Source organism: Camellia sinensis, chromosome 5, assembly GCF_055761805.1.
Source record: "Camellia sinensis isolate YWXY chromosome 5, ASM5576180v1, whole genome shotgun sequence".
NCBI classification, from domain to species: domain Eukaryota; kingdom Viridiplantae; phylum Streptophyta; class Magnoliopsida; order Ericales; family Theaceae; genus Camellia; species Camellia sinensis.
Window position 1 is genome coordinate 22,773,235 of NC_138965.1, and position 72,089 is coordinate 22,845,323.

At 41.8% G+C, this 72,089-nt stretch overlaps 2 protein-coding genes and 1 long non-coding RNA gene across 5 annotated transcripts; 2 read left to right on the forward strand and 1 right to left on the reverse strand.

The window, feature by feature from the left end:
* The first annotated feature begins 11,467 nt into the window (after positions 1-11,467).
* LOC145790055 (uncharacterized) lies at positions 11,468-13,755 on the forward strand. Its single transcript, XM_082867922.1, has 5 exons — positions 11,468-11,626; positions 11,879-12,040; positions 12,127-12,690; positions 12,776-12,874; positions 13,117-13,755. The coding sequence occupies exons 1-5, from the start codon at positions 11,567-11,569 to the stop codon at positions 13,399-13,401; spliced, it is 1,170 nt and encodes a 389-aa protein (XP_082724048.1). The 5' UTR covers positions 11,468-11,566; the 3' UTR covers positions 13,402-13,755.
* Positions 13,756-22,746: 8,991 nt separating this feature from the next.
* On the forward strand, positions 22,747-43,233 carry LOC145790482 (glutamine synthetase nodule isozyme-like). 2 transcript variants are annotated; one of them, XM_082868393.1, is made up of 6 exons: positions 22,747-23,220; positions 23,487-23,562; positions 36,255-36,360; positions 36,481-36,569; positions 37,010-37,137; positions 42,751-43,233. In XM_082868393.1, exons 1-5 carry the CDS (start codon positions 23,204-23,206, stop codon positions 37,103-37,105), a joined length of 384 nt encoding a protein of 127 aa, XP_082724519.1. In that variant the 5' UTR covers positions 22,747-23,203; the 3' UTR covers positions 37,106-37,137; positions 42,751-43,233. The 2 variants fall into 2 exon arrangements, with proteins under 2 accessions (XP_082724519.1, XP_082724520.1); XM_082868394.1 differs by having other exon boundaries at positions 22,748-23,220; positions 42,918-43,233.
* LOC114276791 (uncharacterized) lies at positions 41,435-45,257 on the reverse strand. Of its 2 annotated transcripts, XR_003634365.2 has the most exons (4): positions 44,857-45,257; positions 44,353-44,394; positions 43,426-43,519; positions 41,435-41,638 (listed from the first exon to the last, which is right to left on the reverse strand). It is a non-coding gene; the product is annotated as an uncharacterized LOC114276791 (long non-coding RNA). The 2 variants fall into 2 exon arrangements; XR_003634366.2 differs by lacking the exon at positions 44,353-44,394 and having other exon boundaries at positions 44,857-45,247.
* Between the last annotated feature and the right edge of the window lie 26,832 nt (positions 45,258-72,089).

The following is a 72,089-nucleotide window of genomic DNA, read 5'->3' on the forward strand; positions in this document are numbered from 1 at the left end:
TCCGTTGCCATTCAATGCGCTGCGGTGCTATCCAAACAAGGGGCAACTTTCCGTTGCCATTCAGAACGCCGCGGTGCCATTTCAAACAAGGGGCAACATTCCGTTGCCATGCAGTGTCCTTCAGACAAGGGGCAATTTTTCATTGCCATGGATCCGAGGTTGCGCATCTCAAGAGTAAGTCCCATGCTCGTAGAGCAGTGGTCGTTTACGAAAATAGTTTTTGAGAATTTTTACTGAGGTTGACTGATCTTCTCGAAAAGTATTCCATTTTCAAAACTGGACCATTTCTTGGACCCAAAAGAGGAAAATTTTCAGTGCTCACAGCCTAACTTGCATGATTTTGAATCAGAAAATTGAACAAGCATGCTAATCTAACTCTCATTTTGGTCAAAATTTTTTAGGAGAAAACTAAAACTAAAAAATGGTCAAAATGATGAACTACGGGCACAGTTGAGTCAGGCTTCCTGTCTTTTCCCCATTGCCAACATACTTGCCAGAAAGGCCACTCTACCCGCCAAAAAAGGGGGGGATGACCGAAGTTAACAACAAAGGGCTGAAAGCTCTCTCATCCTCCAAGCAGCGAGGTATCAAGCCGAGTGCGAAGCACGAATTGGAATGGATCGAGATGCTCCATTCCCTCATCCGGCGCATCGACAGATGTCACCGAAGGAAATAGCCGCGAGCTGATTATGTTGGGTGTGAGCCCGCAATTTGCTGTTTATCCATCAACCACCTAGGGGAGGGATGAAAAATGAGAGATTAAAGAATAGAGAGACGTGCGATGAGAGGAAAAGTGAGAAAAGGGCTTTTTCAGAAAAATGGAGCTTGAGGGCCGAGTGATGTGAGAACCACAAATAAGAAAAGGGTGGGAAACACTACCCGGTGAAACAGGCTCCCTGTGCACATTTGAGTGTCTTGTCTTTTTGTTTTATCTCGATTCTTGTTTTGAGTCGTTTCGAGTGTTACCCGACGTGTCTAGGTTGTGTGCCTTTTACTTCCCTATTGAGTCGTTTTGCTGTGTTCAGTCGTAGGCTCAATACCTGGTCGAAAACTCCTCTCTGAATTTCAAAAATAAAATCGTTTTGTACTCCGAGTGCCATGCCATTCTCCACATTTGTACAAAACAAGATTCATTCTTTCATAAAACCGCAGGGTTCAACCCAGGTCATTGTCAGAGCAGCAAAACAAGGACCTATCTGAAGCTATATAAGTTCTGGACTGCGAAGCAAAAGAAAATAGGGAAAATTTTGAGCATCTGAGTGTGTTTCACCTTCAAAAATTTCTGAGATCACATTCCATATGTACCTCTTCAGGCCTTGCCAGTGCCCTGAAAAATGAGTGTGCCTCTACTCCAAGCTTAAGCATGCTTCAAGTCAGAATGGCAATTAAAGCAGTAGCAGCAGATGTTACCTTTCGCCAATATGAACAGGGTGTGCCCCTTTGAGCTGAGTGTGTTGCAAAGTCCTCTAAGAGATAAATCAGAGGCACCAGGGTACATGTTTGATGCTCCTCTACTACTTAGAATGTGCACTTTCGTATACACTTCTGCGACATGCGTGCCACACATCGTTATGATTCATGCATAGAATATGCTTGCTTTCGATTCTGCATAGAATTTGCTTTCAATATTGCATAGAATATGCTCCTGTTTCTTGCATAGAAAATGCTCATATCTTTTGCATAGAAAATGCACTCTTCCATGCTTGCATAGAAAATGCACCTCATTTGCATAGAACATGCATTCACTCGCACTATCTTGTGCACTTACACTTTGTATCTCACTAGCACTGTCTTGTACATCTTGTGGTTGTATCGCACTGTTAGTGCATTTCAATCGCGCTGTTTAGCGTATCGCACTGTCTAGTGCATTTCAAAATCAATCGCGCTGTTTAGCGTATCGCACTGTTTAGTGCATTTCAAATCAATCGCGCTGTTTAGCGTATCGCACTGTCTAGTGCATTTCAAATCAATCGCGCTGTTTAGCGTATCGCACTGTCTAGTGCATTTCAAATCAATCGCGCTGTTTAGCGTATCGCACTGTTTAGTGCATTTCAAATCAATCGCGCTGTTTAGCGTATCGCACTGTCTAGTGCATTTCAAATCAATCGCGCTGTTTAGCGTATCGCACTGTCTAGTGCATTTCAAATCAATCGCGCTGTTTAGCGTATCGCACTGTCTAGTGCATTTCAAATCAATCGCGCTGTTTAGCGTATCGCACTGTCTAGTGCATTTCAAAATCAATCGCGCTGTTTAGCGTATCGCACTGTTTAGTGCATTTCAATCGCGCTGTTTAGCGTATCGCACTGTCTAGTGCATTTCAAAATCAATCGCGCTGTTTAGCGTATCGCACTGTTTAGTGCATTTCAACCGCGCTGTTTAGCGTATCGCACTGTCTAGTGCATTTCAAATCAATCGCGCTGTTTAGCGTATCGCACTGTCTAGTGCATTTCGAATCAATCGCACTGTCTAGTGCATTTCAAATCAATCGCGCTGTTTAGCGCATCGCACTGTCTAGTGCATTTCAAATCAATCGCGCTGTTTAGCGCATCGCACTGTCTAGTGCATTTCGAATCAATCGCACTGTTTAGTGTATTTCAATCGCGCTGTTTAGCGTATCGCACTGTCCTGTGCATTTCAAATCACTCGCGCTTTCTTGCGCATTGCACTGTTTTGTGCACTTTGCTTGCATTTTGCATGCATTGCATCGCGCTATCTTGCGCATCTCACCTGTACTTGTTAGTGCATTGTATCGCGCTATCTTGCGCACCTTATTTGTATCGCACTGTTTTGTGCATTCACCTTGCTCGTAACTGTTTTGTACACCTTTAGCATCGCACTATTTTGTGCATCTGTTTAGCACTGTTTTGTGCATTCACTCTGCATCGCACTGTCTTGTGCACTCGCCCGGTCTAGGAGACCTTAACTCCTCTGGTCTAAGGAGACCTTAAATCCTGCATCATCATTCGCGCTGTTTTGCGCATCGCGTTTGCATTTATTCGCGCCGCTTCGTGCACTTTCTGGTCTAGGAGACCTTAAATCCTCTGAAGGTGCAATTCCTTTGGTGTTTGTCGTGCCCGAACGACTTTCGATGGTCTGGTATAGCCACCTGCCTGTGTTTGCGGTGAGTTCCTAGGAGACCAACTGAGACGGTGGAAACTAGAGTTCGAATGGCTCATGCCTAGAACACAAAGGTTCGGGATTTTCGTGACTAAAGTCTGGTTTAAATACCCAGAGGCGTGTCCTCGGCTTGAAATCTGTATGGAAGCCCCATAGGTTGAGATAGCGTGTATGCACCTCAATTCTGGATACTGAACCAACCTAGTCTGTCACCCCGTTGGAGAATAGGGAAAGCTGCGACCATAGTCAGGGAGAAAAGTGGTACCTGCAGTTCAACCAAGAAGAAACGAAAGATCCCCAGCAGCATGAGGTAAGTCATTGCCAATTGCCCCTGTAAGGTACCTTTACCTCTTAGCCATTATATTGCATTTTAGCCACTACATTACAGTGCATTGCATGAATCCTCAATTTTCAAACCGGCTTCGCGTAGCGTATAAGTCCAACTTTCAAAACCGGCTTCGCGTAGCGTATAAGTCCAACTTTCAAAACCGGCCTCGCGTAGCGTATAAGTCCAATCTTCAAAATCTTCTTGCGTATCATTTTCATTTTGCCCCTGCCTGCGGGCATGCCTGCGGGCACATCTCTGTTTATCTTGCCTGTTTGTCTAAGTCTTCGGCCTTGTCAAAAATGGGTCGTCTCTTGGCTTTGACATTCACTCCCGTCACTTGTGACTTCCGAGTTCTGTCAAAGAGGGGCAACTGTAGACACCCCATTTTTGACCGACCTTAAGACTCAGACGTCACCGATTAAGCGCTTGGTGATGTTGCATAATGTGCTTGTTCAGAAGTTTCAGAGTCGCGGCTGTGAGCCCTGCCTCCGGACTTCCAAACCCTTTTCTGTGCCTTGTCTCGGTTTGCGAGCCAGACTCGGTTTTCTCCGTTTCTTTTCCTGAGGGGAGGGAGAGGTCCCGTAGACCATCTCTCAATGTCCGTAGGCTACATTTGGTGGCCGTAGGCCATTTTGCCCATTTCGGAGTCCGGTTCCCGGTTTTCGGAGCCGTCAGGCCGGGTGCCTCGGTTCGGGACCACCTAACCATCTCCGTTTGCTCTGATTTTTGGTATACATCCTATTTCATCCATTTTGAGGGACACTGAGGGCTGAGAAACCCACTTCGAGGTCAAATACAATTTTCGGTGCTTAACAGCCCATTTCCGGGACCTCGAAATGCGTGTTTTGGCCCCGGAACATTCGTTTTGCAATGGTTTTCGTTCATTTTTGGCAGGTACCTCTGTTTTATCACAGGGAAGGTCACTGAAGGGTGGGAGGCCAGCAATTGTTGCAGCAACCAGTTATCTCTCCTCCGGAGCCTCCCGGCGCCCGTTTTTCCAACTTCCGGGCTAATGTTGAATACCTTAGAGCCAGCGTTGCCAACTTTCAACCACATATCTGTGATCTACACATCTGAGAGGCCCCTAAAAGTTCATGGCCGGCCATTAAGGTCACCTGACCCTTTTGACCCCTTTCTTCCGGGCTAATGTTGAACCCCTTGGACCCTTTTTCTCGAACTTTGAACCACATATCTGTGATCTACACATCTGGGAGGCCACTAAAAGTTCATGGCCGGCCAGTAAGTCAACTTGACCCTTTTGACCCCCTCTTTCCGAGCCATTGTTGAACCCCTTGGGCCCACTTTCTTGAAATTTCAATTACATGGTTGTGTTGTACACACATAGGGCTACCTCCCCAATACTTGGCCGGCCAGAAAAGCTGGTTGACCCTTTTGACCCCTAGCCGGCCGGCTAGGGGGTGTGGCCGGCCGGCCACCTCCAGCAAAAGTGAGCGGCCGGCCGTGCTCTCCTCACTGTGCCCCTTCCAGCTGTGAGGCAATATCCCCCAGATATTTTCTGTATCCGGGGGATATTTTGGGAGAGAGTTTTCCTCTCCATTTGACCCCCCTTTTACACCCCCTTTCTTGACCATATAACCAGCTGAGGACCTTCTTCTAGGGGGTTAGAAAATTTGATCTTAAGAACTCCATAGCCAACTCCATCTTCATCTTCTTCAATTCTTCAAAAACCCTAAGTCCATTAACCTCCATTCCTTCTATACCACCAAGCCCTACCACCACTATCTCATTTCCAGCAACAAAGAAGGGTTCTTGAAGGCCAAAGGAGCAGCAAATCCATTCAAGAAGCAACCAAAGTCTAGATCTTCAAGGGTAAGTTACACTTTTACCCTTTTGACCCTTTTTCTTAATCAATATGTAAGCCATGCATGCTTTTTGTGTTGAGCTTCGGCCTTAACTGAAAAGGGCCATATTTTGAGCTCATCTTCACTTCTCATCAAGGGCTCAACCCTGTTTGAGCCCTCCATAATACACTTGCTTCTTTGACCATCTTGTATGTCATAATTTTGCATGCTATTTTTGACCCATGAGTAATTTATTTTCGAGCATGTGGTAAACTGATTTAGGGCTTATTTTGAGCCCCTCTTCAACATTGGAGAAGGGCTCAACATTGTTTGGTGTTTCCATATGTCACTTGTAGTTATATCCCCTATTTGGCCCCTTTTTTTTGCATAAATTAGTAGCCCTCTTTGTTTCTGTTTTTGGACCTTGGTCCGAACTGAAAGTGGTCTTATTTTGGCCTATACTTCCTGTTTCATTCACACTTTTTTTCTGTTTGGTGATTATTTTATACACTTCATGTTTTAGCACCTTTTGAGCCTTATTTTGCATCATATTTTTAGCATGTTTGTATACTGATTTTGAGGCTGCCATATGCTGTAAATGTTCATTTTTTTTGTCCATCTTCAGTGTTGTAGAAGGAATTTTTTCAGTTTGGGTTTAGCTTATACCACTTGCTTCATTACCCCTATCTTGGCCCCTATTCTTGTATGCTATTTTTGCCATACCTATATTTGCTGTTTGGCCATGTTTATAACTGGAAAAGTGCTTATTTTGGGACTGTCTAGCTTCTGTCTTTGCATTGCATGTCCATGTTGTGCATGTTTAGTATGGCTATAGGCCATTTCGGATGCCTAATGTTGCATTTCGGGACATTTCCTTGCATTTCATGTCATTTCGCTTCATTTCGGGACTGTTTTCCCCCATATTTTGTTGCTGAAATTCCATTAGTATGCTTGCATATCATTTCCATGTCATTTCATATCATTTTATCATTGCCTCGGTTTGCGTGCCCGTGTGCACGCATTTCGAGGCACTTCATTTTCTGCCATCGGCATCCGATGTGAGTGTGGCTGAGGCTCACTTGTGTTGGTATAAGCCCATTTGTCATTTTCCATGTCATTTGCATTGCGTATGCATTGCCTCGGTTTGCGTGCCCGTGTGCACGCATTTCGAGGCACTTCATTTTCTGCCATCGGCATCCGATGTGAGTGTGGCTGAGGCTCACTCGTGTTGGTGTAAGCCCATTTGTCATTTCCATGTCATTTTATCATTGCCTCGGTTTGCGTGCCCGTGTGCACGTACTTCGAGGCATCTCATTTTCATTGTATCTGCCATCGCCTCGGTTTGCGTGCCCGTGTGCACGCATTTCGAGGCATCTCATTTTTAGCATTGTGTATGTTAGGATCGCATCTTAGTTACATTTCATGCATATCATGCGTATTGCATCGTGTCCGGAATAGGGGTTAGCCCGGACACGGGAAACGAGGTACATTTCGTACTCCGAGTGACGGAGTGTGTCTCAATTCCCCAGTCACCGACACTTCGGATTATCCATGATGGAGTTAGGTTTTAGCTGTAGTTTCATGTGCATTCATCCTATATTGAGTTGTGCATTTCGATTCCTCGGCCATCATGCCTCGGTTTGTGCGATTGGTGGCACGAGGATCGAGACATGCATATATCTGTGCAAATACATTGCTATGCCCCTTTCCTGCTCTCTGTTGCAGCAAAATCAGGAATCAACAACTTTTCGGGACTTGGCGCGCATTTCAAGGATAGCTGTAAACAGAGGCTAATTGGGGCATTCCGGTGGATTTCCGCGCAAGACAATCCGGATATGCATCATCCATCAGAAGCAAGGCAGTCCCTGGCTTGCACGCCAGTTTATTTGCTTTCTAGTTAATTCATTAATTAATTAGAATTCTGTAATATTTTGGACTGTAATATTCTTTTATTTTGGGGACTGTAATATTTGGACTGTATTATTTATTCGGACCCTCCGAGTGAGGGCACAACTGTAATAAGTGTGCGTGAGTGTGATGTATGTCTTCCAACCCCACGTCTTTCTCCCTTTTATTTATCCGCTTACGATGGTTAGATTAGGGCATGTTTAAATTAGCATACAGTATGACAGCATGTTTGCATCATTCATCTGTATTGCATGCGCTGGGCTCGGCGCATCATACTAACTGCATTGTACTTTCAATTCCAAATTAAATACATGTTAGTTGTAGCATTTCATATGCCATGTTTAGAATAGCCGAGCCTGCTATAGTTGTATTTTGCATGTGTTGCATTAGGCATTTCTGTACACTTAGGATCATGCATGATTTCTAATATAGTTTCTATTTTGGCTTGGAGTACTCGGTGAGTTTTATACTTTAGCATCCTTGCATGTGTGTGAGTGAATGCCATGATAGCATGCTTACCATGAGGCTATGTGCTTATCTGATATATCTGCCTGAATGCCTGTGGGTGAAGGTTGGGTTATCTGAATTGGAATGAATCATCAAAATGTTTCAAGCCTACCTGCGGGTAGCAAACCCTTTTCAAAAACAAACAAGAAGTGTTTTGTTCCAATCTAGGCGACCTAGTCTATACTTATATGCTGTGAGCATCACATAGTAATCTAGGCTAATAACCGGAATAAGAACTCACAATGTTTTCAAAAATTGATATCATGGTTAGTAGAGGCCGGTCTATGACCGGGCGAGCGGGGGTGCTCACGAAGTGACCTTCCCCAATCGTACCCAAGTTCCCGAGCCGAGGCAACTTTGGTGATGACGGACACGTGGCCTTTTGGCACCGAGTCAGGGTTTCCTAAATTTCCCAAAATAAAATATTTAGGTGGCGACTCTGTATCTGGCAAAGCAGTCCATGTTTGGCACTTCTTTCAAAAATCAGTTTTCCTAAAACGATTTGCCGGATTTGGACTCTTTGGTTCAGATTAAGAACCGTGACATTTAAGAGTCCGAGCTGTAGTGACCCCAAAATGAACAGAACGGGACTAACCCTCCCGGGGCGTTCGGGGACGTCTACAAGTGTGCACACCAATGCAATAAAGGTCTTGCACCTTCCAAGGATTTAAGGTCTCCTAGACCGTACGTGTTTAAGGTCTCGCCAGACCATGCGTGTTTAAGGTCTCGCCAGACCACGGGGGTATTTACAAGACGCGTGACAATGCGCTGAAGGTTTCGCACCTCCAAAGGATTTAAGGTCTCCTAGACCGTGCGTGTTTAAGGTCTCGCCAGACCGTGCGTGTTTAAGGTCTCGCCAGACCGTGCGTGTTTAAGGTCTCGCCAGACCGTGCGTGTTTAAGGTCTCGCCAGACCGTGGGTATTAAAGACGCGTGACAATGCGCTGAAGGTTTCGCACCTCCAAAGGATTTAAGGTCTCCTAGACCGTGCGTGTTTAAGGTCTCGCCAGACCGTGCGTGTTTAAGGTCTCGCCAGACCATGCGTGTTTAAGGTCTCGCCAGACCGTGCGTGTTTAAGGTCTCGCCAGACCGTGCGTGTTTAAGGTCTCGCCAGACCGTGGGGGTATTGCACGACGGTATGATGCGCAAAATAGCGCAATGCGTTAGGCAACGCGAGTGCACAAGACAGTGCGATGGAATGCATGCAAAATGCAATGAGATGCGCAAAACAGCGCGAACAATTTTGAAATGCACAGAACAGTGCGATGCGCAGAACAGCGCGAGGTTTGAAATGCACAAGACAGTGCAATGCGCAGAACAGCACGAACAATACAATGCACTAACAAGTGCAATGCGCAGAACAGCGCGAACAAAACAATGCACTAACAAGTGCAATGCGCAGAACAGCGCGAACAAAATACAATGCACTAACAAGTGCAAGTAAGGTGCGCAAGATAGCGCGAACAAAATACAATGCACTAACAAGTGCAAGTAAGGTGCGCAAGATAGCGCGAACAAAATACAATGCACTAACAAGTGCAAGTAAGGTGCGCAAGATAGCGCGAACAAAATACAATGCACTAACAAGTGCAAGTAAGGTGCGCAAGATAGCGCGAACAAATGCAATGCACAAAATAGTGCGATGCGCAAAATAGCGCGAACAATTTACAATGCACTAACAAGTGCAATGCCAAGTGTGACGTGCATGCCACACGGAGTGTAAATGGGCTTGAATGCGCAACAACGCACGTATTCCGGAATGCATGACAATGCATGGAATGGAAATGCAATGATGATGCATGAGAAATGTGCACGACAATGCAAAGGGGTGCGTGTTGCAACGCATGTAACACATGCATAACAATGCAAATGTGTGGCGCGTGACAGCGCGATGTAATGCACCGAAGTAGTGTGATGAGTTCGTGCAACACACATGGGGCAACTTTTGAATTCAAAAGGATACAAAAAGGATACACCTTGCACGAATTCGAGTGCCACGCACTGGAGACACGGCCCGAAGTCAAAACGGAGGCCGGTTGAACATCGGAGATGCGCTTTCTTGCACTTTCTTTAGCTATGAAGACCCAAAACAACTCAAAAGGCCTAAACAAGGCTGTGGGAACCCCACCGGCCGAAAGGGGAGGCCACCGGCTGGCCGTCGGCACAAAAATAATTCTATCGGCACAAAAAAGTGCCGGCCGGCACAAAACATTGCCGACCGGCAAACAGTTGCTGAATCGGGGCAGTTTTGTCTTTTCACTTCGGGCATTATAAAATAGGGCTTGAAAATCCTATTCTTCACTTTTCCACCGCCGAAAATTCTTGCCCTCTCTCTCTAGAGTGCTTCTGTCTCATTTTTCGCCCGTTTCTTCGCGTTCTACGCCCGTTTCGTCGTCGGATTCGCGTTTCTCTTCGCGTTTCGGACACTTTCCACCGATCACATTCTCGTTTCGGCGCCTCGTTCGGCGTTCTCGCCTTCTCGGGGTTTGTTCCCCTCACTTTCCTCTTCATTTCCGTGTCCTTTCACATTCCGGCCTTCCCGGCCATTTCCGACCCTCTCGGGAGTTGACTTTTCAGTTGACTCTTCGTATTCCGGCTCGGTTTTCCTTTTCCGGCCATTTTCACACCACTCTCTACATGGCGGACGACATTCCACGTGTCGGGACTCCCCCGGACCACGAGATGGACCCCGGGGTCGAGCTCTTACCACTGAGCGAGCGCCCGTTCGACCCGGCGACCTACCGGCCGGCGATCCACGTTCTGCCCCCTGACGGCCTGCGTCAGTTCCGGAGCTTCGAGAGGTACGCGCCCCCTGAGTTACTGCTACGCGAGCCTACCTCCCACCTTTCATTCGGCACTCCCGAGGTAACTCTTCATCTTCTGCTTTACTTTTTGCAATGTAGGATACAAAACTGCCATAGTTAGCTGTATTCTTTAATTGCTGAAATCTGATATGCCGTAGACCGTAGTTGACTGTAAACATACATACAACTGATATCTGCTTGAGACTGACACATGCACACACACTGCACTAGTCCTGAATCACCCAAACACACGGCACACACTGTATTCTACTGCACACACACTGGTACCCAGTATTTGTCTGAATCTGTTCGATTTGCACACATGCCACATCTGTTCTGAAACGCCCAAACACGCTGACACAGCACACGTATTTTCTATAAGCACACCGGCACCCGGTATCTGCCTGAATCTGACAAACTTGCATACATGCCATATCTGTCTTTTCAAAATCGCATTTTGAATGTTGTCCTGCAATTGTTGTTTTCTGTTTGCAGGAGGGTTCCCATACCATTCGCGGGTATGGGAATACTGGTGCGCGGGAGTGGTATGACGAGCTCCCTGATGCGGTCCAGCGCATCGTGGACCGAGCGGGCTTCGGCACCTTCTGCCGAGGGCTCTCTAGGTTGTCCACCTGCAGACCTCTTCTTGCTGCTCTGGCGGAGAGGTGGTGGGACACCACCGATTCTTTCCACTTTTCTGCCGCAGGGGATATGACGATGACCCCTTATGACTTCTCGATGCTCACAGGCATCGGGGTAGGGGGTGATCCGATCCCCTTCGACATAGCGATGGATGAGTGGACCGCCGCTCAGGTTCATTTACTGGGGGAGGCCCCTCCGCTAGCTCGCCCAGGCTTCGTCCGCTATTCCTGGTTCGAGGCACAGTTCAGGGTCCTGCCCGCATTGGGGGAGGAGACTCAGATGACCGAGGAGGACGTGGAGAGATATGCTCGGGGCTTCCTCATGTTCCTTTTCGGGACTACTATCTTTGCCGACCGGGCGAACACCGTGCCTCTCTGCCTTCTCAGTGCACTGGTGGACGTCCGAGATATTCTGCACTTCGATTGGGGCGGCGCTGCTCTGGCCACCTTGTACGGATATATGAGCTCGGCTTCTCGCGGCAGCGGCCAGCTGCTCGGAGGTTACTGGCGAGCTTGGGAGGTACATTTCTTCTCCACTTTTCCTTTCTGTCTCGTACTTTCCGTAGTCTGTACACTGCACACACTGTAGTCTGCGTTACACTTACCGTATACTGTACACACGGCACACACATACATTCTGTTTTACACTGACTGTACACTGCTCACACTGTACACTGCACACAATACACTGCACAACACACGGCTCTGCCATTTCTGCTTTATTCTGTATACCCTGCTTTATCTGAAGGTCATACTGACATCTGTTTTGCAGTTGTGGGTTTATGCCTACTTCCCTAGGCTTGCACCTGTGCCAGTTGCGGAGCCTCCTCCGGCTGTTCCTTTCTCGAGTCGCTTTGACGGGGGATGCACCCGGCGACCTCGGGAGACATTCGGCTTCTTCCGCCGATACTTCGACACCATCACCCCCACAGAGGTATGCTTTACTTTCAGTTCGTTTAGCTTCGCTTTCCCACTGCATGTTTCAATAACAGTAGATAACAAACTGTCTGTTACTTTCAGATCACATGGCGGCCATGGGCTTCCTTGCCGTCGGCGATGCGGGGTCGGTTCCCTGGTGCTGAGGAGACCTCGCGTTTCCGGATTCTGCTAGAGGGCCCGGTCTGTCGGGCTTGGTACCTGGGGGAGCGTTTTCTACGCCAGACCCGCGGGTTACCTGAGCAGATAGTCCCGGCTCACCGTCCTGCAGAGATGAGGGAGACCGAGGGGCTGACCCCTGAGCAGCTGGATGATTACTCCATCGGCTGGGAGGAGGCCGGCTTCCGAGGCACCGGCGACTATCAGGAGTACGTGCGGACGTACCTGATGCGACCTTTGAGCGGTCGTCGAGCAGAGGGGGCCAGGCCTGTAGCATCGGCGGCTGGGGCCGGAGCAGGAGCAGGGGCTGGATCTTCGAGGAGGGCCCGAGTCCGTGGCAGGGGCGGAGCGCGGGGAGGACGAGGAGCTGGCTGGCCTGCCCTGCCTGCTGTACTGACTTTCCAGGGGCAGGGTGGGTCGACCTATCAGATCCCCTTCGCCCCTCCACCGGCTGGTCATGAGTTCACTGACATCCCCGACCTTCCGCCGGTATGTATCACTGCACTTCGTACAGTTATCTCACTTCAGTTTACTGATATTCCACAGAATACTAATGCATCTGATACCTTTGCAGGCTTCTCCTGAGTACACCCGTCAGTCGTTGGCGATGAATGCCTCGATGATGGGGATGCTCCAGCGGACATTTGACCTTCTGGCTGTCTACAGCATACCGGTATGTCCTTCTGACACTGGCCTCAAACCATTCATACACTGCTTCGCATAATCTGATTCACGGCACAACACCTGATACACTGATCTCACTGTATCTGAGCACTGCATACACTGCATTCTGCACTAAACTCTGTACTGACAAACTGCTCACGGCATTCATACACTGTATCCATACACTGCATTCTGCACTGATAAACTGTCTACAGTATACTGATGCATTTCACTTTTTGTGTGCTTTTTCAGCCTCCCTTCCAGATTCCCATGGCAGGAGGTGCTCCAGCCAGACCTTCTGTCCCTGCCCGGGGGAGAGATGAGGAGGGCAGGATATTTCCCCGCACTAGGGGTGGGCGTACTCACGTCGGGAGTAGCTCACGAGCTCCAGTCCCGGACGATGACGATGACGAGGAGTCAGAGGCGGAGGCAGGGTCATCGGAGGAGAAGACCGGAGACGGTTCTAGCTCGAGCTCTGACGACGACGCTGATGATGCTCCTGGACCCTCGTCCAGGAAGAGGACCAGGACGGACTGACAGCCCCTGGAGTGCTTGACATAGATGCAGATTTTTGCTATCTTTTCTTTCTTTCTTGTACTTTTCTTTTTGGTTGGTAGATAGATTACCTTGTACTGCCACAGGCAGGTTTTGTTTCCAAAGCTTGTACATTTGAAAAAGATAATGAAATGAAACGAAACGAACTTTTTATCTGAAAAAGTGTTTACATTTACACATTTCATGCATTGCATCGCATCTCATCATGTTACACCTCAATGTAAATGGAATTGATTGGTTGTCTGAAAATTGAACACTTGCACTGTAATAATCAGATAACTTAAACAGCTAACAACCGAAACAACCCAAGCAACCCACTGCCTGATTCTTAGACACACAGCCCTTACTCTGTTGGGGATTGATCTGCATACAGCCCAAAACACAGCATTCAGTTCATTCTGCACACTGCAATTCTCAAACAAGACAGCCCAATCTAATCAGGACGGACCTCAAAGATGGAACCGGTTGGAGTCGGAACACGTTCCAATGTAGAGAATGGCACAGCATTCTGAGCATAAGCGATTTTTGAAATCGAATGAGGGTTTTTCAAACCGGGATATCGAGCCTACCACTGAACAGAGCGGAAAGGACTCAAATATAGGTACACGACCTAAACACAACGAGACACGCTCGGGAAAGACTAAAAACAAAAGACGAGACCGTCAAATGAAAGAGACACGACACACAGACGCGTAACCAAAGATGGGGGACCTCGGACCACGAGGAGCCAGTTCAATCTGGGTATTGTTTCCCACCCCTTCTTATTTGTGATTCTCACATCACTCAACTCTCAAGCTCGGATTTTCTCTCGAAACCCTTTTCCTCGCTTTTCTCTCAACTTACACCTCTCTATTCTTCATTCTCTCATTTTTCATCCCTCCCCGGGGTGATTGATGGATAAATGGAAAGGTGCGGGTTTATGCTCAACACCGTTAGCTCACGGCTATTCTTCCGGCAGGCAGAGTGCTCTTCTGGCAAGTACGTTGATGACGGGGGAAAGAGAGCGCCTGACTCAACTGTGCCCCTAGTTCATCATTTTAACTATTTTTTCGTTTTTGCTCTCTACTAAAACGGTTTTGATCGAAATGAGAGTCGGATTAACGTACTTGTTCGACTTTTGTTTTGAAAAGCATGCAAGTCAGGCAGCAAGCACTGAAAATTTTCCTTTTAGGTCCAAGACAATGGTCCGGTTTTGGAAAATGAAATAGTTTTCGAGAAAATAGTCAACCTCAGTAAAAATTTTCAAAAACTATTTTTTTAAACAGCTGATGCTCAACAAGCATGGAACTTACTCTTCGAGATGCGCGACCTCGGATCGGAGGCAATGGAAAATTGCCCCTGGTTTGAAGGAGGGTGGGAGGCAACGGAAAGTTGCCCCTAGTTTGAAAGGCGGCTCACAGCGGCTCGTGGCAACGGAAAGTTGCCCCTTGTTTGGGATGGTACCGCAGCAATCCGCGGACAGTCTTCATTGGCGGTGGTTGATCTCTTGGACACAGCGATGACGAAGACGGTCACAACAAATATATGGACACAGTCACCTTGAAGGGTGTTGGCCACTGGACTTTGGAACGAAATTGAAACCATTGCATGGACTGAGACGCTATGAAAGCGTTGGGGGCTGGACTTCATGATGAAGTTGCCTACGTATCCCAAACATGGGAATCAAGCCTTACGTAGTTCCGGTTAAGGTCCACTCGGGTATTTTAACCTTCACTTTGTTTGGCTCTTATTTTTGCCAAGGCGCCCAATGCGGGTTTTCGACCTTGCGAGCTTCTTTTCATTTTCTATTTCTTCTTCATTTCTTTTGCATTTTTATTTTTCTTTTCTTTTTGGTATCTTTTGTCTTTTCTTTTCTTTTCTTCTTTTTTTGTATTTTTCTCTTGCTCTAACTTTTGCCTGGGTCGCCCTTCTGGGTTTTCGACCCAGCGAGCCTCTCAAAGGGTAAAAGTGTAGCAAGTCCATGCCAAATGGTTCCTGAACTGGAAGCCTCTCCGTGTCTAAGAGAACGGCTGTTGCACTGATTTGCGGAGAACCCATCAGGGTTACTCTACGAGCTTCTTCCGGCGAGATCTACTCCTTCTGATTCGGCCTTGATGCTTCTTGATCGAAGGCTACCTCAAAACTGGCCACACGGGCCTTTCATGGCGTTTGTCCGTTGAAGTTTTTGAACAGTCTGAATGGGTTCAAAGTCGGAACGGGTTGAATCTTGAGGCTGAGAGCGATCCTAAGCTGCGCGATCTCAAGAACGATTCCACACAGGTCTTCACAAGGCCGCGTAAAATATTTGTTTTTGAAAGTTTTTAAGAAAGCGACGAATCGCTCGTGCCGAAGATAGTGTGGAACCAATCTGGATCAGGCCAGGGTCCTTCTCAGTACTCACGCCGACAAGCATGATTTCATTCATAAAAAGGCTTAGCACGCCTCTCTTTCTCTCAAAATGATCAAAATTTTACAAAACCCAAGGAATTCCTTCCTCTTCGTTTTCATCACCGCAGTGTTCAAAAAGTTTTTTTTTGAAAACTTAGGTTAATGCTATGAGTTTGGCGCGCAGGAGAGCAGGCGAGATGTACTGTCAGCCCAATCAAATTCTCTGGTCCTTATGCTGAAAGCAAGCATGAAGTTGAGATAGCAACAGCTATTTCAATCGGCTCTGTTGGTGTAACTGGCCCCTCGGCAGGAACAGACTCAAAACAAAAACAGATAATAATAAAACAAGACGGTGTTCGGGACAACAACCCCTGAATCACCGGGTATTATATACAACGGGGACTGACTCGATACAACAAGACAGACCCTTAAGCAAAAAAAGACTGACTCAAGACAAAGAGACAGACTCAAAACAAAAGACCGACTCGATATCCAAGCCAGAATTTACAAAACTCGGTTTCACCGATGCTCAAAAATGCGTGCCAAACGCTTCATCAAAAAAAAAAAACCAAATGTTGCCCGCAGGCGGTTCACTTTACATACTCGCAGTATCTGAGCCCTCGAAATCCAACAACTGAGTGGTGACGGGCTTGCCTGAGGTAGGTGGTAGGATAACCTTATTATCAATCAAATCCTGCACTTCATGGCGAAGGCGGGAACATCCATCGGTGCTGTGACCGGACTGTTGATGGTACGCGCAGTACAAGGTAGCATCATGGGTGGCGGGGAGATTCTTCGGGAGCGGTCGGGGCTCCAAAGGCTTAAGATGCCCATTCTTCGCCAATATCAACAATGCCCTAGACAAAGGCATGTGGAGGTCGTGAAAGACTCTGCGCCCTCGAGGTAGGTACTTTGCAGTTTGAGGATTCTTGCCAGACGCACTGGCGAAAGGATCAGCTGGCGCTGCCTTGGCTTTTTGAACCTTTCCCGGTGCAGGGTTGGGAACAACAGGAACTGTTTGGGCATGACGGGGCCCATCCCGGTTTTCTGCCTGGCTTGAACTGCCTTTGGTTGGAGCGGGGAAAGCATCATCTATAGCTTTGGTCACTATTGCGGATGTTTGTTGCTTGTTCATCCCTCTGGCCTTCAGAGCCTCGACTGCCCACAGCAGTTGTTCAATAGGGTCGGCATCTACCTTTGCCTTGTCCTTTCCTTTGGCCTCAGCCTGATCGAGGGTCGGGGTTAGTGCTGACATATCGTGGCTATAGCCAGAAGCCATCTCTGGCTGGCTGAGCTCTATCACAATCCGCCCCAGTAGCGGGGGCTCCTGTGGTACAAAATTCCCGGCATACGGTGCCGCTGGTGGTGAAGCCGACATTCCATAGGCGAGGTCTGCCACAGACCTTTGGAGATCGCCTATCATCCCCATCAATTCGAAGGTGGTGGGCTCACGAGCCTGGTATAACTGGGGAGCCCAAACCGGGTGCACAACGGGCGACCTGGGCGGATATGACATACTGATGCTGGCTTCATTCTGCGGAGTGGTTCCCTGCTCCGGTGCGGCTGTCATAACCACAATTTCTTCTGAACTTTGTGTCGCCATAAATCTTGCCTCAGCAAAGGGGAGACACTGGCTGTTCTGTATCAACTCTGCAACTCTCTGGACTGAAAGAAAAACAGACAGCACTTCAGCCCAAACTGATCAAACACGGGTGTAGCCGAACAACTGTTCCCTACTGCTGATCACTGTTCCCAGATTTCTGTTCCCCAAAATACTGAATCTGATACCCGCGGATAACTGATTCTCAAATTCTGATACCAATGCCCTTAGGCCTGATGCCCCAAACTTGCAAACTGGTATGTACATTCCTGTAGAGATACACTCTAAAAGCACATAGCAAGTAAGAGAGAGCCAAAACACCCCTATGTTGGGGTAGGGTTTCCCTGTCCTATTTTGTCAGGAACTAGGATTTCATTACGCACGCAGCGGTTTCAAACAACCTATAATCGGGTAAGCAACCTGTCCTAGCTTGGAATGGTCACTATGGATTCCGAATATGCACTAGGTCGAATGGTCAAAAAGGGTGCCCCGGTAAACCGGGGTTTGTGTTCCCATGCTGTCAGAGCCCATAGCCGGTCAGCCTTATGGACATGCCTTGACAAGACAAGCCTCCGGCAAACCGTTCAGGAATGACAGATGGCAAACACTGTGTTCCTAGGCGCACCAATGCACATGCAATGCAAAGAAACACATAAATGAAGTCAAAACAGGATATCACGAGTTCGAGTCAAACTCTCTAAAAATCCCCAGCAGAGTCGCCAGAAACTGTAACAGCGCCCGTGGGCCTCATGCTACAGTTCGGACTCTCGATTTGTGTCACGGTTCTTAATCTGAACCAAAGAGTCCAAATCTGGCAAATCGTTTTGAGAAACTGATTTTTGAAAAAGTAGTGTCAAACATGGACTGCTTTGCCAGATACAGAGTCGCCACCTAAATATTTTTTTATGGGAGAATTTAGGAAACCCTGACTCGGTGCCGAAGGCCACATGTCCGTCATCACCGAAGTTGTCTCGGCTCGGGAGCTTGGGTACGATCGGGGAAGGTCAGCTATGAGCACCCCCTTTCGCCCGGTCCGAAGACCGGCCTCTACTAACCGTGATATCCGTTTTTGAAAACTTTACGTGTTCTTATTCCATTTATTAGCCTAGAATTACTATGTTATGCGCACAGCAAACAAGTATAGACTAGATTGCCTAATTTGGAAATAAACATTGCATATCCGTTTGGTTTGAAAATGCTTTGGAATTTGCTACTCGCAAGTAGGCTAAAATACGGATTCCAACGAGTTTTTCCAACTCAAACAACCCAACCTTCACCCACAGGCATTCAAAACAGTTTAACACATAAGCATCTAGCCACATGTTAAGCATGCTGTTATGGTAACATTCATACTCATGCGATATGCTAAAGCGGAAATACTTACATAGTACTCCGCGCCAAAACAAAGAACTTGTTAGTAATCATGCATGATCCAAGTCCATGTGAAGTGCCTAATGCATCGCATACAAAATGTCGCTAAGATAGGCTCGGCTATCCTAAACATGTCATGTGAAAATGCACAATTATCACGTATTCAGTTTGAAAATTGAAGTATTGATGCAATTAGCGTGATGTACCGAGCCTAATGCATGTAATACAAATGCATGGATGCACACATGCATAGCATAAGGTATGCTAAATTAGACGTGACCTAATACTAACCATCAAAGCAGGTAAGTAAAAGGGAAGAAAGAAGTGGGGATTGGAAGACATTCACACACCCACACACACTTATTACAGATTTGCCCTCGCTCGGAGGGACCAAATAAATATTACAAATTAACTAACTACGCGAGCTAATTAATATTACAAATTAAACTAATTTAATTAACAAATTAAATTAAATTAATTAAAGCAGGAAAGCGTCTCGGGAAACGCGCCACCATGCGCAAGCTGCCTCTGTTTTCCTCCCTTTCCTCCTCTGGAGGTTGTCAAAACCTCAGGACTACATCCTTGGACAGAGGGGATCACCACCGGCTAGATGAAACTTCCACCGGCAGTGTGGTATGGCCATCGGCACAAAATAGGGCCTGTCGGCAGAGAAAAATGTGCCGGTCGGCACATTACACTGCCGGTCGGCAGAGTATTTCTGCAGAACCTGCAACTCACAGCGACAAAGGGCAAAACAAGGCATGGCAGCATATTTCAAGGCATGTATGCACCAACCATGTCTCTTATCATTGTAATGACTCAAAGGGACATGTGCCTCGATTCTCGGACCACCAATCACACATTTCCATGCATGATGGCCCAAAGAACCGAGTATGCATCTTTGATTTCAAATGTATGCACACCAATCAAACAAATAAGGCCCAATTCCTATCACCAATTCAAGGAACAAGGCATGCATGCGAAATGCAATGCAACCTAGGCATACAAGCTAGGAATGCAACATGGCATGGCAATCAACTCATGCAAGCATACAAGCATGCATATGGCAATGCAAATGGATGCAAAGATGGACTTAAACATGAATTAGGCGACTCTAAAATAGGCCTAAAACAGTAGCCAAAAGTGCTAAAGAGTGAGAGCTAAATGGCATGCACACACACATGCTCATAAGGACCAACACTTAAGCATGAATCAAACAACATTCAAGCACACTTGAAAGAAGGAAACATGGACAAATTAGCATGCAACATGAGCCTTAAAATCATGTTATAAAATGATGCCAAATCAAATTATAAATCAAGTCAAGCATGCAACAAAAAGTCCAAGTGTTCAAGGCAAGTTGATAAGGCATTGAACTACACTTATCATGACCAAACATGGCATGCATTAAACAACTAAAAATAGATTTTTAGCTCATAACAAGGCCAAAGGACTCCTTAGATAGCATCTAAGTGGCCCAAATTCAAAGGCATGCAAAGGCACCAAAACATGGAACATTGCAAAACATGCTTTCAAAGCATTAAAGAGACATGCGAGGCAATCAAACAAGCATGGAAATGGGACTGAAATGACATATAGAATGATCCCAAATCACCAAAACAATGCAAAGATGGCATGCTACACATGCACATACTCAAGGCCAACAAGCCCAAATGCAAAGGAGCCTTATAATGCATGCTAAAATCGACCCAAACGACTATGGACAGATCTAAAACATGGCAAAATAAGCATATAACCTTCACAAATACAAGCCTAAAACATGCTCCAACAAAGGCTAACAACCTAGACATGTTAAGGCACAAATATGGCATTACAAGGCAACTATGCTAAACATGCATAAGGTTCCAAAACCAACTTTAAATCATGTTATATCATGGATATATAAGCATGAAAAACAAACCAAACATGCTCAACACACACTCAAGCATAGGCTTCTTTAAGAGGCCAAAATGTGCCCTTTTCAAGGACAACAAGGAGAGGGGGTGGCCCTCTCCTTCTTGGGACTTCAAAGCATCATCTTTACCACTGAAATCCCTCAAGATTTCAGTGGTGAAGAGACCTCAACACCAAAATCCCGGAGCTAGCACAAAATGGCTCAAAATGAGGCCTTTTGGGGCCTAAGGGTGGTCAACACCCCTCAAACAACAAAACACTCTTAATAAACAATAAAGAGGGCTTAAAAATAGAACTTTTTTATGTTATACAATAATCACAAAAACAGCTCTAAGATAGGTATAAAATTGATGCAAGAATGGGGAATAAAGGTGTAAGTTTCTTACCCTTGTAGTCCTCTTCAACAAGGATGCTCCAATGGCCTCCTTTGGCTCCAAATCAGTCAAGAAGCTCAAGAACAACCCCTTAGAACTCTAATCTTAAGAGGAAGGTGAAACACTAGGTGTTTGTGTGCAATAGTAAGGCACAAAACACCTAGTGTGCAAAATGGGAGGGAAAGAGAGATAGATTGAGTGTATCTAACCCTAACCCTAGAAAACCAGAGCTCTCCTCTGTCTTTTCTCTCTCAAAAATGTCTAAGCCTCTCTTTTCTTGCCTTAGAGAGAGCTCCTCTCTATAAGCCTCTTGTAAAGCTTACAAGACAAGCTTTGCAAGAGGGAGATCCCTCCATACACGTGTATGGAGGGGAGAAAAAGTTATACAGCTGTCCTAAAATATCTGCAAAAGCAGATGAACAGCAATCGGCCGGCAAAAAATGCCATCTTGGCCAAACAAAGTGCCGACCGGCACAAAAAAGTGCTGACCGGCAACAAATAGTGCCGACCGGCAAACTATTTTGCCGGTGGCAGCAAAAACCAGCCGGTGGCCTCTAGCCACTGCCGGTGATGGGTGGGGATGGTCTACAAGCCCTACCCTGCCCTTCCAAGGCAAAACACAAGTGTTCGGTGCAAAACCGGACACTGAACGGTCAAGTTCGGAGATTCTGAGGTAGGGCGCGAGAGCCAAAACCTCCGGGAACTCCAAACAAACACAAACAAGGATAATCACCGAGTGTTCAAGCGGTGACGTCCGAGTCTTGAGGACGGTCAAAAATGGGGTGTCTACAGTGATATGACTTAAAATAAATTAAAATTGACTTTTGATTTTTTTAGTTCTTCCCAAATAACCTCAATAAACAAATAAAAATTATAGTTGATGAATCTTAGACAAATATTCACTCTGCCTCATTTTGGAAACAAGTTTATAAGCTAATTTATTGGTTTATTGACTTATTTGGATTATATATATTTTTTGTTTTTGAATAATGTTATATGTATTAATTGGTATATTAATTAATAATGTGGTACAATTTTAAAGATTTTAAGTATTTATAATTTATATAATGGGTGAGGTCATAATTTTAAAATAATAATATTATAACATATGTTAGTACACTAATTGATTTATGGTGCATTTAGCATCACCATTTATTTTTTTCTATTTTTTTATTATAAGTTAGAAAGTCTTAAAGTGAAAGAATTTTTTAAAATAATTTTTGAAGTATTTTTTGTGTGTATATTTTTGTATTTATTATTATTATTTTTTTATAATTTTTTTTCTTAAATGTTTTAATATATTAATATAAAAAGGTTTGATAAAGATAACAAAAAATGAAATTTAAAAATTTAAAAACTCAAAAATATAATTGAAATTTCAAGACCAAATAGAGCAATTTTTTTGCCCTTGGGTGATACTTTTTGGCAATATTTTTGACAATTCTTTTTTTTTTTTTAAAGCTTAAAAAAGGAATACTCTGAGGTGTCATCGCGACATCCGTAGACCCAAGTCCGAAGTCTAGGCGTGATTTTTGACAATTCTTTGATTACTTATTTTTTTGCAAAAAAAAAATATTCTTACCACGGCACTACTCCCATTATTACTCCTGTCACTTTTTCAGATATGGTGGTAAGAGCATCTCTTAGCCCATGACGCGAAATCTATAACATATATAAAAAAAGGTAAGAATGGTGTTATGTATGGTGTAAGAGTGGTGCTTCCAGTGTAAGTCTGTTGCTTCTTTGTTTGCAAAGTAGATTTGGGCTGTCTACGTGGCCTTCAGCTTAGCCACACACACGACGCTAGAAACAATGAGCTGTCTTCAGAGTGTGTTCCTTCCATCTTGATCCTGCCGATCGCCCAACCAACCAAACCCACCATCTATCCCTCTCATAAGTTTCTTGTGTGCTGAGAAGAAAGAGGTGCTCTTTGTTTGCTTGTTTAGCTGATCTCACCCTTGGTTGCCTTCATATTTGTTTGCACTGGTGTGGATTTCAATGGTTTCTACAAGCTTCCTCTGTTCGGTGTACCTCGATTTTATAATCTTGGAGCACCTCCTTGTAGAAGAATTGGTTGGGCAACATTTAAATTTTGCACCGCCATCTTCTTGCTCTACTTGTTGGCGATATTCCTGCTTATTGTTTGTCTTCTACTGAGATGTTCATGCCTGATTTGTATGTGTTTTTGAGCTTGTTAATGTGTGGAGAAATTATGCATACCAATTGTTTGACAATATGCCTGACTAAAATAACCCGTAAATTTTCTTCATAGCAAAGCCTCTTTCTAAGATTGCAACAAAATTTCAAGGAAAAGGCCTGGCTTATTTCTTACAAATTAGTTTGTTTCAATTAATTTTTCAAATTCATTTGCTCTTGGGTGGATAGAGTTTGTAATGTGTTTTGATATTTGGTTTCTCTACACATAAAAAATGATCGAGAAGCGCCTCGCAAGTGGCCAAGTCAAAGCGCTCATCGAAGAGGCCCAGGAGAAACTCAAACTCATCGCTAAGATGTTCCGTATGTATATTTCAATACTCTCTGTCTTCATTTGCTTTCTCTTTGCTTTTTAATACATTGGTATCATTACAAGCAGAACCAATATCGAATATTGAGCTTCAAATTTTATACAAGTGTTCAAGAGAACAGGATTGGAATCCTCTAATTGTAGATTAGGTTGTTCTTCGTGTAAAAGGGAAAAGTAATTTTAAAGTTCTGTAAAAAAAAAGTTAGTTTGAAGATTTTTTAGTTGTTTCAATTTTGACAGTTAAATATATCTAACTAGTTATGTATAAAATATTCAATTCTAAAATTATTTGATTCTCATTTTTAGACAACCAAACACGCTCTTGGTTTTTCATTGCATAGAACTTGAATTAAACAAGATTGAATATGATAATGCAGTTCATCTTGGGTGGATGAGTCGGGCTGGTCCAAGCTCTTCAAGCTCCGATTCAGGTGGATGGTTCCACCAGATGACCTGCACGCAAGTCCAAAGGGGAACGGGGTAGTCCCCCAGTGAACCCTCCGGCGAGCGAATCAATAGAGGAAGAAGGAAATATAGAGAGAGAGAGAGGGAGAGATAGAAAAGCTTAACCTTCCTCTTGTCTTCCATTCTTGCTTATATCCTTTGGTAATCATTTCATTGTCCCTTGTGACGTGCCCCCTTCCGCCGAAAGCTTGTGCCGTAGCTTACCTTGTTCAGGGTGAGGGGGCTCTATTCCGACGGGGAGGTGTTGTCGTAATAAATGCTGTGATGGGCTGCATTAATGGTGATGTGTTGTGGCAATAACTCTGCAGATCTTTGTCTGCTGATGTGGCCTGTGTTCCACCTACCATGTGCCCGAATGCCATTGGCCCTCCATGTCCAGATGGCCTCCAGCTGTCCTGGGCTTTGCCAACCGTGTTATGCTATGGGTCCCAAGCGATGGGTTTGGGGTGGTTTGATGTGGGCCGTAAGCCTTGTGGGCCTATCCATGTCAGTAGTCTCCCATTTCCGAGTGCAGCTTTAGCCCAACGAAAGGAATAATAATAAGGAAGAGAAGTGCGAACCGAGTGGAGAGGCCGATCGTTAGCCGTGCCGACCGCAAGGGTGACCGAGGGGGAGAAGCTAACCGTGAGGGTGGCTGAGTGGGAGGGGCTGACCGTGAGGAGTGCCGACCGCGAGGGTGACCGAGGGGGAGAAGCTGACCGTGAGGGTGGCCGAGTGGGAGGGGCTGACCGTGAGGGGTGTCGACCGCGAGGGTGATCGAGGGGGAGAAGCTGACCGTGAGGGTGGCCGAGTGGGAGGGGCTGACCGTGAGGGGTGCCGACCGCAAGGGTGGCCGAGCGGGAGGGGTCGACTGTGGGGCGTGCCGACCGCGAGGGTGGCCGAGCAGGAGGGGTCGACCGTGAAGCGGGCCGAGTGGGAGGGGCTGACCGTGAGGGGTGCCGACCGCGAGGGTGACCGAGGGGGAGAAGCTGACCGTGAGGGTGGCCGAGTGGGAGGGGCTGACCGTGAGGGGTGCCGATCGCGAGGGTGGCCGAGCGGGAGGGGTCGATTGTGGGGCGTGCCGACCGCGAGGGTGGCCGAGCGGGAGGGGTCGACCGTGAAGCGGGCCGATCGCGAGGGTGGCCGAACTGGAGGGGTCGACCGTGAGACGTGCCGACCGCGAGGGTGGCCGAACGGGAGGGGTCGACCGTTAGGCGTACCGACCAGGACGGCGCGGGGCTCAAAAAGAGATGGGGGGTGGTGCCATGTGATGATATGAAATGGAAAGGACAGGGTAAGGGGAGGGGACAGTGCATCGTGTCCATACACATGGCAATATGGTGGGGGGAGTGAAGCGTTAGAGCAGAAATGAAACGATAGGTCACGAGGGGGGTTTTGAAAAGGCGGTTTTGGCAGTTGATTTGAAAGGTTTTGAAACGGGCGAAAATTAATGTGGATCCATGGAATACGGGTAAACCGTGGGTTTTTGGTATAATGCGTTTCACCTACCTTTTTACAAAAACTCAAAATACCCAAGTGTTAATTCCTTCATTGCGTACGACACACCTGTGAAACATTTTCTCAACTTCCTTGCTCCTGCGTCAGAAGTGATTCGTAAGCAAACCCTAGAAATGGCACAAGAAGAAGTGGTCGATGTGAGGGTGGACCCTCTGGGAGACGATGATGCAGAGGAGCTAGCAGCGCGATACAGGACGGAGACACGAATGGTGGGGGTGGGGGAACCGGTGGAAAAATCGCAGGCGTCGGCCCTAATATTGGCCCCAAGGCCAATAAGCCAGGTAGAGCTGGATCAATGGCACACTAAGGCTGACAAATCTACAATTACTGCGGCGGATTTGGAGGCTATCAGGGAAAGATACCAGATTCTGGCGGAGGTGGAGTTATTGCTGCCAACATCAAGGGAAAGGCCGTCTGATGCTAGGCCAGGGGAGTTTTCCCTTTACGAGGAGGCGCTAAAAGGTGGGCTGAGGTTGCCATTGCCCCAAGTGGTGGTTGACGTACTGAATCGTCTGGAGGTAGCGCCGGGGCAATTGATGCCCAATGCATGGAAGATTCTGCTGGCCTGTGCGAGCGCGTGGCCCAAGGCGAATAGAGGGGAGGCCATGGCGGTAGACGAGTTCTTTTCGTGTTACAAGGCTTCGGGGCAGCAAGAGACGTGGGTCACCCTACAGGCGGTGATGGGGAGGGGATTGGTGGCGGGGCTGCCGACATTGATCAAGGGGTGGCGGCCACGGTGGTTCTACGTGTCTGCTAATGGGGGACTGGGGGTGCGCACCATCTGGAAGGTGTCCACTAGGTCGATGGAGTCGAGACTGGGGCAGTGGCGGAAGAGAGGGTGAAGAGAGTGAAGGAGTGGAGGGAGAGAGAGAATGCCAAATGGGACGAGCTTGTTCAGCTGTCCGCGCTGTTTGAGGTAGGGTTGGGACCGCAGCCGAGGGGAGGGGATCTCGACCGAGCAGAGTTGGAGGCGAGAAGAGAAGTTCAGGAGGCAGAGGATCAGGCTATACTTGCCAAAGCCACGAAGTTGAAGGAGGTGCGAGGAGACCGACCGCCTCAATCGATCGCGCGGGAGAGGATCCGACCGCGCTCAAGGCCGTTCGGGGGGAAGGACTTAAGCAGTTTTGAGCCACGACCGCCCCCAGTAGATCCTGTAAAAGAACAGGCCAGAAGGGAGGGGGAGGCTCTGAAGAAGAAGAAGAAGAAGAAAAAGAGGAGTGCCCCAGAGGAACCTGCAGATGAGACTGGGGCCAAGAGGGCTAAGGTGGCCCCAGCTGAGGTGGAGGTCCCTGTGGCCAAGGATACCCCAGAGGTGGTGGGGGTCACTCCAACACTGGAGGTTGTGGAGACTGCCCCAACAGAGCAAGTAGGAGTTGGGTTGACCGAGGGTGCGCCGAGCGGGGGGGAGCAGACCCAAAAGGGCCCTGCCCCATAGGAAGGAGGGGTCCGTCTGGCTACGGCAATCTATCACGCTCGCGCGGTAGCTGGAAGGTTGGAGGGAGAAGGAGGCCCAGCCAGGGTGGGGGCAGACCGCTTGGTGAAGATTGTGGAGGAGACAGCTCTGCGCTCGGCATCAGGATATAATGAGGCTGACCTGCTGAGGGGGTTATGCTCCGCCCAAATGGAGGTAACTACCTTGGCAGGGGCCCTTCTAAGGAAGGCAGGGGCTGCCAAGTTAAAGGCTGAAGAGGCCAAGGCCCAGCTGGCCAAGTTAAAGAAGGAGAGCGCCGACTGGAAGACTGCCCATGTTGAACTGCAAGCAGTCAAGTTGGAGCTGGAGGACACACACCGTAAGGTCGTGTCGCTCGAGTTCCAACTGGCTGGCGAACAGAAGAAGTTGGAGGAGTCTGAAAGAGCTTGCGCCGTTGCGATCGAGCGGCATGAAGAGGCCATGAGTAGCAACGAAGAACTAGTCAGGCAAAAAGATGAGGCAGATGCCAGAATTGGAGATCTGTTGAAGGGGTTGGAGGATGAGCGCGTCAAAGCAGAGGAGGAGATGGGGAGGCTGATGAGGGAGTTGGAAACAGAGAAGGCGATGGCGGAGATGGAGAGTCTGAAGAATGGGGTGGAAGAGGAGAGGGTGACGGCGGCTGCGGAAAGGGGGACCCTGCAAAGAGAGCTGGACGAAGAGAGGGCGAAGGCGGCTTCTGAAAGGGCGGCCTACCCTGATCTGTGCGTCGCAGCGGTGGAGCAATACAAAGGGTCTCCCGAATTTTAGATGGCGGTAGATGCCGCAGTCGCCAGGAGTCTGGCTGGGCAAGAATCTGGGGGGGTGGGCCCATCAAGGACGACTGCTGGAGGTAGGACAGAGGCAGAGGTGATTGAGAGCTTCCAGCAATCAGACTTCTACAAGCACAAAATGGCCGAGTTCTGGGATAGCGGTTGGAAGATGTTCAAACGCAGAGCTGAAGAGCTGTTCCCACACTTGGACCTGAGTAGTGTAACGATAGGTGAAGATGATATGGCCCAGACCCCCCTGGACGAGGGCATTGAAGAAGAAGAGCTTGTGTCCAGCGAGGAGGAATAACCAAGAAGAAGAAGAGTTGTTCAATCTCTGTGTTTGTTTTTTTTTTTTTTTTTTTTTTTTTGTAATAAACTGGTGTACACATTGTAAATGAATGAATGAATGAATGAAGAATTTTATTGTAATGAACTTGTGTACAAATGTTATTTCGTTTATGTTGTCAGTTGACTGTGTGGGCCTGTATTGTCTAAAATGAATGAAGTCTTGTTATAAAAACTGGTCATAAACATTGTGCAATAAAATTTTCGTGCAAAGTTAAGTTTGAAGTTCCTCCCTGCAGAGTGAGATTGGAGTTGTATGAAAATTGAAAGAATGATAGTGGTTGATTGAAAAATTGGATTAGGAAATTGTAGAACATAATATTCAAGTGGGGTTAGTACTTCCAGTTTAATAAGTACGGATGAAGAATCCACGGATGAGGACAAAGGGTAGGTTGCAAATTGTAACTAAACGGTTAATTGTAAACTTGTAGAGGAGAGATTGGAGAAATAAACTGGGTGGGGTGGTAGATAATCTGATTAGTAAATGAAATACGTGAGAACATGTTTGGAATTTAACTAGGTAAAAGCGTGGTCCTAGAATTGTGAATAAGCTTCAAAATGTGACTAAGTGTTAAAAATGTGGTCTTGCTTGGCTTTGAAGTGCTCAGTCTGGCTGAGGCTTTGAGTGCTCGGTCTGGGCGAGCCTTTGAAGTGCTCAGTCTGGCTGAGGCTTTGAGTGCTCGGTCTGGCCGAGACTTTAAAGTGCTCGGTCTGGCTGAGGCTTTGAGTGCTCAGTCTGGCCGGGGCTTTGAAGTGCTCAGCCTGGCTGAGGCTTTGAGTGCTCTGTCTGGCCGAGGCTTTGAGTGCTCGGTCTGGCCGAGGCTTTGGGTGCTCGGTCTGGCCGAGGCTTTGAAGTGCTCAGCCTGGCTGAGGCTTTGAGTGCTCGGTCTGGCTGAGGCTTTGAGTGCTCGGTCTGGCCGAGGCTTGGAAATGCTCAGTCTGGCGGAGGCTTGGAAGTGCTCAGCCTGGCGGAGGCTTTGAGTGCTCGGTCTGGCCGAGGCTTTGAGTGCTCGGTCTGGCCGAGGCTTGGAAGTGCTTAGCCTGGCTGAGGCTTTGAGTGCTCGGTCTGGTCGAGGCTTTGAAGTGCTGCAAGTGAAAGTGTCATGGGAGTGACATACAGACAATTGAATTATGAAAGCTGAGAACTTCAGTCAGAATTTGCATTACGTATTAAAGAGGAAATACAACAATATTGACAATACAAAAGTATGAACTTATTGATAGTAACGCTTCAAATGTTCCGCATTCCAGGGATGGGGGAGGTCTCAGCCTTCCATGTCTTGAAGTCGGTAAGTGCCTAGTCGTGGTCGGGCTTTCACAATGTAGGGCCCCTCCCATTTGGCTGCCAGTTTGCCCTCGGTTGGATTCTTTGTGGCAAGAGTCGCTTCTCTCAAGACAAGGTCCCCTACAGAGAACTCTCGTGGTCGAACTCTGCGGTTGTAGTGTGTTCTCATTTTCTGCTGGTACGAAGCCAATCTGACAGCAGCAGTCTCTCTGAGCTCTTCGATGAGGTCCAGGTCTGCTCGACGAAGCTCTTCGGTTGAGGCGATATCCGGATGTAAGATCCTGTGGATGGGCAGACCGACTAGGACCGGAATAACCGCCTCAACGCCATATGTTAGGCAAAAAGGGGTTTCTCCAGTGGGAGTGCGAGCAGTGGTTCGGTAAGCCCAGAGTACATTTGGTAGTTCCTCAGCCCAAAGGCCTTTAGCAGCTTCGAGCTTAGTTTTGATGATTTTCAGAAGGGAACGGTTGGTGACCTCAACTTGGCCGTTTGCTTGGGGGTGACCGGGGGAAGAGAAGCATGGTTGAATCTGGAGATCTGCACAAAATTTTCTGTACTTCGCGTCAGAGATGATGGCTTGAGGGATGCCAAATCGACAAATGATCGATTGCCAGATAAACCTGGTGGTGTTCCGCTCGGTGATTGTGGCAAGGGGTTCAGCCTCGACCCACTTGGTGAAGTAATCAATGGCGACAATCGCGAACTTGGTCTGGTCGCGACCAGTGGGAAGTGGACCAACCAAGTCGATCCCCCATTTGGCAAACGGATAAGGGCTGCAGAGTGTGATTAACTCTGTAGGAGGAGCATGGGGGATGTTGGCGAAACGTTGACATTTATCGCATTTGAGCACGAAATCGGTCGCATCCTGATTAAGAGTTGGCCAAAAATACCCAGTACGGAGTATCTTCTGGGCAAGGGACCTGCCGCCTGAATGATTACCACAAATTCCCTCATGGATCTCCTGCATTACATAGGTTGCTTGAGCTGGATTGAGGCACCGTAGATATGGCCGGGAAAAGCCGCGCTTGTACAATATACCGTCGACAATGATGTAATTGGATGCTCGGGATCGGACTTTGGCTGCCTGCTGTTGGTCATCTGGGAGTGTCCCTGTGGTCAAGAATAAGAGAATGTCGGATGCCCAAGGGATGGGTTCGTTTTGGATGAACTGTACAGCTTGCAGGTCGGGTGAAATGGCCGGGTGGTGTAGATATTCGAGGCGGACATCATGGCTGAGATTAGGATGGTCAGCAGAGGCCAACTGAGCCATCTCATCTGCTTTGGAGTTTTCCGCCCGAGGAATGTGCCTGATGTGGAAGGTATTGAAGAGGCGAGCAAGGGGGAGTGCCATGTCCCTGTAAGCTCGCATTGTGTCTTCCTTGGCATCAAAATTCCCTGTCATCTGACCGACGACAAGCTGGGAGTCGCTGAATACTCGGAGGTGGCTGACCCCAATGTCCTTGGCAAGGTGGAGTCCTACTATCAATGCCTCATACTCGGCCTCATTGTTGCTTGCTTCAAACAAGAAACGGAGGGCACATTTGAAATAGCCGCCCTCGGGGGAGGTGAGGATGAGGCCGGCACCACTTCCTTCTCTTCGAGACTAACCGTCGACATTGAGAGTCCAAGAATGAGGATCTTCTGGCTCTGTTGGAGTTGGTGGGAGCGGAGGGGTAGTGGTCGGGGTCGGATTGGTGAACTCTAGGATGAAGTCAGCTACAGCCTGCCCCTTGATTGTTGTCCGAGGGCGGTAGGAGATGTCGAACTGGCTGAGTTCTACTGACCACTGCGTCAGTCTACCTGAGAGTTCTGGTTGCTGCATGACCTTTTTCAGGGGCTGGTCGGTGAGGACCACTATGGAGTGGGCTTGGAAGTATGGGCGGAGTCGTCTGGAGGCAATGACCAAGGCCAGGGACAGTTTTTCTAATAAGGGGTAGTTCTGCTCCGCTCCCCTGAGAGCCCGACTGATGTAATAGACCGGCCGTTGGATTGAGCCATCTTCTCTAAGGAGAGCTGCACTGACTGCGGTGCTTGATACTGCTAAGTAGAGGAAGAGGGGCTCGCCCGTGATTGCTTGGGAAAGAAGGGGAGGGTTGGCCATGCATTGCTTTAACTGTTGGAAAGCCTCTTCAGATTCAGCTGTCTATTCAAAAGTCTGCCGAAGAACTTTGAAGAAGGGTAAGCACTTATCTGTTGCACGGGAAATGAAGCGGTTGAGGGCCGCCACTCGGCCGGTGAGTCTTTGAACTTCTTTGACCGTCCTAGGCGACTGCATCTCAACCAAGGCCTTGATCTTCTCAGGGTTAGCTTCAATGCCGCGCTGACTGACCATAAAACCTAAAAATTTTCCAGATCCTACGCCGAAGGCGCACTTTTCTAGGTTGAGCTTCATCTGGTACTTGCGCAAGGTGGCGAAGGTCTCTCATAAGTCAGTGAGGTGATCGGAGGAGTATTTGCTTTTGACTAGCATGTCATCGACGTAGATTTCCATATTCTGGCCTATTTGGTGATGGAAGACGGCATTAACTAGCCGTTGATAGGTGGCCCCGGCATTCTTCAACCCGAACGGCATTACACAATAGTGGTAGGTACCTCGGTCGATAATAAATGATGTGTGTTCCCGATCAGATGTGTGCATCAGGATTTGGTTGTACCCAGAGACGGCGTCCATGAAGCTGAGCATTTGATGACCGGCCGTGGCGTCGACCAGCAGATCTATGCGGGGAAGGGGGTAGCTGTCTTTGGGGCAAGCTCGGTTCAGGTCAGAGTAATCGACACAGAGTCGCCATTTGCCATTATGTTTGCGGACGAGGACCACGTTGGACAACCATCTAGGGTAGTCCACATTCTTGATGAATTGGGCCTCGAGGAGCTTGTCAACTTCTGCGGCTATAAGAGTGTTGCGCTCCGGGTGGAAAATGCGTTGCTTCTGGCGGTGGGGTCGAAAGTGGGGTTCGATGCTGAGGCGATGGGTTATGAAGGAGGGGTCAATGCTTGGCATGTCAGAATGGGTCCAGGCGAATACATCTCTGTGCTCGGTCAGGAGAGCGGTGAGGTCGGCCTTGGCTTGGGAAGGTAGTTGGCTGCCAATTTTGGCGGTTTTGATTGGGTTGGTGGGATCAATGTTAACTTCAACAAGTTCCTCCACGGGTTCACCTCTGACCAGCTCGTCCTCGTCTCGGACGTCAAGCCCTTCGATGATCATGGCCTCTTTTAGCTTGACTTCTTTGAGTGAGGCGACATAACACTCCCTTGCCACGGTCTGTTCTCCTTTGACAGTTCCGACACCGAGATCGGTAGGAAATTTGATGGCAAGGTGATAGGTGGATGTGATGGCTTGGAAGGCGTTTAGGGCTGTGCGGCCAAGGATGATGTTGTAAGCAGAGGGGCAGTCGACCACAAGGAAGGTGAGCAACTTAGTGGTCTGCCTTGGGTGTTCGCCAATGGTGATAGGTAGATTGATGGAGCCGATGGAGGTCACACGGTCGCCGGTGAAACCGACCAGAGGGGTTTGGAGAGGAGACAAGCTTTCTTCCCCAATCTTGAGCTGGCGGAAGCAATTGAGGAAGATGATGTCTAAAGAGCTGCCGTTGTCTATGAGGACTCGTCTGACCTTGTAGTTGGAGAGGATGGCGGAAATGACAAGGGGGTCATCATGTGGGTAACGGACTCCTGCACAGTCGGTATCTGTGAAGGTAATGGGTTCGATCCACTGTTTTGACTGTTTGGGAGGTCGGTCCACCGTCGCCACTGCTTTGTCTGAGCCCTGCCTGATTTTTCTGAGCTCTGCCTTCTGAGCCGAGCGGGATGGTCCCCCGCAAGCAAGGCCGCCTGAAATGACTCTGATTTCTCCGACTGGTGGAAGGGGATTGCCTGGAGGCCGAGGCTGTGGTGGTGGGCGATCGTGGCCTTGGTTAGGTGGGGCTTGATTGCGGGGTGGTGTATGTCGGCGATTGTTCCTGGAAAGGTCAGTTCTTTGCCTCTGTTGAGGGCGGGTGTCTGTAAATCGGCTGAGGCGACCCTGACGTATGAAGGTCTCGATCTGATCTTTGAGGTTGATACACTCGTCGGTGGTATGGCCATGGTCTTGGTGGAAACGGCAGTACTTGGACTGATCTTTGCGACTGGAGGGGTTTCGTGAAGGCAGGGGCCACTTGAGGGGGTAGTCCCGCTGGATCTGATTGAGGACGTGTTCCATGGGGTAGTTGAGTGGTGTGTATCGCTCGAACCGACCGGGCAGTCGGGTCGGAGCGGACCGGTCGGGTCGATGTGGTCGGTCATTATAGTGGGGTGTTTGGCTATTATACTGGGCGGTCCTGGGTTCTGAGTCTTTCTTCTTGTCTCTGGGGGTCGGATTTTTAGGGGTCGGCTCTTGCCGAGCGGCCAGGGAATCTTCAGCATTCATGTATTTCTGGGCTTTGGATAGTAGGGCTGCCATGGTGGTTGGAGGGTTTTTGGAGAGGGAGAAAAGAAAATCGGACGACCGCAGGCCGGCCATGAAAGCCGTGAGGATGACCTTGTCGTCATTCTCTGCTACTTGAAGGGCTTCGGTGTTGAAGCGGGTGACGAAGCTGCGGAGAGACTCCCCCTCGGTCTGACGAATGTTAAGGAGTTGGGTGGCTGGGCGTCTCTGACGCTGGGCTCTGATAAAATGGCTCAGGAAAGAGTCACTGAGGTGTTGAAAGGTGGAGACGGAGTCTGCCGGTAACTGGCTAAACCACAACCGAGCTGATCCCTTCAGTGTCACTGGAAAAGCTCGGCACATGATCTCGTCAGGGAAAGCATGGAGGATCATGAGGGTGTGGTAGGTTTCCAGATGGTCGACTGGGTCCGTCGTGCCATCAAAGGAGTCAATGGTAGGCATTTTGAACTTGGCGGGCAATGGTTTGTCGCGGATGGAGGCAACAAAAGGCGAGTTGGCGGTGACTGAGAGCTTGTGCTGAATGTTCTGCATGACCCCTTGTAGTTGGAGCGTCATAGCTCGGAGTTCAGCGTCCTAGAGGGGAATGTTGTCGCCATGGTCGGTCAATGGAGGCTGGACACTGCTGGCTTCCCCCTCGGGGGCTAGTGCTACGACTGACGGGCTTGGAGGTGGGGATGGTAGGCTCATATGTGGAGGAGGAGGGGGTTGTAAACCTTCTGGGTTGAGCGGAGAGGGTTGTGGAGCAGTGTGGCCCGGAGTTCTTTCTTGGTTGGGTGGAATATCTAGAGGTGGAACGGGGAGGTTTCTTTGGAGTAAAGCACTGATCAGGGCCTGGTTTTACTCGGCCATGCGGTTAATACTGTTAGTGAGTTCGATGATATATTGTGGTGGGTTGTTTGGATGGGAAGGGTCTATTTGATGATCGGCGGTATTATGGTGAGAAGCCATGGACCTAGTCGTGACCATACACCTGGACGGGTGAGAGGAAAAGGTAACGGTGAGAAAAGAGGGCTCCGGCGATAGTGAACACAACTAGCGCACGAATAAACCACAAGTTCCCACTGACGGCGCCAACTGATAATGTAGTTCGTCCTGGGTGGATAAGTCGGGCTGGTCCAAGCTCTTCAAGCTCCGATTCAGGCAGATGGTTCCACTAGATGACCTGCACGCAAGTCTAAAGGGGAACGGGGTAGTCCCCCAGTGAACCCTCCGGCGAGCGAATCAATAGAGGAAGAAGGAAATATAGAGAGAGAGAGAGAGAGAGGGAGAGATAGAAAGCTTAACCTTCCTCTTGTCTTCCATTCTTGCTTATATCCTTTGGTAATCATTTCACTGTTCCTTGTGACGTGCCCCCTTCCGCCGAAAGCCTGTGCCGTAGCTTACCTTGTTCAGGGTGAGGGGGCTCTGTTCCGACGGGGAGGTGTTGTCGTAATAAATGCTGTGATGGGCTGCATTAATGGTGATGTGTTGTGGCAATAACTCTGCAGATCTTTGTCTGCTGATGTGGCCTGTGTTCCACCTGCCATGTGCCCGAATGCCATTGGCCCTCCATGTCCAGATGGCCTCCAGCTGTCCTGGGCTTTGCCAACCGGGTTATGCTATGGGTCCCAAGCGATGGGTTTGGGGTGGTTTGCTGTGGGCCGTAAGCCTTGTGGGCCTATCCATGTCAGAATATGTTCTTATTTTCTTTTAGTGATATTTGCTTCTTGTTTAGTGATATTTCTCAGGAAATGTAAATTTTGATCGTATATTTATGCTTATACTTATTTAGTTTATCATTCTCAATTATACATTTGTTTCTTAATGATCATTTTCTGCATTTCTTTGTTAATCTGTTTGTTTTCTTTCTAATGAGAATTGACATTTTAAGGCCAAAACAAGTTCTGGGTTATCCTCAATTTAAAAATCTAATGCGTCCCTATTTGTTTTTACCAAAGCAATTTGTATGTATATTTCTTATATATATGAGATTGAAACAATTTTGCTCCAAATTAGGAACCTTTTCCTTAATAAATGTTAGTTCAGAACATTTTTCCAAACCGGTAGATTGGTAGTGCATAAACAGTTTTTGTTGAATTGAAAAAACAGCCCTCAAACAATTTTGAAAGATCCATTCAGGATGGGAAACAATATATTGGTGAGTTAGAGCATTCATGCAGTTCATTGGAATGGAGTAATCATTCCATCAGAATAATCATCTCATGTTTGGTTCAGTAAAAAGGAAAGGAATTTAACATTGGAAATAAAAGCACCATTCACCAATTTAGGAGAATTTTCATTCCATTGGAAGGCCAAGGAATAGTCATTCCATTCCTTCCTTAAATCGTTCCAATGAACGAAACATTTCCTCAATTCATTTGGGTTTTGGGGCACTTTCATTGTGGAATCTTAAACGATGTGTTAATAAAGTTTTGTTGTGCTGTCTTTCTCATTAATCATTATTGTCTTAGGTCATGTGTGATGCTTACACTCCTGCTGGTGAACCAATTCCAATGAACAAGAGGTACAATGCTGAGAAGATTTTCAGCCACCCTGATGTTGTTGCTGAAGAACCCCGGAAAAGGATTTCAAACTTTTCAAAATATTGTCAAAACTTAATTGTCACTGTTGTTTGAGTATCTTTGTCCATTTAACTTTTGGAGATTGTAATTGATTTTGAATTTTAATTTTAAAATAGGTATGGTATTGAGCAAGAGTACACCTTGTTGCAAAAAGATGTTAAGTGGCCTATCGGGTGGCCAAAGGGAGGTTATCCTAGACCTCAGGTAATGAAATTGATACTTTTTTCGAATATCAACAATTTCATTTTTCCATTTTGTCTGAGTTATAATATTTAGTGATCATGTCCTCCAATTTTAGAATTTTCTTGAACCTGGTAGATTAATTTTGTCTACTGGTTTAGTCCTTGTGAACTTTTGGATGCTGACATGCTTTAGAACCCCTTCTGTGTACCGAAAAGGATAAAATTACATGATATTATGTTAGCTTTTAATCTTTTTGAGCCACTTGTGCAATGCTATTAAAAAACATATATAAAGAAGTCCTTGTTATGCACCTTTTCTCTTAACCAAATTTAATTTGCTGTTTATTGTGCAGAATTCAATAACATATAATAGCAATTCTTGTAGATTCTCTGGTGAATATTTTTGTGGCTATTTCTTTTTGCCTAAGACTTATAGTTGAACCTTTTGTTATTGCAACTTAGGGACCATACTACTGTGGGCTGGTGCCGACAAAGGTTTTGGACGGGATGTTGTTGATTCACACTACAAGGTTTGCCTTTATGCCGGGATTAACATAAGTGGAATCAATGGTGAGGTGATGCCGGGCTAGGTAAAATTAAGTAAAACTTTTAAGAACATTTTATTTAAAATTTTTAAGAACAAATTTTTGGTTAGGTGGAATTAAGAAATATTTTTTGTGATAAAGGAGTAGTGTTTCTTACTATATTAAGGGAAAAAGTGCATATATTTTGTAATTGGGGTTTTTTAGAAAAAAGATTGTGGTGGGACCAAAATTCTGAATTTTACGAAGCATGATTGGATGAGAAACTCAAACATACAGCATTTTGTAAGTGCATATGTGCTACTATAAAGCTATTAGAAGTGGTGCCTAAAGAATCTGATTTTGGTAGCTATTAGAAGTGGTGCCTAAAGAATGTGATTTTGGTAGTTTGGAAATACTATGAAAGGATAGCATTAGCATTTCTCGTGTTGGAGTAGCAATTGTGATGTTTGGTTAGAGTTGGAGTAGTGGTTACAGTCTAGGGGTACTAATAACCGTTGATGTAATGGTGGAAGGGTCACAATGGTGGGGCTGATGGTGGCACACTGGTGTTGAAGAGTTGGTTGCCTTGATTGTTGAAAGGAACATTTGGGAGTGTTTTTTGCAATTCTATAGACATTATGGAATGCAACAAATGACTTTAATACGAAGGAAACTAAATGGGAGGTGATTATAGTTATGTGATTTTTTTGTGTTGAAGATGTGCAGTTTGGTTCTTGTTTTGAACCGATCATATTTCTCTTCCCAGTTTGTACTCATCTTATTAATAATTTTTTTGTTGGCAAAAGAAAAAAAATGTAAAAATAAAGAAAAAGAACTCATCTTGTATATACAGAAATTTCTTAAACAAGCATTATAACTACCACGCGACCGCACGCTCGTAGCGCGTGGGATCCAACTAGTGTTTTGGAAATGTACACAAAAATATTATCTTCATTTTATTTACTTCTTTTGTCTGAAAATAATAATTTTTTTAAGGAATTTAATTATTTTTAATAATACAATTATTACACTTTAAAAAAATTAATTTTTCAAAATTACTCTTTAATAGTACATGTTTTAGGGAATATTAATTGTTATAATTGTTTTTATTATATAGTTAATGAATTTAATGGCAAAATAGGAAATTTATATTATTTTTGTCCTTAATTTTTAAAAAGAGATTAATATTTTGGGACAATAAAAAATGAAATAAAAGACTAATATTTTAAGACGAAGGGAGTAATTAGTTTAATTAGTGTGCATTTTAATTATATTTTTTATTTTAATTAATTTTTAGATAGAGATAAATGAATAAATAATTTTTTTATGATTTGCGTCATATATTGATGTGGCATTTGCAAATATATTTTTTAAAAATATGTAAGTATATTATTTATTAAACATATATATATATATATATATTTCAAATGATCATATTTTTAAATGGTAATAGCTTCTTTCGTTGGATATGTTTTGGCACAATCCAATGGTACATAGTCATTTTAGCACAATCTCAATCAAGATTAGAACATCCTCAGGACGATAGCACAATTTCAATCAAGATTAAGACATCCTCAGAACGAGCACTCAAAACTATTGAGGTCATCCCTAAGACGACCACCTTGTGTAATATTTGATGTAATCGGTATGTACATACATTATTGTTGTCTGATTTTGTTTAATAAAAAAAAATGGTAAAATTTGTTTTAAAAAAAATTTGAAGGGTTTGGTGGTGAATTCTGTTGTTAAAATTTGAAGAGTTGTCTCTGGAAAAGGATGAGAAATGGAGGAAGGGAATGAAGGAAATCAGTTGGTTTTGACTAAGCTAAGCAGATTCGGAGACCTCTTTTTAATGGGAAACAACATTTGCCTATTAATGTAGAGAGTGAATCAAAATAGGCAAAATGCCTATTCAGATCTAGTCAGTTGGAGGAGAAGAAAATAAGGTTTACTAACAAAAATATCTAACGATATTGTTTTGCCTCCCCTTTGGACATGGATTTGTAATGGTGCAGAGCTGGCCCTAGCCTTGGCCCAAGACGAGTAAGGCGGCGACTTGGGCTCCCAAATTTTGACAAATTTTAAGGACTCCAAAATAATTTTAATGCTTATGGTGTTAACCAGTTTAAAAATAAAGATGCAAACTAATTCTTGTAACTTTACAATCTATATTAAAGTTTTTTAGAGTATTTCAATTATTATTATTTTTTTCAATTTAATTTGATTATAGATTTAAGTAAAAAAATTGATTTAATATGAATTACTCCAACTCTTTTTTAAATTTCTCTTTATATTCCAAATTTCCCTTTTCATCAAATTTGATGAAAAAAAATTTATCTTCAATATCTTTTTAAATTTTTATCAAATTTAAATTTGATAAAAAAAAAAAAAAATTCTCTTAAATACCAAAGTAAAAAATATATATTTATAGATCTCATTCATTATAAGTATGACTCACATTATATTAACTTTGAATTTATATTATATATATCTTTAGAATAAAAAATTTAAATAAACTATTTTCTTCATTATTTATACATGAAGGGCCCTAATTTTAAGATTTCACCTTGGGCTTCAAAAATCTCATGGCCGATCCTACAACGGTGCAAGTATAGTTTGATGACAGTATTCAATGGACGATGATGGTAGCAACGGTAGGTGGAAGGTGATGGCAGTTAGTGGATGATTGTGATAATGGGGATAGTGGTGGGAACTTTTTGGAAAAATATAATGGGGATAGTGGTGGGAACTTTTTGGAAAAATAGTGTGGAAAAATAGCGAAAGATGGTGAAAAGGTCAAAAAATTTAAAAGATAAAAAAATTAATGAGGAGAATATGAGTATTGTAAAATTTATTAGTGCATTCAAAAAAAGTCAACATGGCTTAAGTATTGAATCCGCTTAATGGATTTTACTAACTCTATTATTTTGTATGAAAGGGAGTTAATTTAATTTAATTTTTTTTTAAAAAAAATCATCAAAAGCACATATATATATATATATATACATATATTAGATAGAAAAATCATTTACACAACGAACTACAATCATGTACCGACTTTACTACAGACGATGGACTTTGTATACAATAAGAAAATTAAAATATCTACTAGTAAAACATGTCATCTATTACTGTTGTTGAATTCCAATTTGAATTGGACATTTATCAACCCTTGGAAATGAGTACAAATGGCAATACTAAGCATGCATCGCTTCTTCGCCCACTAAACAAGCTCTAGTCTCTGCTGCGAAAGGTGCGATGAAAGGAGTTAGGTGGACCTTCCCTTTGTGCTATGATATCTACTCACCATCTATTGTAGCAAACCCATGCTATGAATCATCCACCACAAAATTATATTCCTTAAAATCCAGTTTGTGCTATTTTAGTTTCAAGATTCACTTTTTAAAAAATTAAATTTTTTTATTTTTTGTGTTTCTTTGTTTATTGATTTTTTTTAAAAAAAATTAAATACACTTAACATAAATATACTTAAAATATATAATATTTGTAAAAAAATCTTTAAAAAATTCACTAAATACCAAAAATAAAAATAAAAATACCAGAATTTGATACATTTTTATATTTTTGTGTAGTTGATTTTTTTTTTATAAATATTTTACTTTTTAGATACATGTAAATAAGATGCATTTAAAAAAATAAAAAAAAAATCTTAAAATTAAAAAATATTTACTAAAAACAAAAAAATATGAAAAATAAAAAATTTATTTTTGCAGAAAATTGAAACCAAACACTTTTTTAAAAAAAAATTATGTGAGAAAAATAGATAGGGTCTTTCAACTATTACTCTTATTTTCCAGTTTATTTATTGAGATTTCTCCTTCACTATTAAATTTTTTTGTACCAGTAATATATTGCTTTTGACGATAGTAATTCACTATTAAAATTTCATTGTAATAATGGCTTTCCTCTTTTTGAAGCCCAAGACAGTGGTGTAAATGGGTTTACACTTGGGCCGACCGTGTTCTAAAACACACTCTCTTCTCTTCCTTCCAGAAACATGAGGTGGAGAGAGATTCTTGTGCGGGATTCAAGCCGTACTAAAAAGTACTCAAAAGTCCTTTATTTCTCACTACCATATTACCCTGCGGAAAGTAGTTCGAAGGTTCTTTATCTATACCGCCCACCACTTCTGCTACTACCGGCACAACAAAAATAGAAAGCTGTTGGAAGCTTCTTTTTATCTATACCCTCACTACTATTACCATTTGAATGTGTCCCATTTGATGACCCCACCATCCCAACTCCTTATAAATTATTTCCTCTTTCTTTAATCCTCTTCAAACTCTCTCTCTCTCCCTCTCTCTCTCTCTCTCTCTCTCTCTCTCTTCATATACGCAACAGAAAACATAAAAAGTGCAACTATATACATATACATGTACATGGGGAACAAGATTAAGGTGGAGAAGCTGTCAAAGATAGCAAATTTTACAACAGGCAAGAACAAAGTTGTAGTCCCTCCGGTTAGAGGAAGCCTTAAGCGCCGCATGTTTATAACTTTTTCCAAGAGTTTGAAGTTCATGAGCTTATACCTCATCAACTCCGTTCCCTGCAACAAAAAGCTATGAAGATTGTTATAACCATCTTTTGTCTTCTGTCCCAACCAAATTTATGCAAATTCTCACCCATTTGCTTCCTCTCTACAGTTGCAACATATATAGCATATTGTATTTTTAAGGAAAATAAGCTCTTGTGAGAGCGAGCCTTTAGTGTAGTTTTTGTTTATAGCTTTTAAGTTGAAATCGACTACTAAGAATCTTGAGAAGTTGAGAAGGAATATTTTAACTTCTGTGTTCTGATAATTAATTTTTACCTTGTAGACTACATGAAATAAATCTGCATAATCACAGTACCAAAATTGGGGATTAATTAGGTAGCTCAAACATTCTTCTACACTGGTATGAACTAAAATCCCAAAGCACTTGCTATACAACAGACTGAAAATGAACCCAAAATCTTTTCTGGGACTGAAACAAGAGAGACTATAGGTCCTTGCCAAACCTAAACCAGTTTCAAAATTCCACAGAAAGTACACTAAGCAACATGATTGTCACTAGAAGAAAAAAAATAAAAAATTCACATTTTTGGCAGCTCCAGAATATGATTTTCCAGTTGGTGCAATGGTAATCAAATACCGATTAACAAATTCTTCCCTAAAAAGAAAGAAAAATACGGAGATTTTATAGGATGCTCATGCATGTATTGTCAACAATAGTGGTGAAGGCCTTGGCGAAAGAATCAGAACTTCTAACCTAACAATGGAGGATCTTGAGACAGTAGCTGTATCACATCAGCATAATTATTGATTTCACCCACCATCATATTCGGCGTAGGCAATAGCCTTGTTGTTAGATATCAATCATATGATCAAAGAAATTATAATTAGATGCTCAGCATTAATGTGAAAAGAATAACTTTGTTGATCATCTCCGTATTATCCTCAGTTGATGTAAAATAATGCACATCAAAAAGCAATTACAATTAGTTTCTCACATTTCACAGGCCTGCTAGCATTGTCATTGTGAGCTAAGCATGCTGCCTCAGAACAATTTTATTGATGATTTTGAGTTATTAGGACAGACCTATTTTCAGCAACAAAAGTGGTATGCTGGGGTTTTAGATTGGTGTATTTTGTTGTCATGAATTGTTCCTAATGAACAGGAGAACATAGGCTGACCATTAAGAATGAGCAACAAAAGCTAATCACACCAGTTGATTCTGAGGCAGCAGAAGAAAAATCCATAATCACTCCATCAACAGAAAACTGAAAATAATCAGTTACTGCAGATACTTGGCTGTTTGATCATAGCTATATTTGTAACTTGCAGGTTTATAATTAGCGAAATCAGAAACATATACTTCTAGACCTTGTTTGTGAGCATCAGAGTATTAGCATCCTCCCAATACATAAATCTTTTGGGATAAGAATTCCCAATGCAAATGACTGACGGTGGAAAGATCCTCTTGTGTTAAACCGTATGTCTGCTTGGTTGTGGGTTCAACATGTGTCTGTTTCTAGGAAGCAGAAGATAAGCATTGTCTTCCCTTTGTTAACTTTTCTAATTAGTTTCTTCTTTGAGGAACTGATCTCAGGAAATGAAATGTAATTATTTTTTCACCATCACGCTTAAAGCCTTTTGAACATGTAGATTGAATTTGTGTTGTGTGCAGAAGAAGCAATACTGCTATAGATAGCAGAAAGAACGCAAGTATGTAGCAGGTGAAATTATTCAAATATGTTTGACAGACATATTTCAATTTCTTGGCAGAATATAAAAATTTGAAGAAAGTGAAAGCTAGAGTGGGATAGAGATAGAGATAAAGATAGAGAAATACCTGAACATACAAAACTGAGGAGGGTTTATGCCTGTTGCATCTTCAAGAGTAGATATAGATATTGGCAGTATAATATCCAACAAGTTTGTTGTCACTGCATGAGATGAACATTACACCAAGGATAAAATAGTCATGCTCAGTCCTGAAGAATGTTTTCACACGTGATTGAGAGCATCTCTAATCCTCAATCAACCTTTTGTTTCATCAAATCAAAGTACTCAAAAATCATCTCCAACCCATTCCTCAAATCAAGGGAGAACCATTTTTTCATCAAATTGAAAATTCTATCAAATCCTTCCTCAAATTAGAATTTTTTGAAAATTTAAAAAGATAAAGCATTGGAGGGGTTTTTTTTTTCAAGAGAGGAGTTTTTAAAAAAGATTTTGATAAAAATGTGATGAACGGGTTGGAGTAGTTCATATCAAATCAAGCTTTTTACTCAAACTTTAAATCAAATTAGATGAAAAAAAATTGATGAAGGGTTCAATGATCCCTATTGATGTTGGATTCAATTTTTTGAATACGGACAAATCAATCCAAATATATTCCATTTTCTTTTTCTTTTATATTTCACTTACATTGGATCAAATGTCTCCTTGATGTAACTGCATAGGATGTAACAAAATGGAGTCTTCAAGAAACAATCAACACAATCTCATATTCTCATGTCATTCACCAAAATTCTATGTGCACAAAAAATTTTGAAGTAGTGGGTTTGATTATGTAGCTGGGTGGATTTTCATTTACCATTATAAAAAAATAAAAAAATAAATAAAAATAAAAAAAATAAAAAATCAGATTATACAAGCAATTAAGGTATCTTATTATTTTTCAACTAAATGTTCACATAAAATTAAGATTTTTAAAGAAAAATCAATCAAAAAACCTTAAACCCTATTCATACACAGGTTTTTCAATTCTGCTTACCTGGTTTTGGATAACTCGTAGTTTCTAACAAATGCAATTTCACTGAAAATCAACAAGAACAAAACATAAACAGATATCAGATTTTTCAATTGAAATCAGATTACAACGATGTGATCTAGCCAACATTCTAATTTCATTTGAGTTTCATGTATTTGCTAACATTTGCAGACTATTCAAAGAAGGAATTGATAGTTCATGAATTGCATTTTGTGTATTTTTCTTCATTAATTTGAAACTCTTATCATTCTTAAGATTACAAATGATCAAATAATAGATAGAGAAGTATAAAGTTAAAATGCACAGCAAATCGAAATTAAGATTTTAAACATCACTCACATTATCATTAGTTTGTAAGTAACAAAGCCTATTTTACACACTCCCAAAGCAGGGTTTAGAGACATATCGTCACACATATAAACACTACATTTCACATATACAATTAAATAGTTGTATACATTAATTTTAACCAGAGATTTCAATGGATTTATCATCAGGATTCCTAACCTCAACCTTGGGAACTGTAACGGTAAGTACTCCGTTCTCCATTGACGCCATGACCTCATCCATTTTCGCATTTTCCGGCAGCCGGAACCGCCTCATGAACCTGCCGGAGCTGCGCTCGACACGGTGCCAAGTATCGTTCCTCTCGTCCTCGAAATTCCTCTCACCGTTGATCTGCAAAACCCTATCGTCCTCCTCGATCTCGAACGTCACTTCCTCCTTCAGACCAGGAAGATCGGCCTTGAACATATAAGCTTCCGGTGTTTCCTTTCAGTCCACGCGAGTGCTCGCGAATGTCGAATTTTCCCGAGAAAGTTGAAGGCAAGGGAGTCTAGAGAGAAGGGATTGAAGATGGGTGCCTCGTCAGCTGCCGAAGAAGATGCTGGGGGTGTTTGGCTTGGCTTGTTTGTTTTTCTGATTTTAATAATTTATTTTAAGTTGGAAAAAAAAAATGATTTTGAAAAATTACTCACCTTTACTTTGCTTATTAGTTTGTGTCATAGATATGTTAATTTACGATTATTTTAATTTTTTTTATTTTTTATTTTTTTTAAAATAAAAAAATTAAATAGATTATAGATTATTATTATTATTATTTATAAAAAAATCTAGACAAATAATGAATAATAAAAAATAAAAATTAATTAAAAAAATTATTTCACAACTTATTTAAGAACTACTCAATAATTTAAATTTATAATCTAACAATTATATCAAATAAATTAATAATTTTTAATTAAAATCATACTTTATAATTTATTAGGTTATAATCTATAATTTATTTTAACGATTACACGGGACGATGTTTTGCTTATTGAATTTGGTAATCCAATTCAAGGAGATAAAGCTACTTGATTTTCATTTGCAGTAGTGCTTGTTTACTTTACAACTCTGTTTGGTTGCTGGGGATATGTTAGATATTTAAAGCAAGCAGAGTGGTGTTTTAGGGGAGTTTCTATTTACACACACCACTTTTTTCTCCTCACACATTTAATAATATTTTTTTTATTATATTTTTATTCTAAAATAAAATTACCAAAGTATCCTTTTCTTCTTCAACCAAAACCCTAACCCTAATACCCAACACAGTCCCTCCCCTCCAGTCATCTCCTTCCTCAACACCGTCCCTCCCTTCGTCACCTCCTTCCGTCGCCTCCCTCCAGCCTCCCTCTTCTCGAATCGAAGCTCCACTCCACCCTATTGTTCGTCGCTCACTCACCCTCCCCACCACCCTCGTAACCCCTCACTTCGGAACACAACACCACCGCCGCCGCAGCTCCCACCCCTTCGTGACCCTTAATTCTGCACACCCACAGAAAGAGAGAGAGAGGAGAACCTAAATCAGAAAAAAGACTCATTCGGAAATCAACCATCGAAAAAATGGCCTCCATTCGGAAATCAACCATCGAACCAATGAATTTGGTTCAACCATCAACATCCGAACAAAACATATTGATTCGACTATCAACCTCTGAAACCCCATTTTCGCGATTGAGAGAGAGAGATCGAGGGGATGAGGTGGGGGTCGCGATAGTGTCGCCGATGGGTGGAAGAAGGGGTGAGGATGGCGACTGGAAGTGAAAGGGAAAGGGAATGGTGGCGTTGCGTCGCCACCGGCGAGGTGGTTGCCGGCGAGGTGGTCGCTGGTGTGGAGGTGTATGGATTGGGAGTGTTGGAAAGTTGTGTGTATGAGGATATAATTGGAATAAAAGTGTGTGTAATAAGTAAATTTTTTTTTCTTTTTAAGGTGTGTGAACTGAGAATGATGTGTAAAAAGTGGAATAGGTGTGTTCAAATAGATGCTCCCGTGTTCCAATACTGTCATGGATAAAATTTATTGGGCAAATGTATCGCTCTAATCTCTAATTTTTTAATTGTGATACATTTAATTATGAATTTTAATTTTATTTTAAATAATAATAATTAAAGATAATTTCTTTACAAATGATCTATTTTAAGGCAAAGTCGTCATATAACTTATTTTGTGTTAATTAATTTATATTTTGTTTAAAATATAAGGGCATCTTTTTTTAATGAATAATATTGACACTTTTTTATTTATAAAATTATATTTGGTTTAGTTTTTAAAAATATTTTCTAAAAAATTAAAAATTAAATTTGTGAAAAAAAAATAAAAATACATCACTTTATATAAATTTATCTTTTGGAAAGGTATAAATAATTTTTAAAATTAATTTTTTTGATATTTATTTTCGTAAAATTGTTTCCTATTTTTTTTTTATAAATCAAATATGACAACAATTTTGTTGTCATTATTAAACCAATCCGTTATCAAAAATCTAAAACTAAAAATATTTTATATATTAAACATATCGATTATATATTAAAAGCCTAATATTCATCCATCACATGATAACCATCCAAAAATATCTGTTAATAACAAAATATATATATATATATATATATCAACAAAAACAATTACCCATTACATGATCATCATCCAAACACATACTAAAAATTAATTTAGTAAAAAAATAAATATATAAAAATATAAAAGATTTATTATTTTTATATAATTTTATTTTTGGTTGGTAGAAATAATTTTTAAAAAATTCAAAAATAACTTTTTAACATTTATTTTTGTCAAACTAGTTTATAGCAACTTGACTTTACTATTGAAATTGAGCATTTTCCATTTGCAGAGGAAATAGTGTTTTCAATTGTCCTTATTTATAATAAGATTTAAAATTTAAGGTCAAATGTATCATAATTGAAAGGACAATGATCAAAATGACACAAACCCCAAACTACATGGACCGTTGGTGTAATTCGTCCAAATTATTTGTTTAAAGCCAATTTCGAATCCACATGTAGTAGGCCTCGCAAATAATGTTGGAAATCTTAAATGAATTACTAAATATTCTACACACTTTAAATGAATTACGAAAACTAAGGGAGTGAATGGGATTAGATATTCTAGTTGCCTTAGTTGTGAACAATGGATACAAGGGGCTGTGTAATGCCCCAAATCTACACTAATAGTTGTAGTCAAGGGAAAGTCACTAATAAGTCTTATGGCCAATAACCAAGCAAGATCCCAGATCGCCGGAGGAGTCAAATTATCCTTCCTTCTAAGTCCAGCTTTCTTAGATAGCGCACTACTCTTTTGACAGATCTTAAGAAGCATTGACACAAGGTCTCATAAGCAACGTCAGGGGTTATATTGGTGTTAGAATATAAATACATAATAATAGAATAATTACGAATATCCTTAATTACAAAAGCTCGTTCCATTAACATTACATCCCAAAAGAAAATTTAAATTTTTATATGAACTTTACAAAACATCAAAAGGAAATTTCTAACTTTTTAAAGATAGCCAAACGTCTTCGAAGGTTTCCAACTCGTCGTCTCCTGCTGTAAGCTCCTCTTCAGCACTTGTCATGATACGCCGTGAGCTTTGAATGCCTAGTAAATGCACACACACCTCATTCCTTTTTCCCAGTCCAATACACAACAATATTTACAAAAAGACAGAGGAAATGATCATGGCATTTAAGTTCATAGCACAGATTATATGGTTAATTGTTAGTAGTCTAGAAATTCCCCAAAGAGATTTCGTCCTCCCAACTCTAAGAATTGGATGCGGATCATTCGATATGCTCCCTCTTTTGCTGCTTTGTTGTAGACCTTACCTCGGATGCCTACCAACGGTTATATACTGCGTAGCGCCAACCGAGGGCCTCAAAAGAGACGGTACTGATGGGCCTAGCCCAAATCCCTCCTTACACCGAACTACCTAGGGTCCGAATACAACCGCTACATTCAAGGGTTCCGAAACAACTAGTTGCACAAGACTTGCTCATTTTAATCCACTACTAATATCAACTTAACATTCTCATCATTTATGATGTATAACTAGTGTGGTCGTCAACCCTCTTTACCAACCCATTTAGTTTTTCATTTTACACATTAAGTTCATTATACATTAGTGGTTAGCACAAGTAAGAGCAAAATAAGGCCATTCAAGGTGAAACTCAAGCATGCAAGTATAACATATATTATAACAAATATGTCATGATAGCACAAAAACACTAACTACAACAAGAACCACACTGTCAGATTTTCAGCACTGCACCAGTTCAAAAAAAAATATAGAAAAAATATTTTCTAAGGGTTTCAGAAATGTGGCTTACTGAGAATTCGTAGAGAATTAAGTCTAGTTTTAGAATCATTTTACGGAAGTAGGGTGGCCCTTTTTGATTTTTAGATATTTAAGAAATACACAGATCTGCCCAGATTTGACAACTGTTACAAAATTTGGTGTTTCTCTTGAATACTCATTCATTTTCATTGAAATAAATTTTGTTTGAAAGCTAACCTTCAGAGGAAGATTTTGATATAAAAATGAACGCGAGATCATTTTTCTATAATTTTCTAGAATTTCTTAGAGTTCCCTGTTTTAAACAGGTTCTTGCACCAAGTATTTAGAAAAATAAAAGGAGTCATAAAAACACATCCATGGTCTTAGCCAAAATTTTCACATACTCTATATATGTCAATTAATACCCCTTTAAAACAGATTTTGTGTTGGTGAAGGTTTGCTATGGAAATAAAATCAAAAACATTGAGAAAAGCTTGCTGGAAATTACAAGGAAGAAAAAGAACATTTCATTTTCAAACCATACATCATCTAACAATGTAGTAACTCTTAGTATCATGTGAAATATATTTTTAGCTTGTATTATGAAGGGGAAAAACATGATGATTCATTGAGAGGAGGTGTATGAGATTTACCTTGATTTGCTAGATCTTTTTCCTACTTGTTGCTCTCTTTTCTTCTCTCTTTCTCTCAAGCTCACTTGCTCTCCCTTTCCTCCTCTCTCAGCTATGTGTTGTGTGTGTGAATGGAGTGAAATAAAATAGCTAGCAAGGCTTGTATTTATAGGCCAAGGAGGAGAGAGAAGGGTTGGTTTGGTTTGGTTGGTTTTCAATAGAAACTATTCAAGTTTAGTTGGTTTGTAATTAGATCCAATTAAGATTTGTGTTAATTGATCTTGATTAAGAGAAAGTAATCCTATTTACTAGTTAATTGGGAGACAAAAAAGATATAGCAATAAATGCCCCCCATTCCTCCATGTTGGTCAAAGATTTGTTGCATATTTGTACAAGATTTGCTATGTATAAAAAATACAATTCTAGGTCCTTGTCACCACCCACAACCGGCTACCTTATTTATCCATGTGAAAATTTGATTTTTTTTTTGTTAATAAAATATAGAGGATATTTTGTATAAATTAATAAAATATTGGTTGTACCATTATTAAATAAAATATTAAGGTTTTATGGTCAAAATGCAATAATTGAGAAAGAAAAGGGTACAATCTGAAATTTTGAAATAAAACATATGTTTAAGTCATATAATTAATAAAATAATGAAGGGAAAAATAATTCGGGCCACGTGGTGTTGATTTGCAACAAAAGGCGAGATATTGGGCTAAAACTGCGATTACCGAAAACTAGGGTTTTTCTCTTATAATTTTTCATTATGGGGTTTCTAAATTATTAATTCAGGGTTTTAAAATGTTTCTTAAGTTCTCAGAGTCGATTAGGGTTTGTTGATTATCTCGCACAGTCGTTCCTGATTTCTAGGGTTTAATTTGCAAGAAATGGAGAAACAAGGTTTTTTTATTGAAATTCTTCAATTATAAGCGTTTGGGGACATTACAAAAAGTTAGGGCCTCACAACCTATCCCCCTTAAACTAATTTCGTCCTCGAAATCACAATCACAGACTAGGCTCAAAAAGTTGGGGATAGTTTATCCGTATCGTTTCTTCACGTTCCCAGGTTGATTATTCAATTCCATGATGTCGCTAAAGCACCTTTACTAGATGAACCGTCTTAGCCCTAAGATTGTTCTCTCAACTATCTTGTATTGCTACAGGTCCTTCTTCAAAGGTAACATCCTTGTCGAGACTGATTTCTTTCCAGTTGATGGCATGTGATGGATCGACAATGTACTTCCGCAACATAGATACATGAAAGACGTTGTGTATTTCTACTAATTGCGGGGGTAGAGCTAGTCGATATGCCACTTCACTGACCTTCTCCAGTATTTCGAAAAGTCCGATATATCATGGTGACAGCTTCCCCTTTCTTCCAAAACGTACGATCCCACGCCTAGGTTGCACCTTTAGGAACACGTGGTTGCCTACTTCAAACATCAATGGCCTTCTCCTCCTATCTACATAATTCTTTTGACGGTCTTGAGCAGTTTTTAACTGTTGTCGGATCAATTTGACCTTCTCAGTGGTCTCTATGAAAAGTTCAAGTCCTATTAGACTCACTTCATCTATTTCCATCCAACAAATTGGTGATCTACAAGGTCGTCCATATAATGCTTCAAAAGGCGCCATACCAATGCTAGCTTGAAAGCTGTTGTTATAGGCGAATTCAATTAAGGGTAGGTGTCATTCCCAACTTCCTTGAAAATCTATTGCACAAGCTCTCAGCATATCTTCGAGTGTCTGGATGGTGCGTTTAGATTGTCCATCCGTTTGTGGGTGAAAAGCAGTGCTAAAACATAACTCAGCACCCAAAGCTTCTTGCAGACTTCTTCAAAATCGAGAGGTGAATCGTGGATCACAATCTGACACAATAGATACCGGAATTTTATGTAGTTGAATGATTTCCCCAATGTAGAGCCTGCATATAGACTCTAAAGTGTCGGTTATCTTATAGGGTAAGAAATGTGCTGACTTAGTGAGGCGATCCACTATTACCCATATAGCATCGCGCTCTCTGGGTGTCCTGGGCAACCCTGTCACAAAGTCCATTGTCATGTACTCCCACTTCCATTCTGCTATTGGTAGGGGTCGTAACATTCCTCTTGGTTTCTGATGTTCCTTCTTCACTTGTTGGCATGTTAGACATTTTCCCACAAATCTAGCCACATCCTTCTTCATTCCACTCCACCAATACTGTTTCTTCAAATCTTGGTACATTTTAGTCCTTCTTGGATGTACCGCAAATACGAAGTGATGACATTCCTTAAGCACCTTTTCTCTAAGCAACTCGTTACTTGGTACAAACAATCTACCTTGATATCTTAAACTCCCATTCGGGTGAATTGCCCAATCGAGCATTGGTTCTCCTGATTCCAGACGTCCCTTGATATAAGCTACTTCTTGATTGTGCCTTTGGGCCTCCATGATCTCACTTATCAACTTAGGCATCACCTTCTGTGCACCAAGGTATACCTTTGTTTCTTGAGATTCTATTTGGATTCTAAATTCATTGAGTGTCTTAACCATATCCCATTCTTTGACGAAAATTTTAGCTATCATCCCTCTGCTCTTGCGACTTAAAGCGTTTGCTATTACATTGGCTTTACTGGGATGATATGAGAGGGTGAACTGGAAATCCTCAAGATACACCATCCACCGTCTCTGTCTCAAGCTAAGGTCTTCATGTGTAAATAGATATTTCAAAATCATGTGATCTGTGAAAATCTCAAATTGTTCCCCATACAGGTAATGTCGCCACTATTTCAGGGCAAAAACTATAGCCGTTAATTCCAAAACTACAGCCGCTAATTCCAAGTCATGTGTTGGGTAATTACGCTCATGTGGTTTTAACTGTCTGGATCTATATGCGACTACATTTCTATTTTGCATGAGCACGCAGCCTAACCCTTCCTTAGACGCATCGCAATATATAGTGTACCCCACTTCCCGTTCCGAGATGGTCAAAATTGGCGCACTAGTTAATCTCTTATTTAGCTTTTGGAAGGATTTTTCGCAAGCTTTATCTCGCTTATACATTACTCTTTTCTGCGTAAAATGAGTCATTGGTCTGGCTAGTTTAGAGAAATCTTGAATGAACCTTCGGTAGTAACCAGCCAATCCTAAGAAATTACAGATTTCTGACACGGTTTTCTGTTGTCTCCAATCTAAGACTGCTTCCACCTTGGTTGGATCCACCGCAATCCCATTCTCAGATACTACAAGCCCTAAGAATTTCACTTCATTCAACCAGAACTCACATTTGCTTGCTTTGGCATATAACCGATTGTCTCTAAGAACTTGAAGGACAATCCTTAAATGTTGCTCATGCTCTTCTTTAGACCTTGAATATATCAAGATGTCATCAATGAACACTACTACAAACTGGTCAAGATATAGTGTGAAAATCTTGTTCATCGGGCTCATGAATACTACCGGTGCATTGGCTAGTCGGAAAGGGCATTACTACAAACTTATAGTGACCATATCTAGTTTGAAAGGCAGTTTTTGGTATATCCTCCTCCTTGACTCGTAATTGATGGCAGCCTGATCTGAGATCGATCTTTGAATAGCACCTTGAGCCTCTAAGTTGATCAGAAAGATCATCAATCCTTGGAAGTGGGTATCGGTTCTTGATCGTGACTCGGTTAAGTTGACAGTAATCGATTCATAGCCATAATAACCCATCATTCTTTTTAGCAAACAGCACGGGTGCTCCCCATGGTGAAGTACTTGGCCTAATGAATCATTTCTTGAGCAACTTCTGTAGTTGTGTCTTTAATTCTCGTAGTTCTGCCGGTGCCATGCAATATGGGGCCATGGATATTGGGGTAGTTCCAGGTTGTAGCTCAATACTGAAGTTTACCTCCTGGGTTGGTGGCAATCTCGGTAATTCCGTAGGAAATACATCTGCATATTCACATACTACTTGCAGAAATTCTAATTCTTTTTGGTCCTCCTCATTTAAAATCAAACTTGCTATCCTACCCGCAAGTTGATTGTGCCACCGCGTCCTATGTTTCGTTTAAGTCATGAAGTCTTGTCTATCCCCCTTAAATTGGAAATGTGTTCTATCAGGCGTGTGAGCTACTACTTTCTTTTGACGGCAGTCGATCACCGCTTGGTGGGCAGACAACCAGTCCATGCCCAAAATGATGTCGAAGTCTGACATTTCCATGACACGAAGGTTGCAAGTTAAGCGTAGGTTCGACACTCTTATTTTACAATCCTTACAGATCAACCCTATCCGAACGTATCCTCGGATAGGTGACATTACATTTAAGGCAGTTTTTAAGCATTCACATACAAGTTCTAATGACTTAGCACAAGCAGAGGATATAAAAGAATGCGATGCACCAGTATCAAATAAAACATGCACCCAAGAATTATATAGTACAAAATTACCCTCAATTACAAACGGGTCCGTTTCTTCCTCTTGCAAGGCAAAGACTCTGCCAGTTGCCTTCTGGTTGCCACTGGTCGTAGCTTTCTGAGTTCCTCCACTCTTCTGGTGCTACTGCCCAGTAGGTCCTGTCTTGTTTGTCCAAGGCTTCTGTCCACCCAATGCCTGGGCATTTGCTCCGGAACCTCCTTACTGGTATCCGGATGGTGGGAGTTGGGGACATTCGTTCCTTTTGTGCCCTAATTATTGGTAATGAAAGCACTGGAGTTGTCCTACCGGCCTTGGTTGATAGCCTCCTCTCTGAATCTGTTGCTGCAGTTGTTGTCGTTCCTATTATGGTTGTGGTCTGGAGTAGGGCTTCGAGGCCATATTTCCTTTCTAGTTCCTCTGAGGTCCAACAGATTTCTGACCCCCTTTTCGCTTGTTCCAAGTCTTCTTGGTGTTGGCTACTTCCCTTTTAGATTCTAATGTCGTCTCCAACACCTCGACATATGAGTGGAGTCGTTGCAAGAGAACTCTTCCCCTGATTGTAAGGTCTAGCCCCCACTCGAACATCCTTGCTTTCTCTTCGTCATTTGCTACATATCTAGTTGCGTAACGGGCTAACTCTTCAAATTTTACAGCGTATTGGATTACGGTCATATTCCATTGCTCTAGGTTTTGGAATACCTTGACTCGCTCTCAACGAACTATACTTGGAAAGTATTTATTCAACTGGATCCACGACATGTTTGTAACATCACGCGTATTCTTGATTAGTTCCCACCAATGATCGGCCTCATCATCAAGCTCGAACACAGCCAAGGCTATTCTATCAGCATCTTCGGTTATTCCCATAGTGTCTAGCATCTTCTCTATCTGTGGAAGCCAATTTTCAGCCACCCTCAGGTCTGGTACTCCTGTGAACTTCGGGGACCTTTGTTTTTAGAACTTCGAAAAGAGTCGAGTCCTCTCGTTTTGCCGATTGTTCCTTAGTTGCCCTAATTCCTCCAGAATTTGATGCCCAAGATTATTAGGGATACTGGCTTCCACAAATATGGGCCCATGCTGATTTCTGGGATGGTTCCGAGCATTGTTACTGGTTTCTGAATAGTCGTTAGCTCGCATATCCACCATTCTGTTCATGGTATGGGGTAAGTTGGCTTATAAATTTCTAGCTAAAGGTAATCTTTCTACGAGATTTGAAATTAAGGTATAGTTTTCTTAGGGTGTGATGACTATTAAAACAAGTAACAATCAACAGATATAGAACAAGTCATCATTTCATTATATCATATTAGACGTCAGTACAAAGGCTTCCATACCATAGTTTTACTTAAAAGCATTACATGTTATAGTCACAAAGTTACTACATACATTTTAAAGACCCCTATGAGTGGATCTTACAAAAAGTCTAGCCTACTATCCTTAAATTAACTCTCATTTCCTGACCAATCAAAGTCTTCTTCGGGGTCCTTATCAACCGAGTCGGTTTCCTGGCCAGGGGAACGGGGCGTGTATATCGGTGAAGGGGGGATGTGTTCAGATGACACCTCAATTGGGAAGGTTGGAGTTGTTCCTGGTTGCACTAGTAGTTGCTCTACCTCCATTGGTTGACTGTCGTTCTACCCAGGATAGTGAGACTTGCCACTTTCCGTTGGAAATTGGTGCAGTGCTTCTCTTGTTAAGGCTCGGTGCATCAAAGAGTCCATTTTCTAGTCATCTTGCTCCTTTTGGATTGCAATCCTTGCTGCGCGACTTAGGTATTGTAGGCATCGTCGAACCAAGGACCTCTTTTGTTCCCTCGTGTAATAAGAGTAATCTATTTCCACCTTTCATATCTCTTTGATGATCATCTCCTTGGCGACGAATTCACACCTTCAATGGTTGAAGTAGGTATTAAGCGACAGGGCCCTCCTGCCTTGCATGCGGAATGCTCCCCACATGTCGAGACTGGTATCGGTTGTCTGGCGGCTTTTAGACGACATCCTAGGGTAGAGGGAAAATATTTTAATTATTAGTCTCTTTTAAATATAATAGTGTGATAATAAAATACAATAAGGTAAAAAGGTAAGGGCTTCTAGAGTTGCGTATTGGGTTGCGTGGGTTAAGGGTTGAACCTAGGCTTTGATACCAAATTGTGATGCCCCAAATCTACACTAATGGTTGTAGTCAAGGGAAAGTCACTAATGAATTCTATGGCCAATAACTAAGTAAGATCCTAGATCACCGGAGGAGTCAAATTAGCCTCCCTTCTAAGTCCAACTTTCTTAGATAGCGCACTACCCTTTTGACAGATCTCAAGAGGCATTGACACAAGGTCACATAAGCAACGTCAGGGGTTATATTTAGGGATGACAATTTGAAACCGACCCGATGGGGATCCCCGACCCCGACCCTGATTTGAGCGGTTTTTTCCCAAAAAATACGCTCGATAGGGAGAAGATGATATTTGAAAATCAATCCCTGATCTGTTTCAGGCCAGAGACAGTGATCAGTGTTTAAGCCCCGACCCCATCCCTGAATTTTCCCGAAGTAAAATTACTTTTATACCCCTTACATATATATATATATAATAAACCAAACCATGTATTACATTTATAATAAACCAACTCGTGTATTATATTTATATATCTGTTACTATGTTGTATTATATTTATATCTCTCTCACTCACTCTCTAACTCAGATATATCTCTCTTTCACTCTCATCTCAACTCCCTCTCACTCTCTCGTTCTTCTCTCTCTGTCAGCTCTCTCACTCTCGCAGTCACCGACGGCAACATCATCACCGCCGCTGGCCCCGACCCCCCCTCTCTCTCCACTTCGTTTCTCTCTATTCCTCACGGTTACTGCCACCGCCGCACAAGGTCTGTCTCTCTGTCACCACCACCGAACCCACCGCCACAGCCAGCCACTATCGATCTCACGCCTAGTCACTAGCGTCACTCAGATCTGTGCCAGACGATGGTGATGTACTCAGATCTGTTAGATCTGTTATCTCTGTATGTGTATGTGTGTGTGTGTGTGTGTGTGTGTGTGTGTGTATGTGTGTGTGATTTGATCTGTGTGTAGGGATGACAATATCTGTGTGTGTGATCTGATTTGTGTGTGTGCGTGATCTGATCTGTGCGGTGTATTCACACTGTGATTAATTAAATTTTTTTTTTTAAAATTTAAATCTGTATTTGTTGATGATGATGAAACATAGTGATATACATTGATTTGTTGTTCTTGTGTTGAAGCTCGGGGGTTTTTTGGGGTCGGGAAAACCCGATCCCCGTTAGGGGACGAGAACGGGGACGAGGGGTGATGGGTTTCCTCGCCGAGGATTAGGGGCGAAGACGGGGATTTTTTAGCCTTCGAGGATCAGGGACGGGGAGTGTAGTCCCCGGCCCCGCCCCACTCCACCCCGTTGCCATTCATAGGTGTTAGAATATAAGTACATAATAATAGAATAATTACGAATATCCTTAATTACAAAAGCTCATTCTATTAACATTACATCCCAAAAGAAAATTTAAGGCTGTGTTTGGTACAGCTTTTGAATCATGATTCTACCTTTTAGTTTGAGTGCGGCGTTTGTTTACAGTTTTCACAAATCATTTCCACACTCGCGTTTGAAAATTCGTGTACCCGAATGTCCCCTTGGACGTCCCACCGGACGTCCAGCCAGTCGACTGGAACAGTGTTCATAATTTTTTATTTATTTATTTTTATTTGCACTTGTTATTTTTATATTTTAAATAAAAAATATTTTCAAATTTTTTTTTTTTTTAAATTTTTTATGAGTTTTGAATAGAATTTTGGGTTGTGTGTTTGGTTATAAGTTGTAAGTTTTTGTATCAAAAATTATGTCACATCACTCAATTCAAAAATTCTTTTCAAAACTCATTCACCAAACAAATTCTCTATACTCAAATTATAATTCCAAAACTCACAAACTCAAAATACAACTCATATTCTCAAATCATATTTAGAAAACTCTACCAAACGCAACCTAAATTTTTATATGAACTTTACAAAACATCAAAAAGAAATTTCTAACTTTTCTAAGATAGCCAAATGTTTTCGAAGGTTTCCGGCTCGTCGTCTCCTACTGTAAGCTCCTCTTCGGCACCTGCCATGATACGTCGTGAGCTTTGAATGTCCAGTAAACGCACACACGCCTCATCCTTTCTTCTCAGTCCAATACACAACAACATTTACAAAAAGACAGAGCAAAGGATCCTGGCATTTAAGTTCATAGCACAGATTATATGGTCAATTGTTAGTAGTCTAGAAATCCTCCAAAGAGATTTCGTCCTCCCAACTCCAAAAATTGGACACGGATCATTTGGTATGCCCCCACTTTTGTTGCTTTGTTGCAGATCTTACCTCGGACGTCTACCAACAGTTATATGCTGCGTAGGGCCAACCGAGTGCCTCAAAAGAGATGGTAATTATGGGCCTAGCCCAAATCCCTCCTTACATCGAACTACCTAGGGTCCGAATACAAATGCTCCATTCAAGGGTTTCGAAACAACCAGTTGCGCAAGACTTGCTCATTTTAATCCACTACTAATATCAATTTAACATTCTCATCATTTATGATGTATAACTAGTATGGTTGTCAACCCTCTTGTAGACGTCCCCGAACGTCCCGGGAGGATGAGTCCCGTTCTGTTCATTTGGGCTCACTACATGTTCGGACTCTCAAATTGTCACGGTTCTAAATCTGAACCAAAGAGTCCAAATCCGGCAAATCGTTTTGAGAAAATAGATTTTGAAAGAAGTGCCAAACATAGACGGCTTTGCCAGATACAGAGTCGCCACCTAAATGTTTTATTTTGGGAAAATTTAGGAAACCCTGACTCGTTTGCCTAAGGCCACATGTCCGTCATCACCAAAGTTGCCTCGGCTCGGGAACTTGGATACGATTGGGGAAGGTCACTTTGTGAGCACCCCCGTTCGCCCGATCAAAGATCGGCCTCTACTAACCATGATATCTATTTTTGAAAACATTATGCGTTCTTATTCCGGTTATTAGCCTAGATTTACTATGTGATACGCACAGCATACAAGTATAGACTGGGTCGCCTGAATTGGAACAAAACATTTCATGTTTGTTTATTTGAAAATGGTTTGATGGTGCTACCCGCAAGTAGGCTAAGACGTGGATTTGCCACCCTCGGATGGGCTTAGAAAATATGATTTTGCCACTATCTAGTGGGCTTAAAACTCACAATTAATGAATTGTTCCAATTCAAATAACCCAACCTTCACCCACAGGCATTCAGGCAGTTATATCATATAAGCACATAGCCTCATGGCAAGCATGCTATCATGGCAGTCACTCACACGCATGCAAGGATGCTAAAGCATAAGTACTTACCGAGTACTCTAAGCCAAAACAGAAGCTCTGTTAGAAATCCATGCATGATCCTAACTATACAGAAATGCCTAATGCAACACATACAAAATGCAACTAAGATAGGCTCGGCTATTCTAAACATGGCATATGATGATGCTACAGCTAACACGTATTCAATTTGGAATTGAAATACAAATGCAGTTAGTATGGTGCGCCGAGCCCGGTGCATGCAATACAGATGAATGAATGCAAACATGCTATCATACTGTATGCTAATTGAAACATGCCCTAATCTAACCATCATAAGCAGGTAAATAAAAGGGAGAAAGACGTGGGGTTGGAAGACATACATCACACGCACGCACACTTATTACAGTTGTGTCCTCGCTTGGAGGGTCCAAAAGAATAATACAGTCCGAATAAATAATTACAGTCTGGAATGAATAATTAAATATTACAAAATCCTAATTAATTAACAAATTAACTAGGAAAGTGATAAACAAGCATGTAAGCCTATGGACTGCCTCAGCTCTGTTCCGAATGGTGGAATGATGCATGCTTGAATTGCCTGGCACGGAAATCCATTGCGATGCCCCGATTCGCCTCTGTTTGCAGTTTTTCTCGGAATATTGTGCAAAGCTCCAGGAGGCCGTTGATTTATGATTTACTGCAACAGAGAGCAACAAAGGGGCATGGCAAAGTATTTTCACATATGTATGCATGACTACTCTTCGGGGAGTGTAGTCCTCGATCCTCGTACCACCAATCACGTATATCGATGCATGATGGCCGAGGAGTCGAATTGTACGACTCGATGTGAAATGAATGCACATGAAAACACAACAAGACCTAAACTCCATCATGGGTAATCCGGAGTGTCGGCAACCGGGGAATTGAGACACGTTCCGTCACTCGGAGTACGAAACGTCCCTCGTTTCCCGTGCTTGGGCTAACTCCTATCCCGAACACAATGCAAATGAAATGGCATACACAATGCAACTAGCATATAACCTAGTATATCAATGCTATGAAATGGCATACACAATGCACGACACAACATGATATACACAATGTTCTAAAATACAACCTAGCATACGCAATGCTATGAAATGGCATACACAATGCATAATGGACTTACACCAACATGAGTGGACCTCAGCCACACTCACATCAGTGGCCATTAGATGAAAATGAGACTATCGAAATGCGTGCACACATGCATGCAAATCGAGGACCGAACCTAAGGCATAGTATGCAACTCTAACAAGGCATGGCAAGACATGAAATATGGCATACAAGAATGTAATTTCCAGCACTAAAATGTAATGCAAAATGGTCCCGAAACATGGAAACATGGCACCCGATGCATGGAATGGTCCCGAAACACAAAACTAGGCACATGCATTGACCTATAGCTCTACAAAGCGTGCATTATTTGATCATGAAGCATGAAGACAGAACTAAGGTAGTCCCAAAACATGAACATTTCTAGTTCAAAGCATGGCCAAAAGATGCTAACAAGATGGACTAAAATAGCATGCAACTTTGACTAGCAAACATGAGTTACATGGCATGTGCATGAAGCAGGTGAGAACTCATCAAACCAGAAAAAATCAGTGAATATAAAATGCCAAAATATGCCCAAATAAGTATGGAAATGCAGCCAACACATGCACAAACGAGGGGCTCCTTTGGAAGGGCATACAAAGGGTTATTAAGCACATACATCAAGGACACTTGGCATGGCAAAATTAACTCTGGAAATCAAATATGGTAGCCCTAAAACTCACCAAATTGGCCCTGAAATCAATCAACTAAGCATGAAAGATAGGGCCTCTTTGGAAGGCCAAAATGACCATCAAACAAAACAAGGTGAGCGGGGGTCACCCCCCTCTGATTTCGAGGCTCAAAAATGCATCAAAGCCACTGAAAATCCATTAGATTTTAGTGGCTAAGAGGCCAAACCATGAACAATACAAGTGCTCTAATGCATAGCTCTAATCACGAAAGAATGAAGCATGCATAGGGGAAGATGACTCCAAACAGAGAATAGGCCTGAATCAAACATGAATATGATGTCAAAACAAGACTTTTTTCAGTTTAGGTCGAGGTCCGAAAAGGCTCACAAACAAGGCTAATATATCATGCAAAAACAGCCCTAAAAGAGAGAATGAGCAAACAGGGCAGTAAATGATTTCAAACAAGAAAGATCCCTTCAACAAAGTTGAAGAGAGGCTCAAAAAAATATACTTTACAGTTTATGAAAAATCTCAAATATGCTCACAAGTAAGGCTAAAATATGACGCAAAAATGGCCCTAAAAGAGAGATAGAGAGCAAGAGGTAGTAAATGGCCTCAAACAGTGAAGATCCCTTCAACAAAGTTGAAGAGGGGCTCAAAATAAAGCACTTTACAGTTTGGCTCGAAGCCCAGAAATGCTTAAAAACATGGCTAACATATCATGCAAGAAATAGCCCTAAAAGAGAGATAAAGGGAAGGGGGTAGCAGGTGGCTTCAAACAGAGAAAAACCCTTGATCAAACATGAAGATGAGCTCAAAAAAAGACTATTTCTAGTTTGGGTCGGAGCCCAAAAATTCTTGCAAGTATGGCTCACAAATGAAGCAAAAGAATGCAAGTTTAAGGGAAATAGGTGCTTACCCTTGAAGAGCAGTAAATCAACAGCTTTTGGACCAAATTTCTGAACTTTCAACCTCTTCAAATGTCCTCCCAAATGCTGGAATGAGTGATGGAGGTGTTATGCTATGGGTTGGTGTGTAAATGGTGAAGAACCAAGGTGTTTGGAGGCTTGGATGAGAGAGAGAGAAAGTTGTATCTATAATGGTGCCTTAGTTGATTTTCTAACCCTTCAAAATGGTGGTAGAGTGCTGGTTTTAAAGAGGGAGAGAGGCCAAGGAAAGGGGGGGAAAAACAAATTCAAATTTCCCCCCCAAAAGGCAGCCCCTCGGATACAGGATCTGGGGGAAACAACTGGCACAGCTGGAATACACTTGGAGAGAGGATCATGGTCGGCCAGGTTCAAAAGGTTCAGGGGGCCGGCCAGCCACCCCCCATGGTCGGCCGACCAGGGGTCAAAAGGGTCAGGCAAGATTACTGGTCGGCCTACCCAGAAAGGTAGCCTCCCAGGTGAGTACAACACAACTATAGGGAGAAAAAGCAGAAATAGTGACTCAGGAGAGAGAAAAGCTAGCTTTTAGAGGGGGGTCAAAAGGGTCAAGATGAATTTCTGGCCGGCCTATCTATATTGGTGGCCTCCCAGGTGTGTACAACACAAATATGTGGTTGAGGGCCCAAGAAAGTGCCCGGGAGTGGTCAACACTAACTTTCTAGGGAGGAAAACGGGCGATGGAGAGCGATGAAGGAATAAAGCTGGTTTTCAGAACAATTGCTAGCCTCCCACCCTCCTACAAGCTTTCTAACAATGAAAATAAGGTCTCCACCAAAAATGAACCAAAACGGATGCAAAACGGAGGTTCGGGGACCGAAACGCGCGACCCGGGGCCCCGAAAATGGGCTGTTAAACACCGCAGGTGGCATTCGACCACGAAGTTGGTCTCTCGAGCCACAGTGTCCCCCAAAAGGGAGTAAATAAGATGTGTGCCGAAAACCGGAGCAAACAGAGGTGGTTAGGCGGTCCTGAATCGAGCCACACGGCCGTCGGCTCCGAAAAATCGGAAACTGGGCTCCAAACGGGAAAAATGGCCTACGACCATGAAACGTAGCCTACGGCCACTGAGAGATGGTCTACAAGACCTCTCCCTCCCTTCGGGAAGAGAAAACGGAGAAAACAGAACCTGGTTCGCAAATTGAGGCAAAGCACAAAAGAGCCCCGAAGTCCGGAGGCAAGGCTCGCGGCCGAGACTCTGAAACCTCAGAACGAGCACAATATGCAACATCACCGAGTGCTCAACTGGTGATGTCTGAGTCTAAAGGTCAGTCAAAAATGGAGTGTCTACACCTCTTTACCAACCCATTTAGTTTTCCCCTTTTTACATTAAGTTCATTACACATTAGTGGTTAGCACAAGTAAGAGCAAAATAAGGCCATTCAAGGTGAAACTCAAGCATGCAAGTATAACATATATTACAACAAATATGTCATGATAGCACAAAAACACTAACTACAACAAGAACCACACTATAAGATTTTCAACACTGCACCAGTTCAAAAATAAATATATAAAAAATATTTTCTAAGGGTTTCATAAATATGGCTTACTGAGAATTTGTAGAGAATCAAGTCTAGTTTTAGAATCATTTTACGAAAGTAGGGTGGCCCTTTTTTATTTTTAGATATTTAAGAAATACACAGATCTACCCAGATTTGACAACTGTTACAAAATTTGGTGTTTCTCTTGAATACTTATTCATTTTCATTGAAATAAATTTTGTTTGAAAGCTAACCTTCAGAGGAAGATTTTGATATAAAATTGAACCTGAGATCATTTTTCTATAATTTTCTAGAATTTCTTAAAGTTCCCTGTTTTAAACGGGTTCTTGCACCAAGTATTTAGAAAAATGAAAGGAGTCATAAAAACACATCCATGGTCTTAGCCAAAATTTTCACATACTCTATATATGTCAATTAATACCCCTTTAAAACAAATTTTGTGTTGGTGAAGGTTTGCGATGGAAATAAAATAAAAAACATTGAGAAAAGCTTGCTGGAAATTACAAGGAAGAAGAGGAACATTTCATTTTCAAACTATACATCATCTAACAATATAGTAACTCTTAGTATCATGTGAAATATATTTTTAGCATGTATTATGAAGGGGAAAAACATGATGATTCATTGAGAGGAGGTGTATAAGATTTACCATGGTTTGTTAGATCTTTTTCCTACTTGTTGCTCTCTTTTCTTCTCTTTTTCTCTCAAGCTCACTTGCTCTCCCTTTCCTCCTCTCTCAGCTGTGTGTTGTGTGTGTATGGAGTGAAATAAAATAGCTAGCAAGGCTTGTATTTATAGGCCAATGAGGAGAGAGAAGGGTTGGTTTGGTTTGGTTTGGTTTGGTTGGTTTTCAATAGAAACTATTCAAGTTTAGTTGGTTTGTAATTGGATCCAATTAAGATTTGTGTTAATTGATCTTGATTAAGAGAAAGTAATCCTATTTACTAGTTAATTGGGAGACAAAAAAGATATAGCAATAAATGCCCCACATTCCTCCATGTTGGTCAAAGATTTGTTGCATATTTGTACAAGATTTGCTATGTATAAAAAATACAATTCTAGGTCTTTTTCACCACCCACAACCGGCTACCCTATTTACCCATGTGAAAATTTTAATTTTTCTTTTGTTAATAAAATATAGAGGATATTTTGTATAAATTAATAATATATTGGTTGTACCTTTATTGAATAAAATATTAAGATTTTAGGATCAAAATGCAATAATTAAGAAAGAAAAGGGTACAATCTGAAATTTTGAAATAAAACATATGTTTTAGTCATATAATTAATAAAATAATGATAGAAAAAATAATTCGGGCCACGTGGTGCCGATTCACAACAAAAGGCGAGATACCGGGCTAAAACTGCAATTACCGAAAACTAGGATTTTTCTCTTATAATTTTTAATTCTAGTGTTTCTAAATTATTAATTCAGGGTTTTAAAAATGTTTCTTGAGTTCTCTGAGTCGATTAGGGTTTGCTGATTATCTCGTACAGTCGTTCTTGATTTCTAGGGTTTAATTTGCAAGAAATGGAGAAACAATGTTTCTTATTGAAATTCTTCAATTATAAACGTTTGGGGACATTACAAAAAGTTAGGGTCTCACAGGCTGTGTGTAGGGGTGTGCGTGGTGCGGTTCGGGCGGTTTCAGAGTAAGATCACAAACTGAATGGCGAGTTAGCGGATTAGTGGATTGACAAATTGCGGTTTAGGCAGTTTTTGGCGGATTAGCGGATTGAAGAATATTCTAACTAATTATCATACATTTTCATAATATATAACACTAATTTTTATAATATTTTTTAGATATATAACACAAAGTAATTTTATATAATATGCTTCATATATATAGCCACTAATTTGTAATAATTTTATATCTTAAATCTCTCTCACAATCATTTTACATTGATATTTCATTTGAAATTAAAAAATATATATATGTATTAATTATAGTGAAGCGAAACGGTTCGATTGGCAAATTATAAATTTTAATGTTAAATCACGGTTAGAGCGGTTCGAATTAATGCGGACCGGTGTAGTTTTCGCAGATTATGCGGTATTTTGCACTGTGCATATCGATTTGTGCATAGTATTGTTACTAACTCGTTAAGTATCCTGTTTGGGGAGTACGTTCGCAAGAATGAAACTCAAAGAAATTTGGTAATTCATTTGGAGTTTCTAACACTTTTGGGGCATGGTCTGATTTAATATTATTATTTTAGGGATACTTTTTACATATTTGTCCCTTGTTTTGATATTAAAAAAAATTAAGATTTTTTAAATGTATGTTTTGTGTTTGTGAAATTATTATTTGGTACTCATAATGATATCGAGAAATTTATTAAAATGATAAATGAGTAGAACATATTTATTTTTGTTTGTGAATTTTAATTTATTCGTGTTAATTTATATTGAAAAATATAAGTAGTTGGATTGGATTTTTAAAAATTATTTTTGTTATGAAAATATATCATTAAAAATTAGAGTAAAACCTATTGATAAATAAGTCTGACCCATAACATCAGTTGTAATTACGCCTAATATTTGAGGGAAAATAATATCCCAATGGTATCTGACACCACTAAAAAAGTTTTAGCAATTACAATAGTGGTGAAAAAATACAAATACTTGCCAAAGGATGAAATCTTTAAATAGAGACTTGGGTAAAAATTTGGAAACATGAAATAAATTTGGGTCACCGCAACCCCTTTCCCATATTGACGTCTCCTTCCCTTATTGTTACACCTCTTTCCACCATTGACCCCTTCCCTTCTTTTCTTTTTCTCATTGTCTCGTTGGTTTTGGTTCTTTGAAAAAGTTTTATTTGACTCAAATTTATCGAACAAATTAAGAGGGTGAAATTAAAATTTTTTGGTAAGGCAAAATTGTAATAATAAAAGGTAAATGCTACTAGCATCTACATCTTTTATTTGGACCACCCACCTTTCCATAATTTTTTATTACAAATCTATTATTTGGACCACCCACCTTTCCATAATTTTTTATTACAAATCTATCCTATCATAAAATTTCATTTTTACTCTTAACTATCCAAACCTTAACCCTAAACACCCTCCACTCAACCACCACGTATCACTACTATCACAAGTTACTACTAGGGATGGCCATTTTAATCCGATCCGCAACGGCCCATCCATACCTGTCCAAATGAAACAGATTTTACCCGACTTGACACTTATGTAGGGCGGGGGTGGATTATATTTTGGCCACTCACAATGGGGGGTGGGGCGGGGATGGGTATCACCTCTCCGATCTAAACCTGACCCGATATGTATATATATATAATATAATTAGTTATAAGAAAGGAATACTAAAAGTCTATGGTTTTGTTTAAATATAAATAAATAATAATCCTAAAAGTCTCATTGTTTATATATATGAAAACAAGATAAATTATATATTATATTAAGGATTTAAATGATTCTTAATTTTTTTGGCTATTTGAAATGAGGTCGGATATCCGTGAATATCGGGGTATCCACGGGTATTCGCAAGGGTAGGGTTGAAAAATTCCACCCATAGTGGGAGCAGGGGATGACAAACCCGTCCCAAACTCATCCCGTGGCCATCCCTAGTTGCCATCCCCAATCCCTCTCTATCGAGACCTATAAAACTAACAAGGCCATTAAAGGCTTCTTAATTTCGGGAATAAAATTTCCTAAGATAGAGAGAGTGTAACACTTCGTATTCCTTGGACTAGTGGGATTGCTCTTGATACTCTTATTATTATACTTGGAGCCTCTTTGATTCATTTTAGAATATTGACTGAGGTGGTATCATAATGGTAAAGTAGGATTGAACTAAAAACATTAGTTCGGATAATTGTTCTATGAGTAGTCTTCACTATTTTACTGTTTTCTCTTTCCACACTTTGAATTTGAATGTGAGGTTAGAATTATTGGAAAGCTTGTTTCTAGGCTTCGATTTAGACACAAGAACGACCCAAAATGGAGTCCGGACAAGGGAGTTATGCTTGTTTGAAATCTAAGTACCTGAGCTGGATGTAAGTTCGCTCAAGTGAAATTTTGACTGCTTGAGCAGTCTGCACGAATTTCAGAGATTCTGGGAGCTTTCTTTAACCGCTCGAACAATCTGTTTGATATCAGGCACTTTAAAGTGAGTTTTTGGCCCAAACTTTTCATTGTTCCTTCCTCTCTTCTCTCCCTCTCCTCCATACCTGAAACCCTAGGCCTCCAAACCTTGAATCGCTTTACCTTCGAAGTTCTCTTTGGATATTCATCTTATTGTCTTCATTCTTGAGATAGAGGTACTTTTAACTTGACATATTTTTTATTTGAGATATATATGTGATATTTTCTTAGTTATAGTAATGTATGAGATGATTTTGTGATATGAAGTGGGTTTGTTGAATTAAAAGGGGCTTTCCTCCATGTTTTGGAAAAGTTTATGCATATCCTTATTGATTATTGTTAGAAATGATGAATATTGACTCTTTATATGTAAAGGAGGGGAAAGTCCCAATTCCCCCCCCCCCCAAAAAAAGACCCTAGTTCTCAAATTTGATTTAATAATGGGTTTGGCTAAATTGACTCTTAAATCTTGAAATTGGGCGAATGATTATGGAAATGGTGTTGAGATATGAGATCATTAAATTTTCTTGAATATATGTATTAAAATAGAGGAATATTGAGATTGTGGAAATTGTGAGATTGAGAAATCTTTTGGTTGTTAATATTATTGATATTGTTATGGATTAAACAAACCTTAGGGAAAATTAATTTGAAAACTCATGCATTATGTGCATTATAATTTCTCTTGTGATCCTACAATTTTGTGGATGTTTGGAAAGTGTTGGAAGGGGGGGTAAATAGCATATGGTTCCTAGTAATTGAGTCGGGTTTTAGTAATGAGTTGTGTGTTGTATTTGATACTCGCACAGGGAGTGAAGGTGCCTAATTGCCCTGTCTGCGCATATCGCTAGACGAATGTGGGAAAGATTTTTGGGTGTCCACAAGCCTGCTATTTATAGAGTTGATGAATGTGGAAAAACTTGATTTTTGGTGTTCACGAGTCTGCCGTTTATAGAGTCGGCGAATGTGGAAAAACTTGATTTTGGGTGTCCACAAGCCCGCTGTTTATAGAGTCAGGCAAATATGGAAAAACTTAATTTTGAGTGTCCACAAGCCCGCTATTTCAAGAGTCGGCGAAAGTAGAGAGAGAAAGGTTTTGGGTGCCCATCGTCCCGCCGTTTTTGGAGTAGGCAAATGTGAGAATATTTTCTGTATATAAGTCTATATATGTATATATGGTTTTGTGGCTCTTACTTGGGGCGTCATAGTGTATTTACCACCCCATGGTTGTAAATGAGACTTTGAATGGAAATCATGCATTGAACATTTTTAGTTTTAAAAGAGAAATTAAGGATTTTGTCCCAACAAGTACATGGCATGATCATATGCATCTTGATTATTTATATGTCTTGTTAATAGTATTTCTTACTGGGTATTAGCTCACCCAAACTAACAACATTTCAGGAATGGATGGTGTGACTCCGCCCATGTGACAAGGCGATGAAGATTTTGAATGGAGCACGTGGGCTCTTTGGATGTTATTTGTTGAAGCTCCGAGCTAATGTGTCTTGGGACTGAATGTCCACCCTTTTGTGTAACCAAGGGATCTCCCTTGAAACTTGTACTCCATTAGGGCATCTTTACTTTTAATTTCTTTAATTTTGAGAACTATAACCTGTATTGTGAACATAAGATGTAATAGTTTAATATAGTTCATTGAGAACGAGATTTACTAAATAAGAGATAATATTTTTCTTAAAGCATTATCTTACGAGAAATGAATTTATTTGATGGAAACCAGTGAATATTTAATAAAAATTGACTATATAAAGGTTCAGTTGCTAGAGTTTCAGTCATCTACAATGTTGGGTTAAGTGATGATGCATTGGGGGTGGAGTGTGGAGTGTAATTTCGACCACCAATGTCGGCTGCCGGCCTCCATTCCCTAATTATCCCTAACCCATCATTCATGCTCTTTTGCCATTGCAAATCCCTCTATGTCCTTTCTCCACCATTTTAAACCTTTTTCCCACCGATTCTCGCCACCCCCACTATCCTTTCCACACATTTCTCCTACACTTCAACCCTTTCCTCCCATCCAACACCCTAAACAACTCAAACCCTAAGCCACCAAAACCTCTCAAAGCCCTCAAGTCCCTCATTGTTGCTACCTCCTCCTCACTTCGTTGCTAATAAAACTAGTTGGGTGCAAATCCAATGTTTATAGGGTACAAGTTCTATTTATGTAAGATGTAAGTCCAAGTTGTGCGTATTGTAATAGACTATCCCAATCCATCTCATTTGCCACTTCATCCACTCCCCCTCATTACTTCCACCACATCTCTATCCATACTAACACTCCTCTATGACTCTCCCATCGATTTTGGCCATCATTGTCCCTTTCTTTCCAATTTTTATTGCCCCCTCACCAATTCTTGTTGCACCGATTTTAACCTGCACTTTGCACAAGTTAAACCTGTACTCTACTAGTTTTTACAGCAGTAAATGGAGGGAGCATAGGGCCGCGAACAAGGAGCTGGAAGGGTATGAGGGGTTTCAAAGGCTATGGTTTGGGTTGATTAAGTTGTTGGATGTAGTGGGAAGAGGTTGAGGTAGATGAAGACGTTAGAGAATTGCGAAAATTGGTGGGAGAGAGATTGTAGTGGTGGTGGATGAGGGTGTGGGATGGGTTATAGGTCATTAAAGAGGGTGTTTCAACTGATGCTAATGGCTACGATTTGAATTGTCTATGGTGTTAGGTTGGGTGTAGTAGAGGTGAGTGAAGGAGTATCAAGAAGGGTTCAAAAGGAATAGAAGAGTGTTAGAGGAATGTGGAGGGATGGGCGACCAAGGGGATAAAAGTGGTGGAGGTAACGAGGAAATGCAGAGGAAGTAGTGACAAATAATGGAATAACGAGGGTTGCAAAATATATAAAATATTTATAAAAAACAAAATTATTTTTAAAAATTTTAAAAATTATTTTTTTTCCAAAAAAGAAAAAAAATATACATGAAAATGATAATTTCTTATTTATTTCATTTTATTCATTAAATTATTTTTTATTTTTTAATTTTACATTTGCACTCTATGTAACTGTGTTATTTTTAATTTCTATGATTTCATTTAAATACTTAAATAACATTTTTTATTTAAGTAATTTTAAATAATTTTATTATTCATACTAATTTCAACCATCCATCTCATTGTAGTTTTGCAATTTTTTTTATAAAAATAACGCATTTTTAATTTATTTTAAAATATAAATATTTAATATTAATCTCATTTTAATGTTATCCTCATCTTTTCAACAATATAATTTTATAACAATTAAATTTATATATTAAAAGTTATAATATTTTTTTTAAATAAAATACAATGAAAAGAAAGTAAAAAAGAAAAAAGGAGAGAAAAACTTTGATAGAAAGAAGAAAGAACGGAAACAGAGTGAAATGCTGAAGAAAAAAGGAAGAGAGAGAGAGAGAGAGAGAGATACATGGCAGAAAGAAAAGAGAGGGAGTGGGAGAAAGAAAATCTGAGTGGTTTTAACCTTTTCACCACTTTGTAATCAAAATTGTTGGGACATGCTGCACATACTAAAAAAAATTGTACTTTATTTATTTGGGATTATATTATTTTCTTATTTTTTTGTATATCTTTTTTTATAAAAAAGTCAAAAAGTATATTTATTTAGTACTTTCTAAATAATAATGTATCCTTAAAAACATGTTTATGATATGAGTAATGTTACGTATCATAAAATAAATATCATGAAAAGTTTTATAAAATTAATTTAAGGGTGATTGAATAGCATATAATAAAATATTGCAAACTAATTCTATAGTGAAAAATCTTCTTGAAATCTTTTCATTTAACGTTATTGTTATGATATTTTTATAATATTTTTACAAAATTTTATAATATAAATTATGAAAATATTGTAACTTTTCACATTATAAAAGCCTTTTTGACCACAAACTATCATAACAAAAATCACAAACTTTCTTAATTTCATCATTCATAATTTTAAGATGCACACACAAATTCATTATTGGTAAATCACAAAGTATTATAACATACCATTAATATTCAATTATATATTAAAAGTTATAATATTTTTTTAAAAATAAAATACAATGAAAACAAAATAAAAAAGAAAACAGGAGAGAAAAACTTTGATAGAAAAAAGAAAGAACAGAAACAGACTGAAATGCTGAAGAAAAGAGAGAGAGAGAGAGAGAGAGAGAGAGAGATGGCAGAAAGAAAAGAGAGCGAGCGGGAGAAAGAAAATCTGAGTGGTTTTAACCTTTTCACCACTTTGTAACGATCATGCTACGTAGCTCGAATGTTGCGGCTCGAAACGCGGCTCGACACCAAAACGACGTCGTTTTGGTGTCGATTTTGTTTTGTTTTGTTTTTTTTTTCTTTCTTCCCTGGTTTTGCAGAACGAAGAAGAAGAAGAAGAAGAAGAAGAAGAAGGGAGAAGAAGAGGAGGAGGAGGAAGAGGAGGAGGAGGAGA

Bases quoted from the DNA above. Each gene is read 5' to 3' on its own strand.
- LOC145790482 (XM_082868393.1), top strand. The intron at 23,563-36,254 runs GTATGTATATTT...TTATTGTCTTAG, and splicing joins ACTCATCGCTAAGATGTTCC to GTCATGTGTGATGCTTACAC. The intron at 36,361-36,480 runs GGAAAAGGATTT...AATTTTAAAATA, and splicing joins TGTTGTTGCTGAAGAACCCC to GGTATGGTATTGAGCAAGAG.
- LOC145790055 (XM_082867922.1), top strand. From the start codon at position 11,567: ATGAGCTCGGCTTCTCGCGGCAGCGGCCAGCTGCTCGGAGGTTACTGG. The intron at 11,627-11,878 runs GTACATTTCTTC...TCTGTTTTGCAG, and splicing joins GTTACTGGCGAGCTTGGGAG to TTGTGGGTTTATGCCTACTT. The intron at 12,875-13,116 runs GTATGTCCTTCT...GTGCTTTTTCAG, and splicing joins TGGCTGTCTACAGCATACCG to CCTCCCTTCCAGATTCCCAT.